This window comes from Apium graveolens, unplaced genomic scaffold (assembly GCF_009905375.1).
Source record: "Apium graveolens cultivar Ventura unplaced genomic scaffold, ASM990537v1 ctg340, whole genome shotgun sequence".
Lineage (NCBI taxonomy): Eukaryota > Viridiplantae > Streptophyta > Magnoliopsida > Apiales > Apiaceae > Apium > Apium graveolens.
The window spans coordinates 2,654-74,742 of record NW_027418088.1 but is presented as its reverse complement, the minus strand read 5'-3'; the positions used below and the strand labels follow the sequence as shown (position 1 = coordinate 74,742).

Genomic DNA, 72,089 nt, shown 5'->3' with positions numbered 1-72,089 from the left:
GAGGCTTCCACATTCCAGTATGTCTCTGTCAATCCATGTGCCTCTGTCAGCTTGTGAATTGTCACTATCAACTGCTAATGAACTAAGCATCCGTTGAAGCTTTCATCCGTTGATGCCTTATCCGTTGAGGCTTTATCCGTTGAAGCTTTATCCGTTGATGCATTATCAGTTGAAGTCTTTATCCGTTGAAGCACTTATCCGTTGATGGATATTATCCGTTGAAGCATTTATCCGTTGATGGATATTATCCGTTGAAGCATTAGTGACATCCGTTGATGCTTTGTTTCTTATCCGTTGAAGGTCTTCAATATCCGTTGACACTTCTTCACTTATACAAAATTACAAGGCATGAAATATTTATAATTATCCCTCCTATTTGTACATCCATTAGTAGTCAACATGACTGATTATTTCCTAACAACATCTAAGAATTACAGCTTGTTACCAGAGAGTGAAATGTGCTACAATACTAAACTTATTGCTAAGTAAAGCTACTCCTTCAACGGATAGCCAAGATGGTCTTATCCGTTGAGGCTACAAATACTAGATTTCTACTTAAGTGTTTTGCTTAACTTATCATCAAACTAATACACATATTCCTAACAAGTCCACCTAAATCTATCATCGCATGGTAAACATAGGCATATATCTCATATATAAAATTAAATAAACAATTAAATGCAAAGTGCAATAAAGTAAATGTGTTTGGTTATGACCCCATCCTATGTGATCTTTATCAAGCTCATGATAAAGATCAAGGTCAATCTAATATGGCGATGGAAATAAATATAACTACTTATTACATAAGTATTCTTCTTTATTTAGACTTCTTGTATGCCTCGTCTTCTTCTTTGTATCACCTCCATTGGATAACCTTCTTGAGTCTTCAATTACATTACATAAATTGAAAGTAAAACTAATCTAATGAACTTACAAGAATAACTCGAGTTACATTCGAGATTTATGATTACAAAGATTGATGACATGCAAGTCATATTTAAAACCAAAACCATTACACTAAGGTCGAAAGGCCATAACCATCCACCATGCTCATACAACACATAAAAGCATGTTAAAATACATAATCTGATCTTAACATATCATATTATCCATGATCTAATCATAAAAAATATATGACAAAAATCAGAAAAATCAGAATCAAATCAGAAAAACAAGAATCACTGTTTACGGGCAGTAAACGATGTCAAACGCCTTACAGACGAGTCGTTGATAGCTTTAGCTATCAGTTTTGTTCAGACGCTCGTTTACCTATGGAATAGGGTATTCGTTTGCATAAATCGGACACCATAGCCAGATTTCAGCAAATCAGTAGCAGCCAATTCAGAATCCGTATCTAATATGATTCTCATAATTAGAACAAACATAAATCATGTATATATCAGTATATATACAGATTACATAATCATCTTATGATTATACAACTCACATGAATATCATATAATCAAAACCATACATAAATAAGCATATTATATCAACATCAAATCATGGCGAATCACGTACATGCTCATATATCGAAAATAGTTAAACACATAAACGAATTAAAAACTTTTCGCAAGTAGCTCTGATGCCATTGAAGAGTTTTAGCACATAAACGCAACGAAAACATATATTTAAATCTTAAAAAAAATGAAACCCTCAGCAGGATCCATGCAAAAAATAATATTTAATTCGTAGTTCAGTATGTTTACCTTAAGAAGCTTTACGTTAATGGAAAGATGGAGGTCTTTAATAGCGATCCAAGAACGATGAACGGAAATCCCTAGCAGCTGCTCCTCAAGTGTGAAGCACTCCACCGGTATCCCCCAAGAGTACAATGTGATGGAGGAGGAAGATGTTGAGAGAATTAGTTGCCTCCCTCTTGTTCTACTTTAAAATTAGGGTTAATTAATTGGGTTGAGGCGAATAGGGTTTATAATAGTATATTTATAGGCAAAATTTTCAGCTGAAAATTTTCCATAAAATATTATTATTATTAACCCTTTAATTGATTATTCTTATTAACCAATTAACTAATAATTAAAACACCTTTAAATCATTAATCCCTTTTCTAAACACTTTAGAAAAATAATTCTCTCACTTGATTTAATTTCCAAAATTAAATTCTTAATTAATAATATTAAGAATTAATTAAATCTCATTTAATCAATTATTAAATCTTCTAATTAATTATTTATTTCACAAATAAATAATTACCAGCCATTATTAATTAATTCCTCCACCATTAAATCATTCTCTTTTATGGTGTGACCCTGTAGGTTCAATATTAAGCCGGTAGTAGAAATAAATAATAATAAAACTATTTTATCATTATTTATATAAATTCTCTTATTCATTAAATATGATTAACTAATAAATTAATCATATTTATTCTACATCATGAGGGATACTTCTCAGCATATCGCGACTATCCGGATAATACGAATTCACTGCTTAGAATACCAAGAACCTATTCAGTGAGTAGTTACCGTACAATCAATTCCTTCTACCCTGCATCCGGATAATACGAATTCACTGCTTAGAATACCAAGAACCTATTCAGTGAGTAGTTATCGTACAATCAATTCCTTCTACCCTGCAATGTCACGATTAAATACAAGGCATGGAACTTGTGTCAAGCCTATCTTATTTAATCATTTGCTTTCCCATTCACTATGCTTAGTTCTATTTAATGTAAATTAGAAACTCCTTTCTAATTTCATTCACTCTGGCCAGAGATTCCTGAACTAGCATAAGTGGATCAGCATTGAACATTCTCTTCCTTCACAGGAAGGGGAAGATCCTTTATTGAACATACACTATTGTTATGGATTAAAACTACTATATATAATTGCTGTATTTAATACCAAGGAACGTGAGCTTCGAGGCTCGATTTGACTGCTCTTGTGTTTCGTGACTCAATCTGCCTTAAAAAGATGCCTACGTACCTTGCTGATTGCCAAGGATCAAGTCAAAAAACGTAGTTCTGATCTGTGGGGTGAGACCCCTTATATAGATGTGGGAGTCCTTGAATTGGACTTGGTATAGGAGACTTGGTGGATAAGCCTCTGAATTAGGATAGACTTAGGAGTCCTAGGAAGTAGGAAGCTGATTCCTTATCCTTTTAGGTCCCCTTGGGGCTAATCTCTAAGGATTTATATCCTTATCGGGACTCTTTTCAACATCTGATTCCTCCCTTGTTAATTAATTACGAAATTAATTAATAATCAGGGCTTTTGGGCCTTTTTTATTCCATCAGGCCTGATCTGGTCCATCAGGCTTAGCCTTTGAGGATCGAGTATCATATATCTATTTATTGGGCCTAGCAGCCCATACTTTGTAGTATTTAATTATACTATCATAATTTATTTATCCCTATCATTTGCCCCCCAACTTTTGGGAAACATTGATTAGGTTTCGCAGAAGTTAAATCTATTCGTTCCCTTACAGGGTTTTGTTTTTGCGTAAAGTGTGGAGCGACCTACACATTTACAATGAATCTTCCTTTTATTCAGGAAATATCTTAATTTCCAGGAATTTTTCCCTAATTTTCTGGGATTTTCCCTTAATTTCTGGATTTTTCTCTTAATTTCTGGGATTTATCCTTAATTTCCGGATTTTTCCCTTAATTTCTGGGATTTATCCTTAATTTTCTGGATTTTTCCCTTAATTTCTGGGATTTACCCTTAATTTTCTGGATTTTTCCCTTAATTTCTGGATTTTTCCCTTAATTTCTGGGATTTATCCTTAATTTTCTGGATTTTTCCCTTAATTTCTGGGATTTATCCTTAATTTTCTGGATTTTTCCCTTAATTTCTGGATTTTTCCCTTAATTTCTGGGATTTATCCTTAATTTCCGGATTTTTCCCTTAATTTCTGGGATTTATCCTTAATTTTCTGAAAATATTACCATTTTTCAGAAATTATTTAAGGAATTTCCTTAATTTTCTGGATTTTTCCCCTAATTTCTGAAAATATTAACATTTTTCAGAAATTATTTAAGGAATTTCCTTAATTTTCTGGATTTTTCCCCTAATTTCTGAAAATATTACCATTTTTCAGAAATTATTTAAGGGATTTCCTTAATTTTCCAGGATTTTTTCTTCCTTCCTTTTTTTTCTCCTTTTTTTTTTTATATAATTTTCTACCAGGAATCCATTCGACCAGGATCCTGGTCGAATTAACCCCTATATTGCCCTGGTCGACTTGATTTCGAGCAGGAATGTTTCGATCAGGAATCCTGGTCGATTTTCGGCCAGGATTTTCACCCCTCCCCCTTTTTTTTTTTTTTTTTTTTTTTTTTTTTCAATGCAGATTTCGACCAGAAAGTTTTCGACCAGAAATTTTGTTCCTTTCGGTCAGGAGTCCTGCTTTTTGACCGAATTAACCTTCATTTGTTGCCCAGGTCGATGCAAATTCGGGCAGGGCTCATTCGACCAGGATTTTATTTGGTTTCCTGGTCGACCGGGTCAAAAAACCTTCTGCCATTCTTGATCGAATAAAACAGCTATTTTCCCTTTTTCGACCAAAAAATTTTTTTTGGTCAGGGTTTGAGGTCAGAATTCTTTGTTTTGACCGAATTACCCGCCTTTCTTGCCTTGGTCGAAGCTATTTCGAGCAGGATTGTTTCGACCAGGGTTTTCAGCTGATTTCTAGTCGAATGAGTTTCAATTCAGGTCGAATTAAGCTTATTCTTCAGCCCTGATCGACAAGATTTCGACCTCAGGAGTTTTGATCAGGATTCCTTTGTGTTTCCTGGTCGAATTGGTCTGTAATCTATTAATTTCTTGCATATTTCTATGATTTGGGCCCTTATCCTGGGCTGTATTCTTTTGAGCTCATTTTAACTGGGCTTATCCTCTTACTGGGCTTCATAGGCCTATTTCTTAAATCTGGGCCTTATTTGTCAACTAATTGGGCCCTCTTTCTGGGCTTTCTTGGACTGGGCCTCTATCATGCTTTAATTCCAAAGCCCGCTCAAACTTGGGTTGGGCTTGAACTCTTAAGCCTGACTTCCAGAATATTCTGGAATCTTCCATATCATTCCAGATTTTTCCATACTTTTCTAAGACTTTTCTAAGACTTTTCTAAAATATTCTGGAACATTCCAGATCCTTCCATTTTTGGGCCCATATGGGCTTTTTTGAGGCCCAAATCCCCTTCTTCTTGGCTATAAAGAGGTGGGATGAGAGTGTGATTCCTCACACCTCTCATTTCATTTCTTCAATCATCCAACAAACTTCTTCTCATCCTTCCCCCAACTTTCTAGCCTTTCCTCTCTCAAATCCCTCCTTTAGTTTTCCAACCTCTCCTTCAGGCTTTTTCTAGCTTTCTAATGGCTGACAAGAATTCCGAGAGGGCGGCAAAGATAGCCTCGGCTTCAAAACGAGGTAAGGATATCGATATTCGTTCTTCGTATATGTCTTTGATCGATATGATTAACACTAGGGGGGATGAATATCCTTCCACTGCACATCTCGACTCCTTTAATCACTGTAATACTTGGCATAACATAGATTTCAATAAACTAAATGCTCGTTATAACGTCCCTCCCCCCTTTAGACTAGTTCCAGTCTCTGGTGGTGACCGTACTTGCCACTGGAGGCCTGATACTCTCTTCATCTACACCGACGCCCTTAATGCTGGGCTTAGGTTCCCTTTCCATCCTTTTATCCCTCATCTTTTGGCTGACTTACAAATCAACCCGTGTCAGCTTCCTCCAAACGCCTGGAGGAATATTCTATGTTTTATGGTTTGTTGTCTTAGGGAGGGCTTTCCTCTTTCTGTAGCCGTTTTTAGGAAAGTCTTTCAATGTTACAATAGTTCTTCCAATATTTGTGGCTGGGTTTATGTCAAACAAAGGCCCAAAAGCAAACATATCTTTAATAGCGCCTCTATTCCTGATAATAATCCAAATTGGAGGAATAGTTTCGTTGGGTTACGTTGGGAGAATGGCGACTGGGGCACGCTCTTTCGATCTTCCTTCGGGAAGGTCAGTGATGGTAGCCTCAAATCCATTCATTTAACTCCTGAAGAAACTATCATTTACAATGGGCTCACTCAGGATGATGGCACCACCACCAGCTGGACTCTTTTAGAAGAGTTTTCCCTGATTCATGTGGGACTATCTTCTGTTTCTCAACAGGGTATTTCTCTTCCCTCCTCAATTTTTCTTTATTTCACGCATTATTAACATCACTTATTTTGTCTTTTGCTTTGTTTCAGCTGCTAAGGAGATTAACGAGGACAATGTCCCCTTGGTCGAGGAAACAGCTAGGATGAAGAAAGCTCGGTTAGCAGGCCTAGACACCCGAGGAAAGGCGACAGAGCCTATCTTCTTGAGAAAGCACAAGGAGCCTATGGGGGAGGCTTCAACTGAAGGAGCCGAGGGCCATAATGCTCCTATCACTGCTGCTGCCCCTGCTGCTGCTGCTACAGGCGCCTTTCAGCCTCTCTGGGGATTCCGCCGAGGGGATACCGTGGTTGGTTCCACGAAGCATGCTTGGGATTGGTCCTACCATAGCGTGACTCCAAAGGACTTTACTGATGTGGTGGCCACCCCTGATCTTGAGAGGATTAAGCTCATGGGAGCCCAATCTCTGGCTTCGGTATGCCTTCTCTTTTTTAAACTTATTTCTTGTTCTTGTAGCACTTTCTTGCCTTATACTTTGTTAATTGTTTTGTTTCAGTCTAACGCCTACTTTCAAGGCGCTGTGAGGCAGGCCGAATCATGGAAGCGGGCTTCTGATAAGGCCGATAATGCCCTCAGGAGGCAGCAGAAGAAGTATGCTACCCTGGAGAAGAAGCTCAAGCGCAAGGAGGAAGAACTCGGAGAGTCTAACGCCGAGCTGGTGGTACTTCGGGCGGATAAGGATAAGGCTATAGACAACTATCTGGACTCGGAGGAGTTTGCCCAATCTATGAGGATTAGGGATGATTCAGTCTTTCCCGAGTTTTTTAGGACTGGTTGGGACACGGCCCTTGGGACCGTGAACGAGGCTTGTCCTGATATTAACCCGACGGACTATATCTGTCCTGATGACGAGGCTTTGCTACAGAGGTTTCGTACCCGAGTAGTTGTCTCAGACCATGTTCCTCAGGATCCACTCCTTCCTCCTCCCGAGTCTTCTTCCAGACCTGCTGAGGACGACAGCTCTTCCTCCTCCTCCGAGACGACAGAGACATCCAGCGAGAGTGGAGAGGACGATGATATGGATGCCGAGGGTACTTCAGCTCCTTAGAGCTTTTTCAGCCCTGCGTGGCTTTTTTATTTTCGAGACTTTATTTATCAAAATTTTGTAACATCTATCAGATCTATCTCATTTATCACCTTTTATGCTTGCATCCATGCATTTGATTTTTATTTGTTAGGCCACAAACATACTTTGAAGAACTTATGAATTTCATAAAATTGTCTGGGATTCATCCCTTACACAAGTCTTAATAAATTTCGTAATAAAACTAAAACATATAAATCCTAAGCAAGCAAAGCTTCAAGGTGCTTTTCAACCTACTCGCCATCCTGACGAGTGAGAATCGTACTTCGACCATCTCACACGTAGTAAACCTTCAGGTTTTGTGCGTGCCAGGTTCTCGGGACTTCAAAACCATCCATAGTCTCCAGCTTGTAGGTTCCTCTACCCTGAACGCTCTTGACTCTATACGGCCCTTCCCAATTTGGGGCAAGCTTTCCTTTCTGTCCGACACCAGAAGCCTCTATTTTTCTCAAGACTAGGTCACCTTGTTTGAAAAACCTCTCTTTAAACCCTTAGGTTGTAGTAGAATGAAGCCTTTTTCTGATATTCTACTATCTTTGCGTGTGCTTTATCTCGCACTTCATCGATTAAATCCAGGGCTAACTTCTGCCCTTCCTCATTTTCTTTTTCATCAAAAGCCTGAATCCTTGGAGAAGAATGTGATATCTCCACGGGAACTACTGCTTCCGCCCCATATGCCAACATGAAAGGAGTTGCATTTGTCGTGACTCTACAGGTAGTCCTATAGGCCCATAATATGGGAAGTATCTCGTCCACCCAATTATTTCTTGACTTCTCGATCCTCTTCTTTAATCCATCCAGGATTATCCGATTTGCTACCTCCGCTTGCCCATTGGCTTGCGGGTGAGCCACAGAGGTGAATCGTAACTCAATTTCATTTTCTTCACAATACTTCTTGAATTCCTCATTGTTGAATTGCGTTCCATTGTCAGTGACGAGGATACGGGGAATTCCATATCGGCACATAATGTTTTCCCACAGGAATTGTGCAACCTGCTTAGTTGTGATTTTGGCCAAAGGTTTGGCTTCGATCCACTTGGTGAAATAATCAATGGCTACAATCAGAAATTTCCTTTGTGCCGTGGCCATAGGAAAAGGCCCTAGAATATCCATCCCCCACATGGCAAAGGGAATAGGTGAGTTGATAGAGGTCAGCATCTCAGGGGGTTGTCTAACAATTGGTGCATGCTTTTGACAGCGGTCACACTTCTTCACATATTCTTTGGCATCAGCCATCATTTTTGGCCAATAAAAGCCTAAACGGGTTAACTTATGAGCCAAGGCCCTGCCCCCCAAGTGCTGCCCGCAAATGCCTTCATGCACTTCCTCAAGAGCCAAGCGTGCCTCATCGGGCCTGAGACACCTCAAGTAAGGAACCACGAAAGATCTTTTATATAGAATCCCATCTATCAAAGAGTACCTTAGTGCTCGAACAGTTAACTTCCGTGCCTCAATTGTATCGCTTGGCAACCAACCGGTCTGAATGTGAGCCTTGATGGGATCAATCCATGACGTCCCCAAGCCTACGGGAGCCACAAGCTTAACATCTATGCTTCGTGTCTTCAAAACACGGAAGTACACACTTCCTGAACTTTCTTCAATCTCAGATGAAGCAAACTTTGATGGCGCATCTGCTTTAGCATTTTCTTCCCTTGGAATGTGTTCAACATGGCATTCATTAAATTGGGTCATCACAGCCCTTACTAGGCGAACATACTTTGCCATCGTATCATCCCTTGTTTCAAATTCTCCCTTTACCTGGGATATGATCAACTTCGAGTCTCCACGGACCTTTAAGTTTTTGACTCTAAGTGTCCCAGCTAGACCAAGGCCAGCAATCAGGGCTTCATACTCTGCCTCATTGTTTGTGGTTGGGAAGTCTAGCTTCATGGCATACTCAATTAAGAATCCATCAGGGCTTTGCAAAACCAACCCTGCTCCACTGGAATTTGTTTTTGATGCTCCATCAAAATAGAGAACCCAATATTCTTTCTCCTTGTCCCCATTGTCGACTTCCTTGTCTTGAGGTGTGGTATCTTCCTGCCCCCCGACTTCTTGGTTGGGTATGGTACATTCCACCACGAAGTCAGCTAGTGCCTGGGCTTTTATGGCCATACGTGGCTTATACTTGAGATCGAACTCTCCCAACTCTATTGCCCACTTAATCAGTCTCCCACTTGCCTTGGGACTGTGAATGATATTTCTCAGTGGCTGATTTGTTAGCACTTCAATTTGGTGAGCTTGAAAATAAGGACGCAGCTTTCTTGAAGCCATTATCAAGGCTAAAGCGAATTTCTCAATGGCTGAATAATTCAACTCAGCACCATGCAAAATTTTGCTGACATAGTATACGGGTTTCTGGACTTTCAGTTCCTCCTTAACCAACACCGCGCTCAAGGCGCTTTCTGAAACAGCCAAGTACAAGAATAAAACTTCACCCAGAACTGGCTTGGCCAACAACGGGGCCTGGCCCATATACTTCTTTAACTCTTCAAATGCCTTCTGATTTTCCTCACTCCATACAAAGTCTTTAATGTTCTTTAATGACTTGAAGAATGACAAGCACTTGTCTCCTGACTTGGAGATGAATCGTCCTAGCGCAGCAACCCTTCCTGTGAGTTTCTGAACATCCTTGACAGTTTTTGGGGGTTCCATGTCCAGGATTGCCTTTATTTTATCGGGGTTAGCCTCAATTCCCCTCTTTGAGACCATCAATCCCAAGAATTTTCCAGATCCTACTCCGAAAGCACACTTCGTGGGATTCAACATCATCTTGTGGTACCTCAGGACCTCAAAAGCTTCCCTCAAATGGGTTATATGATCAGTCTTTACTAGACTCTTGACTAGCATGTCATCAACATAGACTTCCATAGTCTTCCCAATAAGATCCTTAAAGATTTTATTCACCAACCTTTGATAGGTGGCTCCTGCATTCTTGAGACCAAACGCCATAACAAGATAACAATAAACACCAAAGTCAGTGATAAATGATACCTTTGGAATGTCATCCTTATGCATTTTGATCTGGTTGTATCCGCTAAACCCATCCATGAAACTCAGCATCTCATGTCCAGCGGTGGCATCAATCAAAGTATCAATTCTAGGCAGCGGAAAACAGTCTTTGGGGCATGCATCATTCAGATCGGTGAAGTCTATACACATCCTCCACTTTCCATTAGCCTTCTTCACCATTACAGGGTTTGCTAACCACTCCGGAAATTGAATCTCCTCAATGAAACCAGCCTCTAAGAGCTTTTCCACTTCCTGCTTTATAGCCTCTTGTCTTTCCGGGGCAAAATTTCTTTTCTTTTGTTTCACTGTCTTCCCGCTTGGATCCACGTTTAACTTGTGGGTAATTAACCCCGGGTCTATGCCTGGCATATCAGCTGCTGACCATGCAAACACATCACTATTTTCTTGCAAAAATTTCACTAACTTCCCTCTAAGGGGCTCCTCTAATGTAGCTCCAATGAAAGTCATCCTCTCAGGATTCTTGGGATCTAAAGGAACCGAAACCAATTCTTCTGCTGGCCTTCCTCTATTCTCATCATTTTCTCGAACATCCATATCTTCAATAGGAAGAACCTGCCCCCCGACTCCATCTGCCCTCAAGGAGGCCACATAACAGCTTCTAGCCATTTTTTGATCTCCCCTCTCTTCTCCAATCCCGTTTCGGGTGGGAAACTTCATGACTGAATGGTAGGAAGAGGGGACTGCCTTGAAGGCATGTATCCCTGTTCTCCCCATGATAGCATTATAAGTTGAACTAGCCTTTACCACCACAAAATCCAGCATCTGCGTTGCTTGCCTTGGCTCCGTACCTATGGTGATTGGTAATTTAATTATCCCTTCCACAGGACATTCTACTCCAGCAAATCCATATATCGGCATGTCGGTTGGTGTCAACTGGGAGTCGTTATACCCCATCCTTAGAAAGGTGTCGTGGAGCAAGATATCCACAGAAGCACCATTATCCACAAGGACCCTCTTAACCGGGCTATTTCCTATTATCGGCGTTATGACCAGCGGGTCGTCATGGGGAAACTTCACACCCTCTAGGTCGGAATCATCAAAAGCCAATGTTACTTCTGTCCTGGCCCTCTTCGGGGCTTCTCCAACAATATGCATAACCTCTCTAGTATATGCCTTTCTGGAATTTTTGGACAATCCAGCAGCAGTTGGACCTCCAAAGATCGTGTTTATCACAGGCCCTCGAGGTCTCGGCCCTCCATAAATGGTGTTTATAACTGGTCCTCTAGGTTGGGGATTCCGCCCCTGATCATCTTGGTCCCTCCTACGATCTTCAAAGTTCTTCCTTCCATTATTGTTTCTGTCTCCTCCATCTCCAGTATACTTGTTCAGCCTTCCTTTTCGAATCAAAAACTCAATTTCATCTTTCAACTGCCTACACTCATCGGTGTCATGGCCAACATCTTTGTGAAACCTGCAATACTTGCCCTTATCTAGCTTGGCGGGATCAGCCTTCAAGGGCTTAGGCCAGCGAATATCTCTGTCTTTCTCAATCTCCATCAAAATCTGACTTCTGGGAGCATTCAGCTTAGCGTATTCAGTGAACTTTTGCCCAGGTCCTCCCTTTTTGGGGGTTAAATCAGGGTTTTGTTCAGTTCTAGGATATTTATCCTTAGCGATATACTCCAAATCAGTTTTTCGTTTCTTGCCTCCAGTGGGCTCATTACTTACTACGGTCTTCCTCATACTCTCTTCAACCTTGATATACTTCCCTGCCCTCTCTTGGAGCTGCAACATGCTCTCAGGGGGTCGTTTGGCCAAAGACATCTTGAAAAACTCATCCCTAGTTCCTTGTTGCAGTGCTATCATGGCTACCTTATCATCAAGGTCTGGGACTTTTAAAGCCTCCTTTGTAAAACGATTTAGGTAATCTCTTAAGGATTCTTTAGCTCCCTGCACAAGACTCATAAGAGATGCTGAACTTTTCTCATGGACTCTTCCACTGATGAATTGCTTAATAAAAGCCTGACTTAATTCTCTGAATGATCCAATAGAATTTGGGGGTAGGCGACTGTACCATCTTTGAGCCATACCCGACAGGGTTTGAGGGAAGGCCCGACATTTTATAGCATCATTCACGGGTTGCAGCAGCAGTGCATTAGAGAATGTCCTAACATGATTAGCGGGGTCTCCCGTGCCATCATAGGCTTTGATAGTGGGCATCTTAAATTTTCTTGAGATATGGGCATTCATTATCTCTTCTGTGAAGGGTGGAGTTGGATCATCAGGATCTCCAAGGGGGAGGAGATTGCTTGGATCAGTTCTTGGGACAGCAGCCCTTCTTCTTACCGGACCATCCAGGTCTATGATAGGAGGAGGATTTCTCCCCCTAGGAGGTATGTGGGGTCTGGTGGCTTGGTGAGCCTCCAAATCACGCCTCAGCCTTTGGATTTCAGCCTCATGAGCCCTGATCTTTTCCTGCACTTCTTGGGGATTCGCCCCTGGGGTGCTTTGGGGGCGTTGCCTTCCATCGGCCATTGGCTCTTTTCCAGGACGCCTCCTTCTCGGGGCCACTTCATCATCCGAAGATTCGGAGTCTCTCTCAGTGTATGGACCAGAAAATTCCCGATCCTCAGGGATAGGATCCAAACCTCGTATATAGGGGGGCGACCGCCCTCGTGCTTCGCTTCGCCCAGCATATCCACTTCCTCCAACCTCAGGGTGAAGGGGCATCCCATAAGGGGGGTTAGTAGTAACAATAGTTGAATATTCATACCCGACGGGCCGAGAATTCACAGGTATATGTATTTGTTGAACTTGAGGATTCGTACCTTGAATAGTCGGGGGAGTTGTCCCTTGTGGCTGAGGATGAGTTGCCCCTGTCTGGGCTTCCCCCTGAGTAGATGCATAAGTTGAATGGGGAGGAACCTCCACGGTTGATGAAATCACCTGGGTTGTCCCTGATGGTGTTCCCTCCTCCAGAGTGCTGGTTGTTCTCCGTGTTCTCGCCATGGTTGTTGTTGTGCTTCCCACAGACGGCGCCAAATGTTATGGATTAAAACTACTATATATAATTGCTGTATTTAATACCAAGGAACGTGAGCTTCGAGGCTCGATTTGACTGCTCTTGTGTTTCGTGACTCAATCTGCCTTAAAAAGATGCCTACGTACCTTGCTGATTGCCAAGGATCAAGTCAAAAAACGTAGTTCTGATCTGTGGGGTGAGACCCCTTATATAGATGTGGGAGTCCTTGAATTGGACTTGGTATAGGAGACTTGGTGGATAAGCCTCTGAATTAGGATAGACTTAGGAGTCCTAGGAAGTAGGAAGCTGATTCCTTATCCTTTTAGGTCCCCTTGGGGCTAATCTCTAAGGATTTATATCCTTATCGGGACTCTTTTCAACATCTGATTCCTCCCTTGTTAATTAATTACGAAATTAATTAATAATCAGGGCTTTTGGGCCTTTTTTATTCCATCAGGCCTGATCTGGTCCATCAGGCTTAGCCTTTCTGGATCGAGTATCATATATCTATTTATTGGGCCTAGCAGCCCATACTTTGTAGTATTTAATTATACTATCATAATTTATTTATCCCTATCAACTATCTTCATGTACAAATTCCTATACCTAGTAGAGCCCTTATAATTGTCCCCTGGAGACTAAGAACTAAACCAAATCATAGTTCAGTGTATACAAGATGACTATGATGACCTCAAGTCTAAGGATACTTGTACAACTATCACTATGTAAACAACTGCTGACAAGTGAGTGAACTCCATCAGTTGTTCAGTTGTGTGAGTCATGTTCAGTGAACTTATTCTATAATAAGCACCTACATACTAGCTATAGTGTCACCACACAAATGTCTATGAGAACAGACATCCTTCATAATGAAGCAAGCATAGTATGTACCGATCTTTGCGGATTACTAATTACCAGTTAGTAATCCTACGACCAGGAAATATTTAAGTTTAGAGTTATCATCTTTTAGGTCTCATTATTATAATCTCATCATAATCCATAAAAAGCTTTACTCTAAACTATGGTATATCTTATTTAAACACTTAAATAGATAAAGCCCGCAATAAAACCAAAACAAGTCTTTTATTAATATCAATGAAATCAAAACAGATTACATAAAAGTTATTCCTAAATCATCATACATGATTGGACTTATGACACATCTGTAATAACCCCAATTTTTGAGAAATTTTGAACCCCTTATGAATAGTGTTTTTGCTGAACGAGAAAACTTTTCATGCCACGCTATGTAGGGGTTCTGTTATTGATCTTATGGGATATTATTAGTACTCTATGAAGTATATAAGTGTATGTAAAGATCGTCAGAATCCAATTCCGAACACTTTGGTTTTTCCCGGAAATCCACAAGATACGGAGAGAATTGAGAAAAAGGTAACAGGATAAAGAGGATTTAAATTAAAGGATTATAAGAGAGGATCATAGAAGGAATACAATATATTGAGAAAGGTTAAGGGAACCTAAGTAATAAGATCCCGTGTATGATCCCTCAAACGATAAACGAGAACGAAAGTTAAGCGAACCGTATAACAGATCAGCGGTCATTAGGCAAACAATTAAAATCTAATCAAAGGGATTAGTGGGGATGATGTCATCCAACCAATAGAAAGAGGACAAAGGAGGGGTGATGACATCACAAAGTGATGTAGGCATGACATGGGAAGGAAGGAGGTGTGGTTGAATGAGAACCACACAAATTCAAGGGCAACAAGGTAATTGACTAAATCAAACAAAACAAAAACCTAGCAACCAAGCAAAACAAATCACAAAACACCAAATCCTCCATTTCTTCATGAAGCTCTCGGCTTCTTTCTTAAGAAATGGGAAGTCCAAGCTCCTCCACTTACTATTTAGCAAGGTAATTATCTAAGCTTCCCCATGGATAGTTACATACTTCCTATAAGTTTAAGCTTCTAATTCCAAGCCAATATTTTTCTATAAATCATGAAAGAAGATGGTGAATAGTGTTTTCAAGAACTAAAATTTGTGTTCTTGAAGTTTTGTTTAGATTAAGCTTGGATAAGGGCTTTAAAGGTGATTCCAAGCCATTCTCTTGATTCTCCACTCTCCAAGGAAGGTATAAACTACAAACCCTAGCTTTAGTTTTGAGTAATTAGGATTGAATGTGTTTGATATAGCATATGTGAAGCATGATGCTTGATTGGTTGAAGTTTGGTTGAGTTTGTAGAGATTAGTTGGTTTTGTTGCATTGTTGGAGTTGTAAATCTTGGTAATTAGTTAAAGAACCTAAGTAAAGCTTTTAGTTCATGTGAGGAATAAGTATAAATGGTTAATGTGGATTTGTTGGGGCTGTTATGATGTGTTTTGGAGGGATATTGGTTGTATGATTGATTTGGGGTTGATTTGTGGTTGGTATTGAATGGTTTAAAATTTGGGAAATCGCGTAAACATAGCCGTCGTAACGTCCGATTTTCTGTAGACTGTTTTTGTGCATAACATTAGGACCCGAGAACCCCCTGCTAGATTATGACCACTGCCATGTTTAGATAGCTCATGTTACGAGCTTCGTTTTGATATGTAGTTCGTTCGATTCCGATGCACGGTTTAGGAGAAACGACCGTTTCAAGTAACGGCGTTTCGCGCACGAAACTTTTCCCCTCGCCTTACTTTGAAGCATAGGTTAAAGACCAAAAAGGGTTAATTAATGTATGAAACATTTATGGTAAGTGTTTTAGGCAGTTGGTAAGACACTCGCGAAGGAATCGCTTTAAAACTCGTAAAGGTTAAATTATTAAAAATGGTGGAGCCGAGGGTACCCGAGTGACTTAAGCGAATCAGTGAGCGCAAAACAAGCGTTAGAGTCTAAGTTAGTTAAAGTATAGATTTACAAGTGACTTTGGTTTAATTCCAACTTACTTGTTGTTTATAGGTTACCAGACTCGTCCCGAGCCATTCGTAACCCCCAGTCGCTCAGGCAAGTATTCTATCCGTTATATTGTTGTTGTGATGTATACATTTATATATGCATGATCTTGCGATAAATGCATATTGGTTATTTAGCAAATTCTTGCGATATATTGTAGCATGTGATATGGTATATATGCATGCCTGTTTCATATTCTTGAAATATATATCTGTTGGTTCAGTTGATAATACCTATGCTAGAGGATAGCGGTAACTTGCATATACCCTTAGTATAGGGACCCAAAGGTGAAAATATTTTCTAAAACCGGGAGTCGAGGATCCCGAGTAGATTTTGTATATATGGATATGGATATATATATATATATTTATATATATATATATGGTTATAGTTTTCCAAACTATTAATCGAATAAGATTTATTCGATAACTTTAACTTTATTTTATTATTGAATATTATTTTGAATATTCATCCGAGGACTTATGACTCCTTTATTTTATTATTGAATATTATTTCGAATATTCATCCGAGGACTTATGACTCCTTTATTTTATTATTGAATATTATTTCGAATATTCATCCGAGGACTTATGACTCCTTTATTTTATTATTGAATATTATTTCGAATATTCATCTGAGGACTTATGACTCCTTTATTTTATTATTGAATATTATTTTGAATATTCATTTGAGGGCTTATGACTCTTTTACATTATTATTGGATATTACTTGGATATTCATTTGAGGATGTATGACTCCTTTATTTTATGAATATTATTTATAATATTCATTCGAGGTATTATGACTCCGCTTATTACTGAAATATATTCTTTATTTTATTAAAGAATAAGGTGTCAATAATCAAACTTATTTTTGATTATTCAAATAAAGATAATACTTTCATATAAGTATATCTTTGGTTATTTAATACTCGTTTCAAGTATAAGTTTAATACTTCTACTTCAATTATTTTTATAAAGATTATTCTTTATGGGAATATTATTTAAATAATAATATTCAGATATTTTCTAATATTCTGGGGACTGATTTACTTCATTAAATCAGCTTTACTCCAAACACTCTATAAAGTGTTTTCGAGTCTTCAAAATGATTTTTAAAAGTTAGAGCGGATCCCAAAACTCATTTTTATATTTAAGATCTTCCTTTTAAGGGGATTTAAATACTCGCTCAAAACCTGAGGGATCCGGCTCTATGGTGTATTTTATATTCGCAACAAGGTTGCTGTTTTGATAAATGAATTGATTACTTGCCCAATGTTCGGGAAGTAAGCCCATCTAATTGAGTCGGCATAAGCGACAGGCCGGGGTACGGTCTATTATTGTGTAAGTGGCTGGGTGGCAGTCCATCAACGCGTAAGAGGCCGGGTGGCGGTCCAGCACAAGGTCCTTATGAGGCCAGGGTGATGACCGGTGGGGGATTCATCCATCTACTAGTAGAAAAGGTTACTTATTGGTATCTTTGCCTGATCAGCAAGATATCTGGTTTATGCCAAAATTCTTTTCCTTTCCAAATTTATTGGATATTGAAATTATGTTCATACTTTACATGACAGAGGTTTCAGGAAATGTATGGGAGATATATATGAATATATATATATCAGAACTTAATGAAGTATGTCATAACTTCATTTCCTCTAATAATATTTTAAAGATTTAATCTATTCAAATCTTGTCTTGTAGTCTCATCTATGTGATGAACTTTTGAAGCTAATTATAACTTGAACAGTGGTAGTTCAAGTAGTATTTGGGAAAGATATAAGTATATTGGGGTATCTTGTAACTTCATCTTTTAAACTTATATCTAATTAATAATTGTATTATGAATGACAAAGATTTTCAGAAAAACGTTAAGACAAGGTTAGATATATGAGATCACCTTGCAACGATATTTTTTTCTACAGTTATACACTGAGACTTTGTGTATATTATGCATGGAAGAGGACTTCCAATATTTTGAAAAGTATATATGTATATATACTGAATATTTTGCGACTTCATCGCATTAAGATATCAAATTTGGTTCATTTCTTTTGACCAAGACTTTCATGAGTACTATGAGAAGGCTCATATATTGTTAATCATTATACATATTATTTTGGTGGGCTTGCTGCTCACCCTTGCTTTCTTCTTTCATCACACAACATCAGATAGACAAGATGAACCGGACCAAGCTCCCGATTCGCAAGAGGTTAGGAGACGTTCCGCAGTTTTCTAGAAGCACTGATGCCGCCATAGCTGAGGTAGGAACTACCAATAGGCTAGGCTTTCAACTTTTGATGTATCAGATTATGTATATTTATGAATTGTAATAATGGCAAAAAAATGTAAATTTATTCAGAAACCTGTTTAAGGTGTATTGGCATATAATTGTGGAATAAAACGACTTGTGATTTTTTTTGGATATTCATCTCTGAGACTATAACTTGTGGTGTGTGTGTTTATTGTGGGGTCACAGTACAGAGTAGTTGATTGTTTATTAAGATTGGGTGTTGTTAAGGGAAATGGAACTCGTGACAACCCGGATCCCCGACCCCGGATTTGGGGGTGTTACAACATCTCTTTCAATACTTTGTCTCTAATTTCTCTGACTTATTGACACATTTACATACTCATGTGATTTCTTGTTTATGTGAAAATAGGTTAGTCTAATGTTGAAGACTAGTACATTATTTGTGTTGTTTTGAGTATGCTGATAGTGGTTAAATTATTTGACTATATGCTAATGGGAGTAGTTACTTTTATGTAGGGAGTACTTGTTTATTTGCATGGGGAACAGTTATTCTAAATAGTGAACTAATATTCTTGAGTACTTGCATGGGGAATAGTAAATAGTCATTTCAAACTGTCAAATGTGCTTATGTGATTATTACTCTTATTATCCGGGCAACTCAAGAGTCTATTGGTTTCTATTTTTACTCCCTCTATAAATTAAAACGCTTCACTCTTTAGCATTCATCACTCTCCTATTCTTAACAAACATCTGATTTCAAACTCACCTCATGTTCATCTCTCTCTCTCTCTCACTCAAATGGATGCCCCGGTCTTTTACAGACTTATTCATGGAGCTTATCAGCCTGTTCATCATTTAGATGAAGACCAAGTTTACTTTGATCCCTTCGGACTCTGTGTCCATCTCGGGGGGGGGGGGATTGTTTGTAGCCCCTTTACATTCCAAGAGAGATCTTTGATGAACTCTCATGGGATGATCAACTCAACATCCTTTTCTTTGAGATGGAAGTCTCTCTCGAGCAGGAGAGACGTGCAAGAGTAGCTGAGCAGCAACGCCTTGCTGCTTTGGAGTTGCAGGAGAGAATCATTTCTCTTCCACACTCCATGTCCAGAGTTTATCAGCGCAGGGCAAGGAGGTTGGAGGCAGAGAAGAAGAAGCCCACACTAGAGTAGTTAGGATTAAGATTTACTTGTTGAATCTATGTCTTAATGTACTCTATTTCCATTATTAATGAAATTTCAAATTATTCTCTAAGCATTTTCTTGTTTGTGTAATGATTTCTATGTGCTTATATCTTTATTGAATATTTTCTTCTCTGCAATAATGCTTGAAACTAAAATATCTTATAATGTATTTGTCTAACGAAACTCCAAAAAGATACATTTGTTCAATGCATTACAGGTGTAACACAACAGGGAATTCAGATAATCTATCCACAGGTATTAGTGCTAAAACTGCAGCTAAAACATTTCAAAACCAAACTGCAGTTCACCCAAGCACAGCAACACAAACACAAACTCAAACACAATACCACTCAGGTAACTCTCAAAAGGAACCTGTTTTATAAAAGGACAAAATCCCCAGAATGTTCTTCAGTTGTTTTGTTGTTTGAGAAAAAGAAACTGGTATCACAAACATGGAAACTTATCGGTTTTTCATGAATATCACTAATGCACTTTCATGTGCAAAATAGTCTTAACAGACTGATAGGTTTGAGGGTAGTTCTCCTGAGGGGGAGCTATCTAAATCCTCTCCAATTCAATTGGAGGTTCCTCAAGAAGGAACAACTCCCCTTATAACTCTAGCAAAAGCTGCCTTAGCAGTAAGAGCTAGAAGTACAATTGCCTATGACAATATCATGAGAAAGGCAAGCATAACACATTCAAGTGCCAGTATGTTGCAAGACATACAAGGGTTTGAGGCTGGTGCACATGGAAGTAACCCAGTCAAATCCCCTCCAATTCAATTGGAGGTTCCCATTATAAGTGGAGGACAACACACTGTCATAACCATAGAGCAATCTGTGAGTCAAACTATGACCATAGTCATAGATGCTTATGCACTCTCTCTTATGGTGAAATGAGTATAATTGACCTATATGGATTTCCCCTAATCATATGATCACAGATTAACTCTTCTCAGCCACCTCTTATTTCTGTAGGACAAACAACAATTGAGCCTTTCATGTCAGAATGTGAGAAAAGATTGAGAGAATAACAGAAAATAAGAGAGGCAGGATCATTCCTGGCAAAAGGAGAGGTAGATGAGTGTCTGGATTTAGCAATCCTTGTGTGGTTACTCTAACTCTTAAAAGTCATAAGACTAGTACAGTGAGAAGTAGTGAGAGTACTTATTCAAAAGAACAGAGAGCTTAGGAATTTCCTATTCTATTCTACTTGATAAACTCATCACTACAGACTTCACTAAAGCTTGAAGCTGCTGATAATATTATAAATGAACATTGACAAAAGCTTGAACAATGTGCATCTAGCTGGATCTTTCTTCATGAAGATAATGTCAAAAGGGGGGAGAATATATCTAAGTGTCAAAACAGCTAATGGATGTTGCCAGATAATAATATTCATTTCTTGATAGGGGGAGAAGGAAGAGTAAATCTAAATGCAACTCACAAAAGAAGATCAGATGGGAATATTGTTTTTCTGCATTTAGATAAAGTTTTGACATCATCAATCAGAACTTGTGCATAATTTCATAATGAAAAAGTTGGGGGAGATTGTAAAATATAATAGATGATGTCAAAGATTACTAAAGCTAACAATGTCATTAGCATCTATGATCTGAGTAGAAGATTAATGAATAGTTATTTTCAGTAATCAGTTAAGCTTGGGGCCAACACTAAGTTAGTTGTATTATTATCTAAATTTGTATTTTGTACTTGTAACACTTAAAGTCTGTAAAAATGCAAAGGAGCATACTGGAGTCTTTTTCCTAAAACAGTATCAAGCCTAAGGATTCTATCTAGAAGAAGATCATGCCTCAGAAAATTTTTGAAGAAGTTTGGAGTTGAATAAATATGTTTTGGAGAAAAATGTTCTAAGTCAAGATCTCTACAAGTCACAGATTTAATATTATAGATAAGTCATTCGAGAACTCCAGAATGACTTATCGAGAAGTCATTCAAACTTCAGAGAGTACCGACAGATAAGCAATATCTACTCGACGGATGAGCTATATATCTACTCGATGGATGAACAACATCTACTCGACGGATGAACAATATCTACTCGACGGATGAGCAATATCTACTCGACGGATAAGCTATATATCTACTCGATGAATGAGCTATATATCTACTCAACGTATAAGCAATATCCGTCGGGAGTAGAGAAGTCAGGAAAGCTACTCGAGAACTCAAAAAGATATCTACAAGTCATTCTTTCACTAGAGAACTCAGAGTTATCGACAAGTCTATATCCATTCGAGAACTCAGAGATATCTACAAGTCAAGTGAAGTTATGAAGACTAGAGATCTCGATGAGCTAAAGACCTCTACAAGTCAAACTCAATATGGAGTACTAGAGATCTCGATAAGCCTTTGTACTTATCGAGATATCAAGTGTTCTATTAATTCAAACTGGAGATCTCAAGGTACAGTCTCAAAGTACAAAATTGTAGATCAGTTTAATAACCAAGATAAACAATCAACAAATAATCCAACAGCTGGATTGACAAGTCTACAAAAAGCAAATTGAAGTGTGTGCAAGATCAATGGCAAAGAATAACTGACAGAGGAAGATTAAAGTAAACACGGGATGCTAAAGATATGCTAAGCCAAAAATGGAAGATTTGCTTTTCTATAAATAGAAATAACAAGTGACAATTTACAAAAGCTAATAGCATGTTTATTATCCATTGTGTCAACCAGCAGTTAACTGAGCTATAAAGTTAACACTGGTCCCCTAGTTAGAAGTAACCATTTAGATCAAAATTCTTGTAACACTCTCGAGAAGAAGCTGAGCTCTTTAACTTCGAAGAACTTAGAAATTTTGTAGCAAAACATCTTAATTTTTAATACAAAAATTAAGTGAGTTTTGAAGATCTGTGTTCTTTATTTTGTGCAAGTTTAATTTCTGCATGAACACTTTTCTATACAAGATTTAATTTACTTTGATCAACCATTATCTTTCAAGAAAAGCCTAAAATCAGAAAAACACATTCACCCCCCCTCTGCGTGTGATTCATTACCTAACATAAACCAAGAAAGTAAGTTAGTTCTCCCATCATGCTCATTTCATACTTACTTTGCATCAGTTTGGCAAACTTTTTCAACTGTAGAACCAAATATAATATCATCTATATAAATTTGAACAAGTATACTAGAGTCATTAACATTTCTAAAGAATAAAATTTTATCAACAGTACCTCTTGTGAAGTGATTTTCCAAAAGAAACTTTGATAAAGTGTCATACTAGGCTCTAGGTGCTTGCTTCAGTCCATAAAGTGCTTTCAAGAGATAGTAGACATATTCTGGAAAATTTGAATTTTCAAAACCAGGAGGTTGACTGACATAGACTTCCTCCTCCAAATCTCCATTCAGAAAGGCACTTTTGACATCCATTTCATAGACCTTGAAATTGGCATGGGCTGCATAGGCTAAGAAAATTCTGATGGCTTCAAGTCTTGCAACAGGAGCAAAAGTTTCATCAAAATCTATTCCTTCTTGTTGACAGTAGCCCTTAGCAACCAATCTAGCTTTGTTCGTGACCACTATGCCATTTTCATCCATCTTATTTCTGAATACCCACTTGGTGTCAATTGGATTCTTTTCTTTAGGTTTGGGTACCAGCTTCCATACCTTATTCCTTTCAAATTATTTTAGCTCCTCCTGCATAACTAAAATCCAATCAGGATCCAACAAAGCTTCTTCTACCTTCTTTGGTTCTTTCTTAGATAGGAAGCTGCTATATAGACATTCTTCTTTAGTTGCTCTCCTTGTTTGAACTCTAGAAGATGCATCACCAATGATCAGCTCAAAAGGGTGATCTTTAGTCCATTTTCTTTGTTGAGGTAGATTAGCTCTAAATGAAGAGGCCTCATTGTTATCTTGATGTGTGATTGAGTTTTGATTATCAGAAACTCCCGCTGAGTTTGTGAATCTTTGATTTGAGAAAGGGGTTCTGTAGGTGACCTGTTTTGACTCTCAGCTTCTCTCATTGTTCTGACAGATGATGCACTTTGTATCTCGACAGATGAAGCTGATTGTCTCCCGACGGATAAGGCAATTGTCTCCCGACGGATGAAGCATTTTGTAACTCGGCAGATGTTGAATTATGTGCTTCATTAGTTGTAGATTTTTCTGCATTATCCTTAGTCACTGTTTCTTGATCACTTTCATCATCACTGTCATCACTAACCATCTCCACATTATCAAACTTGAGGCTTTCATGGAAATCTCCATCTTGCAGTCCTTCAATATTTTTATCATCAAACACAACATGTACTGATTCTATAACAATATTGGTTCTTAGATTGTAGACTCTATATGCCTTCCCACAACATATCCAACAAAAATTCCTTCATCTGCTTTAGCATCAAACTTTCCATGTTGATCAGTTTGATTCCTTAAGATGTAACATTTGCAGCCAAAGACATGAAGAAAATTTAGAGTTGGCTTCCTATTCTTGAACAATTGGTAGGGTGTCATGCACTTTGCTTGATTTACCAAATACATATTTTGAGTGTAGCAGGCAGTATTCACAACTTCAGCCCAAAAGTATGTTGGTAACTTTGATTCTTCAAGCATTGTCGTTGCAGCTTCAATAAAAGATTTGTTCTTTCTTTCCACTACTCCATTTTGTTATGGAGTTCTTGCTGCAGAAAACTCATGCATAATCCCATTCTCTTCACAAAATGATCTCATCACAGAATTCTTGAACTCGGTTTCATTTTCACTCCTGATTCTTCTTACTTTAAAATCAGGATGATTGTTGACTTGTCTTATGTGATTGATGATGATTTCACTAGCTTCATCTTTGGACTTTAGGAAATATGTCCAAGAGAACTTTGAGAAATCATCCACAATTACTAGGCAAAATCTTTTTCTTGAGATGGACAACACATTGATTGGTCCAAACAAATCCATGTGTAATAATTGCAAAGGTTCTTCAATTGTTGAATCAAGCTTCTTTCTGAATGATCCTTTGATCTGCTTTCCTTTTTGTCAGGTATCACACAGTCCATCCTTAGTAAACTCCACTTGAGGAATACCTCTAACCAATTCTTTCTTGACAAGTTCATTCATGGTCTTGAAGTTTAGATGTGACAGCTTCTTGTGTCAAAGCCAATTTTCATCTTGACTTGCTTTGCTGATAAGACAAATGACTGATTCTGCATTTGATGAGTTGAAGTCAGCTAAGTACACATTTCCTTTTCTCACTCCAGTGAGAACCACTTTGTTACTCTTTTTGTTTGTCACAACATAGGCTTCTGAATTGAAAGTAACTGAGTTGCCCTTATCACAAAGTTGGCTGATACTCAACAAATTATGCTTGAGACCGTCCACTAGGGCAACTTCTTCAATGATGACATTATCTTTTGAAATCAAGCCATATCCCACAGTATAACCTTTGTTGTCATCTCCAAAAGTAATACTTGGGTCAACTCTTTCCTTGAACTCAATGAGCAGGGTAGAATCTCCAGTCATGTGCCTTGAGCAATCACGATCTAGATACCAAAAATTCTTTCTGTTTCCCTGCACACATCAAAATCAAATCAAGTTGATTTTGGTACCCAAGTTTCTGTGGGTCCTGTCTTGTTAGCTTTCTTCTTTGGTTTCTTAGGTTTGATCTCATTTGACTTGGGAATTTCTGATTCATCCTTAGTCATCTGAGTTGGACCTTTGACTTGGGAACCGTTTGAAATACTTATATTTAAAAACTCTCACTTGAAATATCGGAAATTGAAAAAAACTTGCAGAGTGTGTCATTCCCTTTCCCTTTTTAGGGTGTATTGGTCTTTTCGTTGCTAGACCCATCTGACTAGAATGACTTAATCTTTACTACTTTTATTATCGTCCCAAATTTCCAATCAAACAACGCTTTGACCCTGATGGAATCACGCATTTTGCAAGTATTTTTAATTTTCAGTATTTCAAGTGAAATTTTTTGAATGTAAATATCCTAAACGGTCTGATAAAATGCACTTTACTCAAAAATAAATATACAAAAGACATAAAATAAATAACACGTTTATCTACACTATACTAAAACAAAATACAGTTGATGTCATCTTGCTGCTATTATCCTATGATAATGTCATATTTGCTTATTCGTCACTTTCTCTTTTAATCTCATTTTGATATTGTTTTAAAATCTTCTGTTTCACATACTTTATTTCTCTTTCTTCATTTATTCTCATCCTTCATTTCTCGCATAATAATCTCCACTTATTCTCTCTACACCTCATTTTTCATCTTCTCTAATTCTAATTATTCACTCATTTTTTATTCTTTTAACTAATTCACAATATTGGAAAATTTTAAGTAAAGTTTGTAAATTTTTTATATATATCCTTTATTCAACATACACAAAAAATTATTTTATCATATTATAAAAAAATTATTATATAATATTTTCTTTAATAATTTACTTTATTTTTTTCCCACTAAACTAATACATCCATTTCAAATAAATCATATATTAAGCGGAGAGTAATCTAGTAATAATGGAATAAATAGCCAAACTCTCACCGATGTATATTGCCATTTGGGCATACTGGACCTGCCTTTCGTACCGCGTTAAACAGCAGCATCCAGCTAAATCAATGTACACCACAGTACCTTAATAGTGATAGATACACAATTAATTAATTGAGGTCGGAGATCTGTCAATGCCTCCTCCAGCTATATCATCTTCTTCACCTGCTGCCAGGTATGATACATACAATTTTTTATTTACTATTTTTAGTCCTTTTAGGGTTTGTTGTTTTCCTTATTTGTTTTAATTTCCAGCCTTACAGCTGTTTGTGGATCCTATTACTTAACTCTTTGCACAATCTGTTAATTTGATTTTTTTTTGTTGTATCTAATTACTTAATTACATTGTTAGGTTATGCTTGATCCACTTCTTATCATGTGTATTCGGATAACACTTTGTGTTATTTGAGTAAAACACCAAAATTTATGCATTTGGAAAATTAATTACTCAAGTTTCTTAGATAACATACTAAATACTCCCTCCTGTGTTTTTTATGCACACGTCTCAAAGTGATTTGACCGTATAGTTAAAATCATTATTTTTAAAATTTAATTTTCTGATTTAACATAATTTATACTATAATTCGACATTTTTAATACTCCTTTGAAGGTGTTCAAGAATTTACACTAATTTTCAGAATTATAAGTAATTTGTACTTTTGTTTCAAGCGCATGGGGATTTGTCCTGTGCTTTTGTAAAATAATTAAAATTGTTTCTTTTGGTTTTCAGTTCTGCAGGGGCTTCCATTCCTGTGAATGCGGCAAGTACTGACTGGTTAGGCCATGGACAGGGTTCCAAAGCTGATTCAGTATCACACATTGGTTCGGAGCCTGTGCAGGCTTCATTGAGTACTACTGCTGGTGGTTCAGCCATTGGATATTCACAGCCATCGTGCAGACCGTGGGAGAGGAATGACTTGCTAAGACGTCTCTCAACATTTAAACTTTCAACCTGGTCTGCAAAGCCTGAGGTTTGAACCACTCGTATTTCTCATTGGTGCTTACTGTAATCTAGTTTATTATACTCTTTTGAAATTGGGAAGTAATGGGGTGGTCTAATATTTTGTTTTTAATGCGTAAGTAGTAAATAAATTACGGATACTGCCGACTGATTATGCTAAGTATTAAAAGGTCATAGGTGGAACATTTTGGGAAAGTAGTATAGGATACTGATTTTATTTTTAAGTTCTCACATTTTTATACAATTTATAACTAAAATATGCAGCAGCTGAATCTGTGTATCTTCATTTTTGGGATTTAAAAATTTGAAAAATATTCTTGCGCGGATTCCTGGGATTTTAACCGTATAATATTACCTCATGTAGCTTAAGCCATCTTGCAACAATTTGTCAAAGGAAAAAGAGAATTTTTATTTATATATTTTCCTTGTTATACTATTGGGAAAACATTAGTGATACATGATACCACAATAGGAATTGACAAGTTTTAATTTTTTCTGACCAAGAATATACACAACACTAAACCAGAATACCAAGTTATGTTAATGAAGATTCTGACAGACTAGAGCCTCCTATCATTCTGGTGATATGGTTCATTCTGGTGATATGGTTTTGACGTAAAATCTCTGAATCAAAGTTCAATTTAGTTTGATTGCAGTTGCAGACTCAGTCTAATGAAATTCCTAAGACTACTAATTCTAGTCTCTTACCCCCGGCCCTTGAGGATGATTGAAGGAAAAATCAACCTCAACTTAATGTCATATCCTCCAAAATCAAAGTGACCTAATTGAACAGTGTCATACAAAAAATTGCAAACAGATAAAACATTTGCGTAACGCCAGTAAATAAATACCTCAATAAGCAGATGACCCTATTCATTAGTAAATTCAATATATTTTTGTGATTTAAATATCTGTATTCAAGTGGGAATAATTCTTTATAGGCTGCCAGTAATTTGGCATGTGCCAGAAGAGGATGGTTTAATGGGGATGTTGATAAGATTGAGTGCGAGTCTTGCTTTGCAAGCTTGAATTTTTTTCCAGCGGCTTCTGGAAAGTCAATAGAAGGTAAATTCTTCTGTTAAATTATTTGGCTTGGTATCAGCTATATTTTTTTCTTATTTTTTGGAGGGGGGGGGGCGGTATTTCTTTCTGTCTAATTTATGATTTAGATCTGGGATGTATCAAATAAATTGCAACCCCTCATAATTTTAAGTTTTTCTTAGATTTGGATCAAATTTAGTGTCACTTGGTTACCTACCTTCACCTTCTCAAAATGATTTCCGGGCAATAAATGGAAGTTGATGGACATACTTTGTAGTTATTCTTTATTTAACTTTAATTTCATACAAAAGTAGCTCTCTAGTCTAGAACAATTCTTAGGTGCCCGAATTTTTCTCCTGCAGGAGATGCCACACTCTCCGATGGAGGTAGTACTTATAGGCATTTCGTATCACATATACTGATAAACAAGTTGTTAGCCGTGACTATGATTGCATGCATATAACAGGAATGGACTTTGCACGAATACCAGTTTGTTTAACATCTAATTTTCTGTTTTATTGAATCTTTCTAATAGATGAAAGTTCTGGGGAAGAGTTCGCTTTGTTGCTTGACGGAGGACACAAAACCAACTGCCCCTGGAAAGGTAACATTTGTGCTGAGAGCTTGGTGCAGTTCCCTGCTACTTCTCCGTCAGAGCTGATTGGTGGTTATAAGGATCGCTGTGATGGGCTTCTTCAGTTTCCTTCCCTCCCTATCATAGCTACATCTGCGATTGAACAAATGCGAATTTCAGGAGGTCTACAAATTGACCACTTTCTGGTTCATATACAGGCTTTTACAGTGGAGGAATCTGCCTTTAAAGACGAGGTTATGCCACTCAAGGAGAATATGAGAGAAGAGTTTGTCTGTAATTATGCTCGTGTAAGATGATATATGACGGTAAATTAGGAATGCTTTAATTTATTGTTCTTTAGATAACTGTTCTTTAAAATAGTTTTCTTAAAACTTAGGCCCAAAAACTGATTAGCTTATGTGGATGGGAGCCAAGGTGGCTTCCAGATGTTCAAGACTTCGAAGAGCATTCTGCTCAATCTGCTAAGAACGGACACTCGTTAGGTCCTACTAAAGACTGTTTCCATCTTCATGGCCGCAAACCTAACAAGACAGCATTATCTGCTTCAACTAAAATCGGGTCTAGCAAGCTTAAAGTGATGGGTCTCAAGTCAAAATGTGAATCCAGGTCTCCGTTGTTAGATTGTAGCTTATGTGGAGCTACAGTTAGGGTCTTGGATTTTTTAACTGTTGCTCGTCCTGCACCCATTGCTCCCAGTATTGCTGCCATTCCTGAAACAAGTAAGAAAATGGAATTGACACATGGAGTAAGTGCAGCAAGTGGAATTAGTGGATGGGCTGCTACAAATGGTATGGAGAAGGAACAGAATGAAGACCATGGAGATGCTGCGATAACTGATCAGGGTAAGTTATTGTCCAGTGCTGTTGTGGGTCTTAAAATGGGCGATCTGTTATCCTCCGCTGAAGTGAAAACTGAAATATCTGAGCAACATCATAGTGTTACTTTAGGCAGAGATCTGATTATAAGGCAGCCTTCCAACAGTGAGGTTGCTGATCATGCCCAATCATATGAATCACGTGGTCCTACTACTCATAGCTGTCACAAACGAAACTTAGACGAAGGTGGAAGCACGGTTGACAAGCCACATCTAATGATGTGGCAAGCTGACAGTATTGCAGATACTGTAATCAACCATGATAGTGATAAGGTAAAGGTTGATGATCAGTTCTCTGGGGGCCCCTCAAAACGTGCTCGAGATTCGTATGCTTTTGAAACCCCTCGTCCATTATATAAGCGAGATTCACCCGGCGATGGTCCTATCCAGTTAGTGGCTTTTGAGACTAGTAGAGATTGTAGCAGAGAAGATCCATCCTTCTCGAGGAATGATCAATGTGTTGGCCTGCCATCCACTACACGTGCTTCCTCTGTTATTGCAATGGACACACACTATCATACCGCAGATAATGACTCTATGGAAAGTGTTGACAATCATCCTGGAGATATGGATGATGTCCACTTCCCCTCAACACCTTTGTTTAGGAATCCAGAAGTAACTGAGACATTAGAACTGAACTACAGTAATCAACAACAGCAGTGTGTTTCTCCACCTCTAGTGAGGTATGATGGTGAAATAGGCATTAGCAGCATCAATGAAGGGGCGGAGGTACTGAACACGGATACCATAAATGCTGGTGCAAGAGATGGGCCTAGCTTAGTTAGTAGTGGAAGTCTTGGTATAAGGGCTAGTGTTGATGGAGATATGAAACCTGTTGCTGTAGTAACTGAGGATCAGGGTCGAACTGGTGAATGTACCACGGATCCTGGTTTGATGGGTGATTTTGTCCCTCAAGAAATGGTTCTAGAATATCCTCAAGGTGGTACCCAAGATCTAGTGTCACATTCTGTAGAAAGGACTGATAGTGGCGTGAATATTATTGGTTCCGCCAAAGCAGAATCTGTTGAGAGTGGTGAAAAGACCAATGACATGTATATTTTGCCCAATGAGAACAGTAATCATCCTTCTTTCTCTTGCAATGCAAATATATATTCTGCATGTGAAGCCTCGAAAGAAGAAGTAACTCAGATTGTCAAGCCATCACCCACTGACGAATGTGGATACCCTAGGCCAGAATACATTGCTGCAAATGCCACAGGTATATTAATTGAATTTCCTTTTCAACTTCAAAGCTCTAATAGTAGATTCTCCTGCTGTTAAAGGGAGCACAATGTCAGTTGTCCGGTTTTAATTTTGGACAGAAATTTAGTAATATACTAGCTTCATTAATTGTTTTGGAGTTTCTTTCTGAATCATGATAATTTCATTGTGCTCTAACTATACCTTATGATAATATCTGGATTCTGGCTAAGGGAAATCTATCTTAATTTATGTTAAGTAAAGGCCAGAGGGACAAGTTTTTCTGGGTTTTACATGAATGGCCAAGTCTCTATTTTATTGAGGCCTGACAACAGTGTACTTGTATTCCCTAGAGCCTCCTAAGTAAAGCTGTAATTTTCCGTCTCTCATTTCCCATCATTTTGTATTCGTTACCTATTTTTTTTTAGAAGTAGGCTTGTTTATTTTACTTGTTTTAGTATCATAGATTATAAATTATGTTTCTGTATATAAATTCCCATAAAATGTTGTTAGGGCCTCCGAACTGTGAAAGCAATTATGAAGAAGCCGTGGAATTTGATCCAATCAAGCACCACAGTTATTTCTGTCCTTGGGTGAATGGAAATGTAGCTGGAGCAGGTTTTGACAGGAGCAGTGGCTCCAGTGGTGTGAGTGCTATGGTTTTATGCGGTTGGAAGCTAACATTAGATGCCCTAGAGGAATTTCAGTCCCTGGGTCATGTTCCGAATCAAATCCGGGAGTCTGAATCTGCTGCATCTCTATATAAGGTTGGTCAGTTTGTCCTGGGGTTATTTTTTAAGTTGGTTAGTGTTACCTTTTTTTTTTTTAATTTATAAGTATTATTATATTTGATAAGCACTCGTGTTATTCTGATAGATATTTCCTGCATATGTTTCCCGTTTAAAGGTCATTTTTTATTTATCTTTACCATCTCTGCATATAGTTTGTTTTTAAAATTAAATGTTCTGAACTTATGCCATTTCTATCTGTAAGATAACTTGTTTGACTTGGTGGCCGAATGGTTTTTTATACTTCCTACTAAGATACAATGTCAAATAAGATTTGACCTAATTATGTTTTAATTGTTTCAGGATGATCATTTGACTAATGGTCCTAAACTTGTGGCACACAACTCCTTTGGTAGAAGCAATGAAAGAAACTGACTTACATATTGATCTGCGATTGTACAACTGGTATATTTTTCTCATTAAGAAATTACTTGTGGATAATAACAATTAATTATACTTTTAACATGTGGCTGGTTATGTGATATATTCATGTGCCGAAGTCCTATGCATTGCATTTCTGAGCAACACATCAGAAAATATGTGGATCTGCATAGTATACAATCTGGCTGTTGGTGGAGCAGCCACTCCCCCTTCTTATTTATATTTTTTGGTAGATTATGGATGGAGCAAATTGTTTCAAAAGTAAGATGCAGATTGTGTGTGGATTATGTAACTTGTAAAGATACCCTAAAGGATAGACTAGTCCAAACTTCCAGCAGTGCAATGCGCATGAACATTTTGCTGTGCATGTTGTGTGGAAAATGATGTGCTCGCTCTTATATTTTTGTTCCATTTTTTCTTGCAGAAATGGTTAGACCATGTTTGCCTTCATTCACAGTTTCAAGCAGTGCTATAAACTTGATATGTGCGAGTTGCCATTAGAAGTGTTGCTATGAAGACAAAACCCAGATTCTGCTGGATTGTGGTATTGAGACTTGAAGAAATGATAGATATCCTATATCTTGAGGGGCCTGTATAGTCATTGATCAACACTTGTTTCTTCTTGTGGTTAACAATATTTGGAATTTGGATATGTTTATTTGTGTTGAGCAATTTTTTTATAATTGTTGTTTATAGTATGTTGTGTCAAGAGTGAACTGATTCGATATTTCACCTTATGCCATTGTTGCTGGGGGATTGTTTGGGTCAACTTTTGTATTTTTTATAAATGAAAACGAAAGAAATAAGAATCTTTGACAGTCATCATGTGTGTATTTGTGATATGGCCATTGGGCTATTGAAAATGACTGGAAACTGAAAAACAAACTATCAGAGTATCCTGCCAAAGAGTGGAAAAAGTTGGTTAAGTTTGAAGATTATCAGGATTCTACTTGACAGGGCTATTAGAGTTATAACTAAACAGTCTGCTTTGTGTGGATGCTTCAGTATAGAAAATCAATTATTGTTACTTTGCATCCACTTATGATAAATACATTGCACATCTATTACATTACTTTTTGTAGAAGTGTAGCAAGTTGATCAAAGCAGAAGACACATCTCTAGACTTATATTATGAGATCAGGCACGGAATGCAGGTGTGATATCGATTCCTTTGTTAGAGTAACCAACTGGTGCATCATACTTGCTGAAGAGCCTGTAGGAAGAAATGAGAGAGAGCAGGGTGTAGCAAATAACGACTCCAAAAGTGAGAACTAGTGCTGCGGTGGCTTTGTGACAGAAAATCCTAAAGGATACGCATGCTGAACTCCATGTAGTTGCTGCATTTCCCTTGTATGCAAGGTATATCACCTCTGTTGACACTGCCCCAGCTCCCAGTATTATGTATGTAAAGACCTGCGGGTGAGATAGTGTAGTCAGTTGAAATCACTTGTAGTTTGTTAAAGTAAAATTTACATACGAAGATTATATGTTTATGCAGGATTTTGTGGCAAAGATTCGATTTAAGATGCGACTATGGAAGGAAACCTGGTCGAGGAGGAAAAAGGCCCAGGCTCTTGGCATGGTAGCTGGACGAGGAACAGCTGATGCAATTGCTGAGAGAAGGGAGTAAGCTGCACAGATGCCATTCGCGTGTACCAAGTACCTGTACGTATGTTCAGTCATGGTATCATACATGAGCAGACCAATATAAGTAACTATATAATTGTTATATGAAACTCGCAAGTCTATCTTTACAAGTACTAATTAGTAATTGAAGATTTCAGGCTGGGGGCAGACTAATAATTATTTGTAGAATCTCCTTCTCCTAGGTAAAAAGAGGTAGAGAGACTACTAGGGATTTTAATGAGTGAGCCAATAAATTTCTTGTAATCGACCCTACCAAAAAACAAATAGTTTACGATAATTGAAACGAATTATAAGAGGAGTTTGAGAGGAACCTGAAAGCGGGAAGATCGGAATAAGAGAGGGAAGCGAAGTCATTAGATTGGGAGTTTTTGAGCATGAGAAGAAGTGCAGAGAGGCAAAGAGCCATAGGCAGCAACCGCAGCAAAGTCTCCACAATGTTTTTGTTTCCTTTTTCTCCTTGGCTTGATGCTTCCATCTCCATCCCACCTGGTGAGTTTTCAACAAAGCTGTTTCTTTTCACTTCTGCCATATATGTTCAGGTACAGGTGAATGACTAAAGATTGATGATGATGATAGTATAGGGGGGGAGTTGGTTGATGGCTAATAAGCTTGCTTGAAATAAATGAAAGGGGGGTGAGGAAGAGTTTAGGTAGTAGAGACTAGACAGTAGAGGTGGTGGTTGGTTGGAGAGAAATGAATGCTTCCATCATTCTCTCTCAAATCTTATTAAATGCCCCCTGCCTTGCCTTTGTGAACTTCACACTATTCCTCCATGCCCATGCATTTTCCCTGCCCTCTTCCAGGAAACCAAGGGCAAATGGGTAATTTACATGTTTGTTTTGCATTTTTTCTTTCCTTGCTTATTTTTTTTTATATTTTAAATTTAAACATGACGACTGTATTTTGTTTTGATTTTTAATAACTAAAATAGATGATAAAAAAATTTTAAGTTAAAAAAATTGTAATTGACTTGGCTTTCCATTTTTTTTTTTTTTTTTTGAAATTTATCGTGCCTTTTTAGGTTCTACTTCTACACAGGTAGATGTTGAACGGTAAATCTACATCCCTCTGAAAAACTTCCTCATAAAAATAAGAATGCTCTAAAATAACTCAAGTCATTAAAAGTTTATTTCTTATTGTCCCAAATTTTGGTTTGAGCTCAATCCGAGATTGTTAAAATATATACTCATTTCTAAGATATATAAGTTTAATTAGTCTAAAAATTATAAAAATAAAAAATATACTATTATTTGAATATTAAAGACCCCAAAATTGTATTTTTCCCTAGGCCTCACAACTCACAAGGGTCTCGCACCGGCCTTGATACAAGTTATTTCAGTTTGTCATTGGAATGGCGTACAATTGTAAAAAACACCATGCACATTGATTTCCGGTTCATTTATTTGACGATAGAGTTATTGATTAGTGGTGGGAGTTTTGAGTGAATGGAGGCTTGTCTCACGGTACTTCTTCCTCCTCCTCCGTGTCTGATTCATTAAATTTAGACAATCCTATTAATTTGAAGCCCTAGAAGCGAACAGAGCCATTCACAAATAATTTCGAGCTCGGCTCATTCATATACTCGGGCTCAAGAACATAAATATATTTGTTAAGAAAAACGAGTTTAAGCCGAGTTTAGGTATGTTCCGCCGAACTCGACTCATTAAAACTCCAAAATTATACTATTTCCATCCAGAGCCGTGTATGGGGGTGTTCGAGTGATATCATTGTCCAGAGCCCTCAATATTAAGGGGCACATTTTTTTTTATATAATATGTGTGTATATATATATACTAAAGTAGGAAAAAAATGTTTAGTAAAAAATATAAATTTTTAATGTTGAAAATTTGTAAATAAAAAAATAATTGAAAAATATTATACATTTAAATAATTTTAAATTGTTATCTTGAATAAGTCACATTAATTCTAAAAATAATAATATAAAAATCATTTAAAACAAATACTGCATTGTAAATCATCGTCAATACTCTGGTTTGACGAGATAAACTACTAGTTTTAACAAAAAATTTATAGTTAACTAACATAATTATATACACTTATTTTTTATTGGTGACAATATATACATAATTTTATCATTCAAATAATAATTTAAATTTCAGGTATATTATTTATCTTAATATATTCATTTTTAATGTATATATTATATGAAACAAGTCAATTTAATATAAAATAGATTAAATAATAGGTTTTTTACTATTTCATATATATTTTTTAAAGAATTTAGTAGGGCATTTTTTTGGATTTTGAACATGCACTTTAAATTTGAAGCTTCCCCCCTTAGTTTATATAGATATACAAGAGAGATGAGAACAAGAACACAAAATGCCCAAATCAAACAAAAATCTTGAGTGCACAATCACACCCGTATTAGCTCAAAAAACTAGTTGTAAAAATATATAAGAACAACAATGTAACGCAAAAACAAGGAAAGTGAAAGAAAGTAGAATCTTTGTCCATGCCGAATCAAACAACTATTCAAGAAATAGTCTAGTTACAAGAATATCTTAGCCCAACAAGTGGTATATTTGTATATTTGTGTTAATTGTGTGCGTATTGCGGTGAATTATAACAAAATAGAGATAATCAGGATTGAGATATAGGAACTGGGATTTATAATTAGGGATATAGGTTTAGTCGCAAGTCCAACGATTTCTTCGTCCGCTCCATAGATAAATTAACTCTTTAGTTGTTTAAGTAAGAGTTTGATAGCTAGTTTTGTCTCTAACAATACTCCTTATACACATTCGTTATTCAATAATTAGTTTGATAAATAGTTGTGTTGGGCCAAGGAAGTTGAGTGTTTAATTTGTTAAAATTTAAGCTGTTAATGAGCTGTTTGGCTACGGCTCAAACTTGGCGACTTGGCTCGTATTTGTTTGTGAACAAACTCGTATTCGACTTGTTAGTTAGCGAACCCGAACATTTTTTTTCGATAAGGAAACTCGGCTCGATTCGTAAGAGAAAAAATTAAAGTTCGGCTCGTATATGTCAAAAAATGACTCGGTTTGATTCTTGAATAGCCCTATTGAATCTTATATAAAGAGGAGCTAAGTTGAGAGCAAAACATGCATTATGATGGTAACTGAGATCCGTATATGGGAGAGACTGATTTCATATTATTCTGATCCACTGCAATAGTATCACAACTATCGAAAAGGTTTAGAACCGTAATTATGACGATAAGAGATGACATATAAGTCGTAAGCACAACACCAGGGGGTATTATCTAAAGGTGTTGTTAGAATGAATGATGTTCGATCCGATAATAATTTGGTAGATCCTTTGATGAAAGGATTAGCTAGAGAGGAAGTCCATAAAACTTTTGTTTACATGGGATTATTGCTCTAAGAGAGTACTCACTCATGACAGTAACCCAACCAAACTGACTGTAGATCCCAAGAAGTAGGTTTAATGTGTTAATAACTGTTAAGTAACCGGTTGCACTAAAACATTAAATTATTAGATGAAGACCTCAACATGATCTTATACTCTTTTAACACTCCCCCTCAAATTAAATAAATGGGGGTAGGATGACTCGAACCCGAGTCCCTCACTAAACCGGGCTCTGATACCATGTTAAGTAACCGGCCGCACTAAAATCTTAAGGTATTAGAGAAAGACCCCAACATGATCTTATACTCTTTTAACAATAACAAGTCAGAAAGTGATACTGTGAAGAACATGTACTTTGTAATAAGGAGAGCATATTTCTTGAAATGAATTAAGGTTAAGTTTTTTTAAACTCTTAACGAGATCTATACTCCATTTGGAGGGAGTAGTTTACTTCATGAGTACTTTTAATAGACTCAACGATGTGAATGTTGGAGTAGATGCCGCTTCCTATGAAATTTCGGGCATAAATTTTTAGAGTATTCACATATTGGGATACAAGTGCATGACCTTTAATACACGAGCTACTTGACTATGACCTAAAAGATTGTGCGTAGTTTGATACTTGAGATAGAGTTGAAGACTTCAGTTCACTCTTGTTAAATCGTGGATCTGACATAATACACAAAGGTTGAAGTCATTAGCCAACTTTGTTTATATGCAACCTTATTTAGTAGAGATTGCTCAAATATTTTTTTTCTTTATTTAAGGACTATTTTTTCGAATATTCAAGTGGATGATTGTTGAGATATTATTTTTTTTAAATAAATTTGGATTATTGTAATTATTTTGCAAGATAAAAAAAATATTTCATTAGGAAGTATATTTTGACTTCAAATTCTTGTCCAAGTTCATTGTATAACGATAATGTTATGTAATATATAATAGATGATGTCAAAGATTACTGGAGCTATCAATGTCATTAACATGATGATGCCAAAGATTACTGATGCTGACAATGTCTGGAGCTATCAATGTCATTAGCAATCAGTTATATAATAGATGATGTCAAAGATTACTGATGTTGACAATGTCATTAGCAATCAGTTAAGTTTGGGGCCAACCCTAAGTAAGTTGTATTGTAACCTTAATCTGTAATCTATACTTGTAACACTTATTGTCTGTAAAATGAAAATGGAGCAGACTGGAGCAGTTTTTCCTAAACAGTGTCAAGCCTAAGAATTCTATCTGGAAGAAGATTAAGAAGGTTATGCCTCAGAAGAATTATGAAGAAGTTTGGAGTTGAATAATTCTGTTTGGTGAAAAATATTCCAAGTCAAGATCTCTACAAGTCACAGAATTAGTGTTATAGAGAAGTCATTCGAGAACTCAGAAAAACCTATCGAGAACTCAGAAAGACCTATCGAGAACTCAGGAATTGTCTATCGAGAACTCATGAAATGCTATTGGAGATATCGATAAGTCAGATACCCATTCGAGAACTCAGAGATATCGACAAGTATACATTCATTAGAGAACTCTGAGTTATCGATAAGCCAAAGTCCATTAAAGAACTCTGAGTTATCGATAAACCAAAATTCACTAGAGAACTCAGAGTTGTCGATAAGTCAAGTCAACAATGAAGTTTCAGAGATATCGACAAGCCAACATGCCTATCGAGATGTCGAGTTCTCTACAGCTTAATTGGAGATCTCGAAGTAAAGAAATTTCTCTAAGTACAGAATTGCAGAACAGTTCAATATCCAAGGTTGCAAATCAACAAACAATTCACACAGCTGGATTGACAAGTCTACAAAAAGCAGCTTGAGAGATGTGCAAGATCAATGGCTTTAAATATTTAGATATCAAGTTTATTTTAAAACTAAAACCGACTAGACCATTTAATTCGAACCTAGTTCGATTTTCTTGTAATCTTCGAATGATATGGTGTTTGGTATTTAATAAAATAGCCATATATAATTTAGTAATGATTTTTTATTTTTTGATGATTAACTCACCCACACGCCAGAAGTCGAACCCTTAACATCTCTTAAAAAAATCGAGAACTCAACCACTGTATCAACCATTTGATATAATTTGATAGGTAAAACCTGATCAACAATATCCTTGCTCAACCCTATCTCCATCTATTAACTATTCGAGTTTGAACTCGGCTGAACTATTATTGACCTAAATATTAATGATTGTGAATTGAGCTCGAGCGACATCTACAATTTAACTTCTAACTTGTTTATGATCGTAGTAACATATTCTTTACACGATTGCATCATAACAATATCTTTGATCCATTTTTGCTTTTTTAAACAAATCACTTCTAATTTGTTAGTACATATACTCATTTGTAAGACATTTACGCCTAATTGCTAAAAAAAACACCTCTCTCCCAATATGGAAAAGAATTTTAATTTTATTCATAACTATGTGCGTAAAGTATTAAATCCAGCAATTAAGAAGTAGTCGGGTCTAATTAATCTTAAACAATATAAAAAACCTCCAAAATAGTGTTGTTGAACATGTGAAATAACCAACCGATAAGTCAAGTCTGATCGTATGAGTATTACAGTTGTGTAAATAAGTAATATACAATAAATATAATAAAATAATAACACGCAAACAATAATAGAAACAATAAAGGAATTAAATTCAAGTATAGTACGTAACTGTTTCCTTTAAATTTATTGACCCTCACCGTATACGTAAGCGAGCTAAAGCTATTCTAGAGTGAACAACAGAAAGAGACATTAAAGTGACCGAGAGAATAGGGTTTGTGCGACTGCATTTTTTGCGATAGCCCTAATCTATATAAAAATAGATAATATATAGACTCTCAAGATATGAAAAGATATAAAAGAATAGGGTTTGTGCAGCTATATTTTATGCGATAACCCTAATCTATATAAAAAGTTAATATATATGAACTCTCAATAAAACTTACGCTACACATTTGATTGATTAACTCTGAAGGTGAAAGAAAAACACTTCACTAAATAGATAAATACATATCCAACTCACAAGTGAATGCTATACAAGTGTTTTACTCCATAAAATGATAGAAATCTCTTTTCCACGGGATTTAAGATCCCCTTCCAAAAATTTCACACCTCGAGATTATCTTTGAACAACCATATCTTATTCAGATATTACTATTTTGAGTAACTAGTTATTAATCGGAAAACTCTCTCCGAAGTGGAACATATTCCAAGGATCAGATGTTGCATGCACTCAACGATCGCCTTACTTAAAATGATTTGACAACATAAGACTTTTAAAACCCACATTTTTTCCAACAAAAAGTTCATATTAGTTAAAATGATAAATCATAATATGTTAAAAACCAATTCATCAGGAATAAATTTAATAAATTCATAATTTGTACTCAATCATTAGGATCAAAAGATAACTTTTCACGGCACAACTACTTAAATATAGAGCTGACAATTTCGTACACGATACTGAAATTATGGTTTGGGGTGACTTTTGCCGTACATAACAAGAAATTATACGAATATGAAATTACAAAGATGAATTTAGTTTCAGTTTTGTGTTTAATTACCCTTGTATACACGAAACGAAACGAAACGAAAGTAGACAACATAAATAAATATATAAATAAATTTATTAAAATTATATTAATATATATTTTAAAATAATACACACATATACATAAGATAAATACAAAATAGATTTCAAATTTAAGTTTCACAATACTTGATCACACTTGATTAATTATGACATATTGACTTAAGACTTGACTCGTAAACAATTAATATTTAAATATTTTATTTATTTCTATTTTTATTCAAAAATTGCACGAAACACGACATTCAACGTACACGAAATGAAGATATACGAATACGAAACGAAACCTTAACATGTCGGGTTTGTGTTTGATATTAAGTAAATGAAACGCAAGAGTATACGACACGCCTATTCCTAATTCTAAATGTAATGTATACGAAACGAGCGAATTTGGGGATCTACTTAAAAATAGTGTCACAATATCCCATTCCCGCTAGAGACTACAAAATCTTTTTTCTCCACAGCAAGATGGCAAAATCAATGGAGAAATGAAATCTGGTAACCCCGGATAAGTTATATGGCTGTTTAGCCTGTTTAGGGGGGAATATCAGAACTTTTTTTTTTCTTTTGCAAGATAAAAAACTCAAGTGTTGGCAAGTTGTGCGGTATGTTGATCCAAGAAGTACTTTTCTTGGCTAGCTAGTTCAAATATAGAAGTCTCAAGTCCCTTACAAAGTCAATACCATGGACTCTTATGCTTTTAGATTATAATGTCAGGAATAATAATCATGTAAGTTCACTTGAATTCCATTGTTTTTAGTATTTATACTGAGCTCATATGGTATTCTGTATCCTATGTTGATCCACAGCTTTTTAGGTAATACTAGACAGTCGACACTCCAAGTAGTTTGAATGAGATGATAAAGGGTAAACCTGAAATCCTCAAGTTCAACAGAAATTCAGTTCCTTTATCTAAGCTTGGGATTTAGAATCATAACATGCAAAAATGCAGACCATAATTATAGATTTAAATAGTTCTATGTTTAGCCAAAGGGTAAATGTTGGTTGTTACGTACGTTGAGTTCATACGATAAGAGTATTACATAGCTTTAGATTTTTAGTAGTGTGGTATCCTGGTCTGTAGAGTTGGTGTTATAGTTTCAGTTAAAACGACGCCCCTCGTATACATGCAGTTTTGGATAATTTGAAGAACTGAATCCTAGGAATAGCAGATTTAGCTAGATTGGATGGACCATCCATAGATTAGATTGAGAGGTCGTGTTTGATATGAATGTTCTTTAAATTTAGCTAGACTCAGTTAAATATCTCAAGAAGAGGATTCCAGTAAGTAATTCAGCTTCTGAAGCTCTCAACCAGTATGGTCAGTACTCCATACTGTTAGCTGCAAGAATTACACTTATTCCCTAATCATGAGGGTTTAGTACCATGACCTCTTTCCTCCTCCCTCTAGATCTTTGCTAGTTGAACCTTGGCTTCTTGATTCCCTGCAGTCTATGATCCCCTACGTCAGCTCTACCATACGTCGATACCTAGACAAACTTCTAGATGCTGGTTACTGTACTGGACATCAGTATCTGATGAATCCTTAGATCATTAATTTCTTCTTCCTGATAATATCTAACTTCTGTTCATACACAAACACATAATACTCATATTGATCTCTGAAAGAGAGACATGACCGGAAGCACTCTTGATACGAGGATTAATGAAGTATCTTGCAGAATCAAGTAATTCATTAATTGCTTCAAAGTACAACATAAATTTCTACTACTAAGGTATATCATCTTACAGAAGATCCATCACAAATAATATAATTCTGAAAACATTTATCATCAATCTATTAAAACAACCAACAGTTCTCAAGTTCCAATGCAACTTACATCAACACTTTTAAATAGAAAGATTACAAAAGTTCACTTACTACTAATTTACTTCTGAAAACATATTTCATCAATCTACTAAGAGATGATCATCTTATAAAAGATCCATTGCCACTAATTCACTTCTAAAAACAGATTTCATCAATCTATTCAAACAACTAGTTCTCAAGTTCCAACCCAACAACTCTCTTCCCTGCAAAGTCTAATCAATATTGCTTTTATCCAACCCTTGATATCATGATCTTGGCCCTAATGGTGACTTAGGTATCTGCTTCTTTTCCATTTTTTCCAATTTCCTTTTCGGTTTCACACTAAACAGTCGAGCTACATGAGGATTCTTTTCTTTCACGATAACATCTCGGAAATGTTGCATACTACCTGCATTTTTCTTCCGAAAACCATGCCTCTTGAGCTGCTTCGCAGATGCTCTCTTATCCAAATCAGCATCCAGACAAGCCGCCACGAAATTACCAAAACAGACACTCAATCTTTTCTCCATCTCAGTAGACAAAGCATTATTGCTAGCCTGGCTTGTACTTGCAAATTTTCTCTTCTTTGGAGGCATAGCCCTATCTGCAATAAGCTCAGCAGTTTTTTGCCTAAGTGCCTGCCATGAATTAGGCAAAATCTTCACCTCACTTACATACCTGGCAATTTCAAGTAGTTCCTTGCGACTCTCCACTGGAATTTTTCCGTAAGCTAATTCCAAGGCCGCAATTCCAAGAAGCCAAATGTCAGATTTATTTGTATTGTAAAAATAAACAAACTCCATCGCCTCTTCATCTATAACTTCGGGCGCTAAAGCCCACGACAACATCTTGTTTACCGAGAACAGGTTACCATCATTTGAAGTTGGATAACGCTCATATACAGAAGCTGCATAAGCAAGTTGGATGGTATCGGTTTGAGCATTATAGAAGATATTACCTGCAGTGATTTGCATGTGATGGTTATAATTCTTGTGGATTTTTCTGAGGGCCTTGAGCACTCTCACAAGAACTATTCTTAAAAACTTATCATGAAGTCCATCAGTGATATCTGGGTTGGTAGAAAGAAGAGATCTGAGTGAAACGACATGAGAATCATAATACAACACAATGCAGAGTGTAATATCATCACGGATTTGGGAATAAAAAGCACTAATGATTGGTAAAATGTAGCGACAACCACGATCAGAACCTAATCGAAGACTTCTGTTGACATCATCAACAACCATTTCATGAAGATCATCAGTTTCTTTGATCATCTTGAAGGCGGCACGAGAGGCTTTGTTTTCAGAATCAATAACAAGGACTTCATAAACAATGAGACTGAAATCAGGACCCCATGTTCCAATAGGTCTAAGAATTCTGTACCTATTTTCACTGTCGCTGATAACAAGATTAATGACATCCATTGAAACTTAAGCTCAAATAAAAATCAAGAATTGTATGTGTAGGACTAGTAAAGACTGGACTCCATTGAAATATAAGCTCACAAGTACATCAACAACTGTAAGCATAGAGAGACTTATAAAGGCTTACTGATAGAATGGAGTGACAAAATATTAAGGTGGTGGAATGAACAGTGGGAGTTGAGTTGAAACAAACGGTTGGGTGTTAGAATACATACAAGCTTCGAAATAAATATTTTTGTTAGTTTTACCTTTTTTTTCAAACAAGAACCAACTAAAACCAATATCTACAAAATCTACAGCTTGACATTTAAGTACTACTACTATCCCATAATAAATTTCGTTTAACCACCTTACGTATACGAGTATAAAGTATTGTTTTAAATGCCCCATTCAATGTACAATTTTTTTTTACAATATTACTGCTGTAATAGTGGAAATTGAAAATGAGAAATGACATGAAAATTCAGGAAAAAAATTAGGGGTGAGTAGAAAACCGTACAAACCGTAAAAACGGCCCGCACCGCACCAAACCACACCGCAAAAAGCGGTTTTTAATTTTTGTGGTGCGGTTGCGGTTTGAATTTTTAATAAACCGCGCGGTGCGGTGCAGTTGTGATTTTAAATTTCTGAAACGCGGTTTAAACCGTAACACACCGCAATATTTAATATATTATATATATATATATATATACACCTATATTCCTATCAAGTAATATAAAAAACCATATTATGTTCTTAGTTAAACTAAATTTCATCATATGGCCATAACATCCTTATTGAGTTAGAATTATATGTTAAATTCATTAATAAATTCAAATGGATCACACGATGTTCTGACAAATAAAAAAGAGACTACACAATCTCTTGTTTGTATTTTTTCACTAGAAAAATCAAAATCCAAGTATTTATACAAGTGAACTAAGATGTTGCATTCTGATTGACTAAAACTATTTTCGAAAATTTGATTAAATTTAAGTTTTGTATTTATTTATTTTTTTTGAACTTGTAAAGTATAAACCACAGTGAACCGCATCACACCGCACCACATTTTCGTGGTGTGGTTTATGCGGTTTTCGAGGGTACGCGGTGCGGTTGCGGTTTGGAAATTTGAGTAAACCGCATGTGCGGTTTTGTTTGCGGTTTGAGTAAAAAACCGCACCGCCCGCACCGCGCTCACCCTAAAAAAATCATGTTTTTATTTAATTGACAATTAAAGGAAAAACAAATTGGTGGACACGTGTCATCTAATCACCGTCCAATCATCACAGATAACGGTTTGGATTTCAGATTCCCCCTGCAAAATTTGTATGTCTGCACTTCCCGCCAATTATCTGTTGCATATATACCATAACAGAAATACCTTTTCTTGCTTCATCCATCACATTCTTCCCCTCCTTCAATCTCTACACAACAATCTCTCTCCTCTCTCTCTCTCTGATCAGTCTCTCCCTCTCTCTCTGATCATTCTCTCCCTCAATCTATCTCTCTCTCTGATCAGTCTCTCCCTCTCTCTCTCTGATCATTCTCTCCCTCTCTCCCAATCTCTCTCTGATCATTCTCTCCCTCTCTTTTGCATCTCTCTCTCTCTCTCTCTGCATCTCTCTCTCAAGACTCAAACACATAAACAGAAAAATTCAAGAAAATGGCTGACCGGCAGGGTGCATCATCAGAACCGCAGCGATCAGCCCCAAGATGGCCATCTCCCACGCCAAGATCACCACATCCACCATCACCATCTCCCTCACTAGACTCAACAACATCACAAGACTCCCAAAAATCTCTTAACTCAACAATGCAAGACCTCTTAAAGAAAGCAAAAGACTACGCTGCAAACAAACCTAAACAGCCACCACCGCCAACCACCTTCATAGATCTCATTACTCAAGAAGATCCAGACACCCAATTTAAAGATAAGCTCATCACAAACCCCAGCAATGGCCACCACTTCAAGACATTCTACAACATTGGCTCTTCTGGCACTGCTACAAGAGTTTTTAATGGAATATATTGGGTAAATGATGCTAATGAGTTGGAAACAATGGCGCATTATGATATTTATGTATCGGTGAAAGTAACTAATACAGAGGATCAAGAAGCGTTTACAAAGTTGGCTGATCAAATTGTCAACACTCGTGCACTTAATCATCCTAATTTGTTGAAAGTCAAAGAAGAGATGGTAGTTGAAGATAAGTTTTGGGTTGTGTTTCCTTTAATGGATGGATCTTTACGGTGTTTGTTGAAATCGATTTTTAGTAATGGCATTTCTGAAGATCTTATTGCAATTGTTCTTAAAGAAATCTTGGAAGCTTTGGCTTATCTTCATCAACGAGGGCATTTGCATCAAGAACTTAATGCTAGTCACATTTACTATAATTGTCATATGCCCGCAATCAAGATTGGTTATCTGGCTACCATTTATGAGCACAATTCAGATGGTAGTACACCGGTTTTTTTTAGGGGTCCTCCTCCACCTCTAGACAATATATGTCAATGGGCTGCTGCGCCAGAAATTTACTATTCGACTGAAGAATACTCAGAAAAATCTGATGTGTGGCTTGTTGGGATCATTGCATTGGAATTGGCATTTGGGGGAATTCAAGAGAAAGATCGCAGAGCTTTGGAACTTTGGATTGCTGACGTGACACGTAAAGAGAAGGGTTACATTGGAAAAGGGAAAGCAAAGGTGAAAGCAATGGGGAAATCTATCAAAAAATTGATGAGCAAAATGAAGATTGGTAAAGCTGGATCCAGTTCTAGTTCAATGTCGCGAGCTTTTAAAAACCTGTTGGCATTATGTTTGACTGTGGATCCTGAAGAAAGGCCAACTGCTGCTGCTCTGCTGCAACATGATTTCTTTAAAATCTGTGATGGCACTTTCGACGTCTACGAATTCAGGAATGCTGTGGAGTCGGCAAAAAAAGAGATAGAAATGTTAGTTGGCACATCAGAAACCAATGCAGCTGGTACATCATCAGGAACCAATGCAGCTGGTACATCGTCAGGAGCCAATGCGGCTGGTACATCGTCAGGAGCCAATGCGCCTGCTACATCATCAGGAACCAATGCCGCTGGTACAACAGCAGGAGGCAGTGTAGCCGGTACATCAGCAGGAGGCACTGTAGCATCAGCAGGAGGCACTGTAGCTGGTACATCAGCAGGAGGCAGTGTAGCCGATACATCAGCAGGAGGCAATGTAGCTGGTCCATCAGCAGGAGGCAATGCAGCTGAGGGAGCAAAGCCATGAAGTCGAGGATGAGAAGCTATGAAGTTCTGCAATCTTTAGGATTTTTGTTCAGAAAGTTGAGATCTATTATGTTTTTTTAGCAGGAACATTTTTAGTTAGTGACATTCAGTTGATAAATTTCTAGCTTGAGGCTCTTTAGTAAAGGATTGCAGGTCATCGCATATTCTCAAACAATCATGGTGTATACCTGATAACATTTGTTCTTTTATCAAGAAATGTATATGTCATGTTGGTTCTTTAAGAAACCAAGTTTTAATCTAGAGATGAATATTGTTTCTGTACTTGAATCTCCATTTATTTTGTTTGTTACATTTAATATTCTAAAATTAAGGTTGAAAATGAACCATTAACATACCCTAGATTCTGATTGTCACTATATCGACAAGGAGATAAATGGAACTCAAATGACAGGTCTGGCCAGTATTTTCCCAGATGGCGCAATTCTGATATAAACCATATGACATACACCACTATATGTGCTAGCTAGTGGTTTTAATCAGATGAGTAACAAACTCTGTGCGGTATTGTAGGGTTCTGTCATGAATAGCTGCGCGGACTTGTCAAGGACTTGTTACATTACTGATTCTGAGCTGAATAAAGTGTGTTTCCCAGAAGGAGTAAATTACTAAATTGTAATGCATGTTGATTAGTAGTATTTCTTTTAATGAGTATCCTATCTCCCTCCTCGGGTCACTTACAGAAATAAATTTAATTTGCATCCTTTGCTATTGTTTTTTTGAGGTTATATATATATATACATCAATTATGCTGGCAGAATTGTTGTATGCCAACGGGAAAAACAGCAGACCTAAGAACATACGCAGAATGTTCTTGTGGTTAAAAAATTAAAACGACGAATGTGTGTCCTTCTCTAGTGGTTTAGTTTAGTTTGTTTTGGTTCCTTGATGGAGCAATGATCATTTCATTCAAAAGAATCTCAGAGTCCAGTAAGTGGCAAATCCAAGTCAGCAAATAGGATATAAGATATGAAGGTTATATATTTTTCATAGAAATGCCAGTTGTGCAAATACTATTGGAATATAACCTGATCCAAAATATACCTGTCTCGTTTCCTCCACAACTGAAATACTCTCCACCAGGCCCACACTCAAATCTGTGGCTTAACATCCCCCTTATTTGCAGCACATTCATTTCATTTATTTTCCAAACATCACTAGCTTGCTTCTCTATTCCTCCTTTCATTTCATTTCTGAGCACCCAAACTGCTGAGTCTGATACGGTACAAGTTAGATGGCTACACAAGCCTTGCTGTCATCTTCATCTATTACCTCTTCTGTAGAGGCTGCAAGGCAGATTTTTGCTGGAAGACCAGCACAATCTTCGTCCCGAAAGGTTTCCTTTGTTGTCAAGGCTGCCTCCACTCCACCTGTTAAGGTAACTTCTAACACACATCATATAACCTTATTACTATACCCTCTTCTTAACTTTGGAAATTTTACGATCTAAATTTTAAAAAATCCAACTAAGTTTAGTTTCATGAATTATTGAATTGTTATACTGTAAGTGCTTTTATAAACAACAAATTGTTGTATGCTTTTCAGCAAGGAGACAGACAGTTGTGGTTTGCTTCAACACAGAGCCTTTCTTACTTGGATGGCAGGTAAATAAGTACTACTATTCATGCACATTGCAGAAGTGTACCTATTTATATCTCTGATTAATACTGATCATGGCAATGCTTGTAAAACAGTCTTCCAGGTGACTTCGGATTCGATCCTTTAGGCCTTTCAGACCCCGAAGGAACAGGAGGCTTCATCGAGCCCAAATGGCTAGCCTATGGAGAAATAATCAACGGTCGTTTTGCCATGTTAGGTGCAGCAGGAGCAATAGCCCCTGAGATATTCGGAAAACTCGGGCTCATTCCCGCAGAAACAGCCCTGCCATGGTTCCAAACAGGTGTGATTCCACCAGCAGGAACTTACAACTATTGGGCTGATGGTTACACTCTATTTGTACTAGAAATGGCACTCATGGGATTTGCAGAACACAGAAGATTGCAAGACTGGTACAATCCAGGATCAATGGGCAAACAATACTTCTTGGGCTTAGAAAAAGGCTTAGCTGGATCAGGAGACCCTGCATACCCTGGAGGCCCATTTTTTAACCCTCTTGGATTTGGGAAAGACGAGAAATCCATGAAAGAGTTGAAGTTAAAGGAGGTTAAGAATGGAAGACTTGCCATGTTGGCAATATTGGGTTACTTCATCCAAGCTTTGGTCACAGGAGTTGGACCCCTTCAGAACCTACTGGACCATTTGGCTGATCCAGTTAACAACAATGTCTTGACTAGCCTCAAGTTCCATTAAAATTTAAACCTGCATTGTGAATTTGCCCCATTTCCTGTTTAATCTCGTATTTGTAACTTGTGCAGAGCTTATCATTTTTTATGAATTGACATTTATTCTCTGTTGTCACTTTGTGAGGATTTATAGTAGTTTATCATTATGAATATTGAGGTTTTGCATTTTCTAGCTGAACTTTGAATGATTTTACATTCTCGAACTTTGTATTATGTCCTGCCATGCAATTATATTATACACAATGTTAACAAAAAAAAAAACAACTCAAAACAAATACAAAACATCAACGTTTTGTATTTTTCTGTTAAAATTTGCATTCCAAATTTTGTTGGATTACATCAGAACTTTGTGTCTGCATGTTATTTAAAAATATTTTAACCGAGGAAACACAAGAACGAAATTTTTTGCCTAAAAACTATGTACTAGAACATCACATTTTACGTTTTTTTTCAAGCAACATTATGTTTTACAGTAAAATTGTATAATTTCGTATGCACTGCATTCCTATCGTTCATATTTAAACAATTAATAGTTAGAATCAATCCCAAAAAAATCGTTTGTAACAATCATATATAGATTAAAACTAATTTGAAGGCTAAAAGTCGTGCTTCATTATGTAACAGACCGCAATTCCGGACTATTAAATATAAATCGAAACTAAAATAAAACAAATATACTAATACAAAATTTTATGACCATTACGAAAACGAGGCTAACAATGGAAGTTCAAAACTCAATCTACTCCAAAATTTAGGTTCTCGAACTCTAACGCTATCCAAGTCAAATCTTACAAGAAACCTTAAAATTAAAAGAATGAGTCGTAAAACTAATCCAATTGCTCAGAATAATATATTTAAATATTTTTCAAAACTCAGCTTAGACATGCGACACATAACATAGATCACATTGAATTACAAATATTCGAATAGGGATCACACAATATATTTTCTATGACAATAATCAAAACATATTACGCTACATATTCTATAATCCACGTCATTACAATTCTTAATCAATCAATAAATTTTAATAAAAAATTCTTATCTTTCTTTTTTCGGAGAGATATGCAATCTCGGACAAAGAATGTACCGAGATACAAAATAAGGAAAAGAAGTTTTCTTCGTACAATAAAGTTTATCATATAACTGAAGGTCATGCATGATGACCCCGAAAACTTAGATAATAATGCTTTAAGGTCCGAAGAGATAATACCCCAAATAAATAACATAAAGCAAAACTTATCTAAAGTATATGTTCCAGTAGATTATTTGTTGAACGATTCAATTCTTTGATTTTTGTAACCACACCGTCCATCTTATTCAAATACCTCACCTGAATAAGATAACAAGGATTCAGTCATTTAAGAGGTTATCAGTAAGAAAGTAAAATCAACTAATAAAAGTTTCAAATTAATAACATAACTATAAGATAGATAGTAAGATTAATATTATGTAAAATCTAACCAAAGGAAATTCCCTTGGTTAGATATATGAACTTTTGAATTATTTAAAGTGAGCGAAAAATTATACGCAGAGGTTTTAATTGCAATTTAAGATTGAATATTTATTAATACATAGCCATTATTATCATCGAGTAGATCATAAAAATGAAATATTTTTGAAAATTTAGACACTCCTAGTTTATACTATTGTATATCTGTAATTCTAATAGTTCTGGATACATTTTTCTTCCTATAATCTTATTTAAGTTAGCACTCACCCGTTCATAAATGGTTGGTATTAATTATCTAAAGAAATCTATATTGTGATATGTAGTAAGACATATCCTATGTTGAGAACGGAGTAAATTATGGATCTTACTCCAATTATTTATTTATTTCCAATTTTTCAATAATTCTTGTTTAATTATGTTAGATATATTTGTGAAGTCATGTCTAATATGATTTGTGTTTAGTTTTCAGATCTTACTTAACAGGACAAATCAGTACTTAACTGGAAATCAGTACTTATACTGAAGTCAGGACTTAAGATATCAGAACTTAAGTTATCAGAAGATAATATCAGGACTTAAGGAGACTTTCAGATAAGGAAGACGGCTGATTGAAAGGAAAGAAGATCAAGACAAATACAAGAAGAGATATGCATGAAGAAGGAATTCTATGAAGAATAGAATACTTGGAAGAAAAGATAACTGATTGATATATTTTAGGAAGCAGAATTATATTCAATATCAATTAGAAGATTATCTTGTAACTGTGTAGTATATAAACACAGGCATAGGGTTTACACTATATGTGTTATCATTATCGAAAATATTATTCATTGTAACCCTAGCAGCTCTCGTGATAATTTGTTCATCACTGAGAGAGGACAGTTCCATATTGTAACAGAGTTTATTGTGTTGAATAAAATCTGTGTTCTGTTATTTATGTTCTTTAATTCGATTTGATTGTAGTAAACACTGTATTCAACCTCCTTCTACAGTGTGTGTGACCTAACAAGTGGTATCAGAGCAATCTGTTAACATATATACAGTTTAAGATCCAAAATCAATCATGTCTGAAGAAACACAAACTCCAACCAAGCCCACCAAAACTGAAGAACCTCCAAAGACTCAAATCCATAATCGATATGAGACAATTAGGGTTCCCATACTGAAACCATCTGAATATCCCATATCGAAGGTGAGGATGTCTATGTTTCTGGAAGCTACGGATTCAGAATACCTTGACAGAATCAATGAAAGACCACATAAGCCAACCAATCTCTCTGTTATAGTTGCAGATCAGCCAGCACAGACAGTACCAAAGGAGAAAAGTGAATATACAGCTGAAGATATCTCATCTATTGCTAAGGATGCAAAGGTACGACATTTGCTGCATATTGCCATTGATAATGTCATGTCAAACAGGGAGTGAGTATAGTCCTCCTTTTGTTCTTAATTGAATCAGTTCCCTGACATCTTGTTTCCAAGGCATCCCATATCTCCTTTGCAGTCAAGAACAAAACCTGATGAGTCATTAACTGGATTATATGACAGATTTGTCAAACTCTTGAATGATCTGTCACTGGTGGACAAGGAATATGAACTTGAAGATTCAAATCTTAAATTCCTGTTAGCTCTTCCTGAAAGTTGGGATTTGAAGGCCACCACTATAAGAGACAACTATGTTCTTGATAAAACAACTCTTGATGAAATTTATGGGATGCTCAAGACTCATGAGCTTGAGATGGAACAAAGAAGCAAGAGGAATGGAAGAAAGTTAAGGACAGTTGCTCTTAAGGCTGAGGAGGATGTCCCCAAAGTAGCTGCCTCAAGAAAAGGCAAGGGAAAAGCTCTCATCACAAAGTCTGATACTGAGTCATCAAGCTCTGATAGTGATGATGACTCATAAACTGAAAGCTTACCTGAGATGGATCCTGATGAAGAGATGATGAAGCTGTGTGCTCTTATGGTGAAAGGATTCACAAGGATTGCATACAGGAAATTCAGAAAGGGAAAGAAATTTTCCAAGAAAGGTGCAAGTTCTGATAAGAAGGGTTTCAGAAAATCTGAAGACAAAGGAGAAAAGTCTGACAGAGGAGATTACTCAAATGTCAAATGCTACAACTGTGGTGAGAAAGGTCATATATCTCCTGATTGCAAGAAAGTGAAGAGTGACAAAGGCAAGGCACTAGTCATAAAGAAGAAAAGTTGGACAAACACTTTAGATTCTGAAAGTGAGGTAAACTATGCCTTAATGGCAAATGCTGATGGCAGTTCTGATACCGCTGAGTTAAAGGTACCTCAAACTACTTATGTCTTTCATACTGATGATATTACTGAGTTGAGAAGATATCTTAAAACCATGTTCATTAGTTATAGAGATCAAACTTTAACATGTGAAAGATTAACTTCTGAAAATCTTGCTTATAAAAAAAGCAATGATTATAAGCTTGTTCCTAATGCTCCTAGAAAGAAATGTTATAACTGTGGAAATTCTAACCATCTAGCTTCTTTTTGCAGGAAGAATAAGAACATAAACTCTTTATCTTCAAAGTTAGGAGTTAAGAGTCAGTCTGTTAGATATAGGCCACAAAATCCTTATTTTCATCGTGGTAGTTTATGGCATTCCATTTATACTTGTAAGGAATATCATAGTTTATACTATGATTATTATCAAATAAAACTTTCTTTAAAGAAAGTTAGCATTATTCCTTCTAGTGTAAGTTCTGATACAAAGTCTAAATTATGATAAGAAAACTGTTAACATAAACTCTGATGTTAAATCCGCTGTAAATGTTAACAAACTTAATAAGGCCAAAGGATCCAAGCAAGTCTGGGTCCTTAAAACTAATCATTAGTGGTCTTTGTGATTGCAGGGCAACATGAAAAATATTCTAGTTCTGGACAGTGGATGTTCAGGACATATGACTGGAAATAAAGCACAAATGGAATTGGGAAAGCCAACAGAAAGATTCGATTCTGACCTGCTATCAGACTTCGTGGAGAAAGCTGACCCAGGTGTTTCTTATGGAGATGGCAACATTGGAAAAACTCTGAGATATGGCAATATCAATATTGGGAATGTCATCATTGAAAAAGTAGCTCTTGTCTCAGGACTTAAACACAATTTGCTGAGTGTTAGTCAAATCTGTGACAGAGGTTATCATGTGGATTTCTTTGAAAAACACTGTGAAGTTGTAAGAAAATCTACAGGCAAAGTTGTTCTGAAAGGATACAGGCATGGTAACATTTATGAAGCCAAGCTTTCAACAAGTTCTGATGGTTCTGCAATATATCTGTTAAGTAGAGCATCAATTGAAGAAAGCTGGAATTGACACAAGAAAATCTCTCATTTAAATTTCAATAATATAAATGAACTAGTCAAGAAAGATCTTGTGAGAGGACTGCCAAAATCAGTATTTGCTCCTGATGGCCTTTGTGATTCATGTCAGAAGGCAAAACAAAGAAAATCTTCATTCAAGAGCAAGACTGAATCATCAATTCTTGAGCCTTATCACCTACTACATATTGATCTATTTGGTCCAGTAAATGTCATGTATATTGTAAAGAAGAAATATGTTATGGTCATAGTGGATGAGTTCACCAGATACACATGGGTGTATTTCTTGCACACAAAAAGTGAAACTGCATCTATCTTGATTGATCATGTCAAACAACTGGATAAATTGGTCAAAGACTCTGTGAAAATCATAAGAAGTGATAATGGTACTGAGTTCAAGAATTTGATTATGGAAGAGTTCTGCAAAGACCGTGGAATAAAGCAGGAATTCTCTGCTCCTGGAACTCCACAGCAAAATGGAGTTGTTGAAAGAAAAAATAAAACTCTTATTGAAACTGCACAAACTATGCTTGATGAAGCAAAGTTACCAACCTATTTTTGGGCTGAACTTGTGTAGACTGCTTGTTTTACTCATAATACAACACTTATCAACAAGCATGGAAAGACACCATATGAGATGGTGAAGAAAAAGAAGCCAAATCTGAAGTATTTTCATGTATTTGGATGCAAGTGTTTTGTTCTTAAGACTCATCCTGAACAGCTATCCAGATTTGATCTAAAAGCTGATGAAGGAATTTTTGTTGGATATCCACTTTCCACAAAAGCCTTCAAAGTCTACAATTTAAGAACAAGGGTTGTCATGGAATCTATTAATGTCTCTTTTGATGATAAGAAGATTACTGGACTTGAAGATTTCAATGATCATGATCAGCTGAGATTTGAAAATGATGTTTTAAATTATGATTTCGTAAATCCTGACAGTTTAAATCCTGATACTGCAAACTCTGATGAATTAAACTATGATGTTATTAAAACTGTGGTGACTACGCCAAAAGAAAATATACATGTGCAGGGGGAGCATACTGAAGATACAACCACATCTCAAGAAGCATCAGAATCTACAACAGGCTCTTCAAGTTCTGATTCATCAAGTTCTGATGGGCCAAGTTATGATAATTCTGGAAACTCATGTTCAGATATTTCTGGGAACTCAAATTCTGAAGGATCCAACTCAAAGAGCATAATTTCAGGGGGAGCATCAGAAAATGTTGTTGGGGACAGCAAGGATCATGGAGGAGCATCCAGTTCTAGAGATAACCTTCCATCTGCAAGGAAGTGGACTAAAGCACATACACCTGACTTAATTATTGGAAATCCTGATGCAGGTGTCAGAACTAGAACAACTACATTAAAATGAATGTCTCTATCATTCTTTTCTTTCTCAGACTGAACCACAGAAAGTGGAAGAAGCTCTTCAAGATGCTGATTGGGTGCAAGCAATGCAGGAAGAGTTAAATGAATTTGAAAAAAAATAGAGTCTAGACCCTAGTGCCAAGACCAAAGAACATATCTGTTGTTGGTACAAAGTGGGTGTTCAGAAACAAAACTGATAGTGATGGCATAATTACAAGGAATAAAGCAAGGCTGGTTGTAAAAGGATACTCTCAACAGGAGGGAATTGATTATGATGAAACATTTGAACCAGTTGCTAGATTGGAAGCCATAAGGATATTTTTGGCTTATGCTGCTCACAAGAAGTTTAAAGTCTTTCAAATGGATGTGAAAAGTGCTTTTCTTAATGTAGAATTGGAAGAATAAGTATATGTTGAACAACCTCCAGGTTTTGTAGATTCAAAATTACCTCATCATGTCTACAGACTTGATACAGCACTTTATGGACTTAAGCAAGCTTCAAGAGCATGGTATGAGACATTAGCTCAGTTTCTTCTGGAAAGTGGATTTAACAGAGGGACAATTGACAAAATCTTATTCTATCTCAACCATGGAAAGGACTTACTTTTGGTGCATATATATGTTGATAATATCATTTTTGGTTCTACAAATGACAGAATTTGCAAAAGGTTTGCCAAACTGATGCAGTCAAGATATCAAATGAGTATGATGGGAGAACTTAGCTATTTTCTGGGCCTTTAAGTCAAGCAGAATGAAGAAGGAACTTTTATTTGTCAATCTAAGTACACCAGAAATTTGTTGAAGAAGTTTGGAATGCAAGATTGTTCAAGTGCATCCACTCATATGGCCACTGCAACAAAATTGGATAAGGATACTGGTATATCAGTAGATATCACTGATTATAGAGGTATGATTGGCTCATTACTCTATCTGACTGCAAGTAGACCTGATATCATGTATGCTACCTGTCTTTGTGCAAGATTTCAAGCAGATCCAAGAGAACCTCACTTAACAGCTGTGAAAAGAATTTTCAAGTACCTTAAGGGTACAACTGAACTGGGATTGTGGTATCCTAGAGAATCAGACTTTAAGCTAATAGGTTACTCAGATGCAGATTTTGCAGGATGCAAAATTGACAAGAAAAGCACAAGTGGAAGCTGCCAATTTCTTGGAGGCAGATTGGTGTCTTGGTTTAGCAAGAAACAGAAGTCAATTTCCATATCAACTGCAGAAGCAAAATACATTGCTGCAGGAAGCTGTTGTGCACAGTTTCTTTGGATGAAGAATCAATTACTGGATTATGGGTTAACATATTCTAAAATCCCTATTTACTGTGATAATCAAAGTGCTATTGCTATGACAGATAATCCAGTTCAACACTCAATGACAAAGCACATCAGCATTAGGTACCACTTCATAAGAGAGCATGTGATGGAAGGTACAGTGGAATTGCATTTTGTTCCAACAGATCAACAACTAGCAAATATCTTCACAAAACCACTGTGTGAAGCTACTTTTACAAGATTGGTAAATGAACTTGAAATGGTTTCAGGTTCTTTCTCTAAATCTGCTTAGTTTATGTTCTGATACATCAGAATTTATGATCAGTATTTACAGATATTACTATCTTTGTGTATTCTGTACTTAAATTGAAATTTGCTTAAGTGTTGATTGTTGTCTGATGTGAATTTCTAAACTCTGATACTGATATGAATGTTTCTGTGACTATTCAATCCAATGAGGATAACTGTGCTAGATGCTGACCTAGTAGTCTTTAACATACTAAAGATCCCATATTTGAAGTAATTATTTATGTGGAAATCTTTTGACACAAGCAAATTCTGATATTGAGCTTAGTTAAAGTTTACTTTGTGTATCTTATTACTAAGTCAAAAACTAGAATAGTGCTTCTTATCTGTTAAGTTTTGATGTTAGTAAATCTGATGGATGTATTAAGTGCTGATAAGCCTCACTTATCAAAAGAAAAAAAAGAAAAAAAATAAATATCAGGTACTCCTTTGAGATCTTGAGTAAAAATATGGAAGGGAAGATCCAAGTGCATTGTTGGTATTAAGTAATATGCATTAGAAAAGCAACATAAAATTTTCTTGGTGACTTTTCACATTCTCTGATTACTGGAGAAATACTCTGATAACAACATAAATTCTGATAAGCAGTCGTGACTCACTTACACTGAGAAGCCACTGTAAAAAGGAATTTCAAAAGATGCATAAAATGAGCACAAAACAGTTGAGGTGGACTCATGCATGAACTCATTCTATAGTAGACTTCAGAATAATGACAGATTTTGAGCAAAGTTCTTAGTTATGCCTTATTTCTAAGATGTACTGAAGTGAATTAGACTTTACCTCTTTGTCTGATATTTAGCTTATTGCAAACACATACACTCCATATGAATGATGAAAATTACTGTGGTGATAAATATTGTTTTAGATGAACAGTTTAAGTGTCAGTTGCATAAATTCTGAGGACAAGTTCTGATGGAAGTTCTGATGATTAAGTTCTGTTAAACCCGTATCAGTATTTGTGTGAAGAATTACAGGAATAAACATTCACTTTTGAGTAAATGAGCCATATTCTGATGACTTTTAATTCTGTTAATAATCAAGTTCTGATGCTGACGTGACATTATTTATTACTTGGTTTATTTTTGGTCATTACTTGAACGGTCATATTTTTACAGAATATTGGTTTATGTGAGATAAATCAGTCATAATCATTATGGGTTAGTGGTTAACGTGTATGTCCTGAAAAACTGTATGTGCACAGTAATTATTGCTTATTTTACGTGCCCATTAACTCCTGCTCTAACCGTTTATTGACTGTTCACATGGTGCCAGGTGTAAAGTGTATCCCATGGCTTCAAAAATACAACTGTTGAGTGGAGAGAGTATATATATGAGAGATAAAGATTTTCTCATCTTTTACTTACTTTTCTATTCTAAATCTCTTTTACTTTCTCTCTCTCTCTCTCTCTCTCTTATTTTCTGAAGTTGTTTTTCTCTCAGGACTTTTCACAAACACTTTGCAAACATTCTCTTACTCACTTAATTTCTTACAGAGATGGCACCAAAAGACGTAATTTTGATGGGGCTAAGTTTGTTCCTAATAACTTCTCCGCTATTCTTAGCAAGGTGAAGCCCCATCAGAACTTCACTTCATTCAGGACTTTCTTACTAGTTCTGATATTGGGTACGCTTTGACCCAACCTGATGCGTCTCTGGTACTCAAGTGCTGGAGTTCTGGAGAAGCGGAGTATATGATGGTGGTGCTCAAGGGTCCCCAAGTATTATTTTTTCATCAGGGGAGGATGAGCATGTCGTGACATTGGCCACGGTTCGACAAGCACTGCAGCTGCCTGAGAACTGTGTTTATTCTACTGTTGAGGAGCCAGTTCTTCAAAACATGATGGCCAGTCTGGGGTATGAGAGGACATTGGCAAAGCTGGGTCAGTTGAAGAGATCTTACATAAGGAGGGAATGGAGTTTCTTCTTTGACTGCATAACCAAGGCTTTTGCAAACAAATGTTCTAATTTCGATGCAATCCCCATATTCAGCCAACAAATCGGGTATGCTCTCATTAACCAAACTGATTTTGATTATGCAAGTGCTGTCTTAGGTTTCATTGGGGATAGAATGACAAAGACAGAAATACTGTTTACTTTGCTAGATTCTGTCAGCTTATTTATAGTTTTTGTTGTGATGATAAGCCCCAATCAGCTAGTGAATTAATTCCATCATTCAGACTAGCTAAAAGAGCTTTTAATGACTTATTATCTACTGATAATAAGAAGGCTGTGTTAAGACCCCTCCAAGTTCCTTTATCTGTCAAACAAGCCTTAATAACCTATGATCCAGTTAAATACACTGAACTATATCCTGATGTCCAACCATCAGAACCTCAACCATACACCTACCACCCACACAACCACCTCAAACTTCAGAACCACAACCATCAGCACATCCAGTGAAGCCTTCATCTTCAAGACCAAAGAGGACAAAGAATGTACCTCAGTCTCAGCAGAAGAGAGGAGAATTATTCTGAGAGATGAGTCAGACTGAGGAACAGGTTCCATATCAGAACCTGTTGTTGTAGAAGCTGAGAAGGTCTCTCTCAGAAAGATACTGTAACTGGGAGTTCTAGGCCTCTCAAAAGGCTTAGAAAGCTAAATCCTGATGATAAAGCTCCTACAGTGTCTCCACCCTTGAAGAAAATGAAAAAGCAAAGAGCTCACAGGGACATAGTTGAGTCAGATTCAGAGATGTAGAGGAAGCAGCTAAGGAAGGGGGTCAGGAATCTCTGATCCCAACAGAACCAATTGTTATTGAATCACTTCCTTCTAACAACCAGAAGAAACTGATCTACACTACTCAAGACAGAATACCTACACCTCTATGTCACCAATAATTGCAGTACATACTGAAGACCAGGTACAAGTGCTGAAATTGATATTCATAACTTGATTGTGCCTGAGGTTCTGTACTTGGAAGCTCCAGCAACTCAACTCACTCCACCAACAACACCAATTCAAGATGCTGCTTTCAATAAAGATGTTCCAACTACACCAATTAAGAATCTGGATGATGAAAATCAGACTTTAGGTGGGCATCAAGATTTGGCTATTGATCAGAACTTAGCTGCAGATCAGAATTTAGAGGATGATGTTGAAACCTCGATTGCCTCACATACTGCTATTCTATCAGAGGATGCTGATGCTGATACTACTGATAATGCTGAAACTACTGATGAAGCTGCTACTAATCTAGATGCTGATGCAGCTGGTCCATCAGGACATGCACCTCAACAAACAGTTAATAAAGCTGATTTAGTCAAGAAGTTTGTTAGAGGGGAAGCACCAATACCTTGGAGTGAAACTCCTAGAGGAAAGGAGTGGACTAAGGAATGGAACACGATTAGTTTTGTTCCTTCTGAAAAGATTCTTGCTGACATCTGGCAAAAGCTGATGAAATGCTGATAAATAATGATTTTAAGGCACAACTGAGAGTTACTGCATTGAGTACTAGACACCTTCAAGGTCAACACTCAACAACTCATGCCAAGGTGAATAAAATTCAAGAAACCTTGATCCAGCAAGATATGAATGTGAAACTTGAAAAGAACAGATTTTTCAAGCTAGCCTTTGACAGAATTGCCTACATTGAGAAAACTCAGGAGAAGCAACAAATTCAGATTGATGAAATTCTAAAGAATCAAGCTTCTCATCAAACTCAACTCAATGAGATCCAATCCTCAGTGGAATTGCTTGTCTCTCTTTTACCTGCTGATGCCAAAAAGGGGGAGAAAGTGATTAAGTCCAAATGCAAATCTATTCAGACACTGAAGGGAAAGGATGATGGAAATGATGACCAGGGAAACTCTGATAAGGGTAGAGGTCAAGGTCAAGGCAAAGGATTTTCATCAAGTCAAGCTAGAATTACAAGTCAAGGAACAAGTTCTGATACTGGGAGAAGAATAAGTTCTGATACTGGTAAAAGGATAAGTTCTGGTGAACATCTGGAACTTGATGAAGAAATTTCAAAGAAATTATTTCTTAAAGAAAATCCAGGAATGAACTTTGAGAGTCTAAAGGAAGAAGAAGCTAGACTCAAAGCAGAAAGTGTCAAGACAAAATCTAAAGCTTCTGTTGTTGAAAAGAAACTTCCAAAGCTTAAGGCATTGTGATAAAGGAAAGAACAATTTGAGGTATCTAAGGCCAAAGCTAAATCAAAGTGGAAGTAGATCCAAGGTCCAAGGGCAAAGAAAAAGTTGATGAACCTGTAAAGGTTTATATGCCAGTCATGGATGAAGAAATAATTGATGAAGAAGATGTTAGTCTTACTCTGATGACAAAGAAGATTTCTCAAACAACCTCTGACATGGCTCATGTTGTTCAGTCAAGATGTAGTAAGTTCTGATATGATAGTGAAGCAAGCAACCTCTGATATAGCTCAAGTTGATTGATATCAGAAGTTAAGGAAAAGGAAACCTCTGACATTGCTCATGTTAAACCTTCAAAGATACTCCTACCAGGATTACCAAAGCTAAATAGACTCAACCTTTGAAGACTGCAATAAGTGGTTTTGAAGCAAGAGTTGTTACAGGAAAGGAAGCAAGAGATAAATCTGGATTGGGTAGTTCTGATGAAAGATACACAACACTACCAATGATCCAATTCCTTAAGTGAACCAGGAGTAGGAGCAACTCCTGAAAGATTGAATCAACTTGAATCTGTACAAATGGTTTACCATTCTGTTCTGAAAGAACACATCATGTTATATTTTATGACAGATGGTAGGGTATTCCAGATCAGGAAGAATGTTATTCCACTGAAGTATTTTGAAGAACTGGAACATGTTCTATTTTTACTTCAAGTGAAAAATAGATTAACAGATGGTGCTGCAGGTTATTTAAAGTCACAAATTCAAAGATAGAAGAAGCTTTACTCTGTAAGTCTGACAGCCCATACTGTCCCAAGTACAGAGATCACAAAGGTGATATTGTTGAAATGAAGTTTAACACTGTTAAGATCATAACTACTTTTCTGGGTATAAGGCAGTGGAATTCAATCTTGAGTCTGACAAAGCATATATGATTAGACTTGATCAGGATATAAGAAAGCTAAGATAAATGATCTCAGAGCAGCTATTTTTCAAACTGGTGAATATACAGCTGAATTGAAAAATGCTAAAAGGAGGATGTTCAATGAACTTGAATATGCTGAGAGATGTCTTTTGAAGAACTATCTCAGAACCACTCCTGACATCAAAAGATCAGAAATTAAAGCCAAGTCGAAGATCTATAACTGCTTAAATCTGAAGTGTATACAGACTGAAACTGATATTAGATCTTAAGGATGGTAAAGCTGAAAGGACTGTAAGTTGTAGTTATCTAGTCAAATTCCCATGCATTTGTACTTAATTTTTGACATCATCAAATATCTATTGAACTTGTATATTATGCTAATTTACAAGTTGGGGGAGATTGTTAGATATATTTGTGATGTCATGTCTAATATGATTGTGTTTATTTTTCAGATCTTACTTAACAGGACAAATCAGTACTTAACTGGAAATCAGTACTTATACTGAATTCAGGACTTAAGATATCAGAACTTAAGTTATCAGAACTTAAGTTATCAGGAGATATTTATCGGGAGATAATATCAGGACTTAAGGAGACTTTCAGATAAGGAAGGCGGCTGATTGAAAGGAAAGAAGATCAAGACAAACATAAGAAGAGATATGCATGGAGAAGGAATTCTATGAAGAATAGAATACTTGGAAGAAAAGATAACTGATTGATATATTTTAGGAAGCAGAATTATATTCGATATCAATTAGGAGTTTATCTTGTAACTGTGTAGTATATAAACACAGACATAGGGTTTACACTATATGTGTTATCATTATCGAAAATATTGTTCATTGTAACCCTAGCAGTTCTCGTGATAATTTATTCATCACTGAGAGAGGACAGTTTCATATTGTAATAGAGTTTATTGTGTTGAATAAAATCTGTTTTCTGTTACTTGAGTTCTTATATTCGATTTGATTGTAGTAAACACTGTATTGAACCCCCTTCTACAGTGTGTGTGACCTAACAAGTAGGGTTTAGTACATCTTATTGCATACCGTGTAAACCTGTATTTACTGATCTATAAAGTTAACACTGGTCCTTTGCTTTTAAAATTGTATCAAACAGATCTAGTTTTTCTTGTACTGTCTCAAGGAAGAAGCTGAGTTCTTTACTTATAAAGAACCTAGGATTTGTAGCAAGACACTAGCTTGATTTTAATATAAAATTAAGTGAGTTTTGAAATATTATGTGCACTATTTTATTTCAGCTAACATTATATTACTGTATTTCTAATCTGCTTTGTTAACCAAGTAACAAACATTCAAAAAGCCTTAAAAATATCTAAAACACATTCACCCACCTAACAAGTGGTATCAGAGCAAAATCTGAAAGCAAACAGATTAAAGATCTTGGTAGAATGAATACACAGAAGCTAAGCAGTATCAAGATACCAGCCTTTGACAAATTCAACTATACATTATGGAAAAAGAAGATGTTGCTATTTATAAAGATGGCCAACTCATTATATGTTCAGATTCTCAAGAATGGCCCTTTCACTCCCATGGAAAGAGTGAGAAATCTACAGATGGAGACATGGTCCATCCAGCTCATTATGCGTCCTAAGGATCCCTCAAAGTACTCTGAGATTGAAAAGGAGAAAGTCTCTCTAGATAGTGGCTTGCAACTAATTCTGATAGAGTCACTTGACAATGTAATGTACAATAACATTATCAACTGTGACACATCCAAACAGATTTGGGAGAAAATAGAAATTCTGTATGAGGGAACAGAGGAAGTTAGGTCAAATCAAAGGAGGATCTTGGTATCTCAGTATGAGGGTTTTATGGCTAAACCAAAGGAGAGTATAACTGATTTTTTTTGAAAGATTCAATAAGCTGATTAATGACTTGCAGATTTATGACAAATACTATGAATCTGAGGAGGTTAACTTGAAGTTTTTGCTCACCCTTCCTGACCATCTAGAACAGAAGATTTCGGCTATAAGAGAAGGGAGAGACTTGAACAGAATGACACCGGAGGTTTTGTATGGTATTCTAAAAACCTATGAACTGGAAATGATCCAAAGAAAATCTTTTAGAGATGGTCAAGGGCACCTTGTTGATGGATCAAGTGCACTAGTTGTTAATGACCGCCAGTCATCTGATGATGAACTAGAAATCCAGTTGCTTCAATTAATGAGCAAAAGAACAAGGAACCACATAAGCAAGTTATTCTTGAACTTGAAGAGGATGAATTATATACCTTGGATGAACTGGATGAGTTAGATCATTCCATGGCTTACTTAGCAAGGAAATTCTCTAACATTAGAGTAAAGAAGCCAAAGTTCTTCAAAATAAAGGACATACATTCAACAAGGACAACATCTGGAAAGGAAAAACTCAGTACAACTCTTGTGGCAAAAGTGGCTAAAGAATGGATCTGTTGACATATCAAAAATTAGATGTTTCAATTATGATAAATTGGGCCACTTTGCCACAGAATGTAGAAAGCCAAATAAGGTGAAAAAGGACAAGGCCTATCTTGAATTGGAGGAAAAGTATGAGGCTCTTCTAAGAAAGCAACAAGGTAAAGCTTATATTACAGAAGGAAGGAGTTGGGATGATTCAGATAATGATGATGATGAGGAAGTAAGAAACTATGCACTCATGGCCTTGGAGCAAGGAGAGTCATCCTCATCAAAAACACAAGTACCAACTCTTACCACTATTGATTTAAATGAAAGTCAATATAAAGAGACTATTGAAAAGATGATCATAGAAATGTTTCACATCCATTTGAGGAGGTCAGTAGGTTATCAAAAGATAATGAGGAGCTTGAGAGTGAGAAAAAAAAGTTTAAGCTACTGCTTGTGGAGCTTGAGATAGTCAGGCAAGAGAATGAATATCTAATGAACAAGCTGAAGTGTGCTAGTGAAATAGAAGTTGTGTTAAGAGAAAAGATAGAGAAGAATGAGGTGAAATTGAAGTCATTCAGGAATGCATCTTAGCTAGTTGGTCAGTATCATGAGAAGAACAAGCCATGTGCAAACATAGTTATTGGCTTGGATTATGATGCATTGAACAGCAACAAAAAGGTTGAAGGTGATAGAGGAGAAACAATTATAGATGAAGATGCCCCGGTTATGCTGAGGAAAGTGGATGCACCTCTGTTCAAGGAATGTGAAGCAAATTTTAGTGAAGTTGAGTTGGTGATAAAGCAAGAGCTTGCTGATGAGGATAATGAGATTAAATGCACATAAACAACTTCAACTCCTAAAGCTGAGAAGAAGCCCATGGTGAATCAAACTCCCAAGAAACCAATCAAGGAAGTTAAGGCTGAGAATGCAGGAACGAAGAAGAAAAACAGAAATGGAAAGGTTGGAATAACAAAAGCAATAACTTTGCATTTGTTGCAGATGCTCCCAGAAAATAGTGTAAAAAATGTGGCTCTGTTAATCATCTAAATCACCTTTACAAAAAGGTTGTTAGCAAGCCAGGAATGGTAGCATGCAAGTATAATGAAACAAAGGCTGATGATCCCTACTCAATCTGTGACATGTTTGATTGCATACCTTGCAACATAAAAGTGATGACAAGTTGCCACAAGCTGAGAACAGATCTTAATGAAGTCAATATTAAGTCCTCAGCTAAAAAGGAAAATGCACATCAATTAATGAATTTTATTCTTTCTGAATCATCAAATTCTACTTCTACCAAATCTGTTAGTAAGAAGAAAGTACCCAACACTGCTTGGATTGCTAAACACACTTAATCCTCATTGTGTGCAGGGTAAAATGAAGAATGTCATATGGATCATAGACAGTGGATGCTTAAAATATATGATAGGTAATATGGCCTTGCTATCACAATTTGAGGAGATGGCTGGCCCATTAGTGACTTTTGAAGACAACATCAATGGTTTCACAATGGGATATGGGAAGATAATTTATGGAAATATTGTCATTGAAGATGTAGTACTAGTAGCTGGTCTTGAGATGAATATCCTGAGTGTCAGCCAATTTATAGATAGAGGATTCAATGTTGTATTTGATAAAGGAGAATGCTTAATTATCAACAAATGAGGATGAAATTTGTTGCTTCTACACCAAGGCATCTGAAGAACAAAGCAAGCCGTGGCATATAAAGCTCTCTCACCTGAATTACAAGGCAATCAATACCCTAGTTAAAAAGGAGTTAGTGAGAGATATGCCAAATCTGAAGTTTGCTCAAAATGAGGTCTTTGAGGCTTGTCAAAAAGGAAAAATGAAGAAATCTAGTCACAAGAGTAAACTTTGAATTCCATAACTGCACCTTTACAACTTATTCATTTGGACTTATTTGGACCAGTTAATGTCCTGTCAATTTCAAGGAAGAAATTTGCACTTGTGATGGTGGATGACTACTCAAGGTACACATGGGTAAAATTTATGCATTCTAAGGATGAGACTTCACACATCATAATTGAACACATCAAGAAGATTGAGAAGCAGGCTGAAGGTCAGGAATGTGTGAAAAGATTGAGAAGTGACAATGGCACAGAATTCAGAAATGCAACCTTAACTGATTTTTGCAAAGACAAAGGCATTGTTCAAGAATTCTCAGCTGCTAGAAAACCTCAGCAAAATGGGGTAGTTGAGAGAAATAATAGAACACAATTAGAGGCTGCTAGAACAATGCTACATGATGCCAAATGGCCAACAAGTTTTTGAGAAGAAGTTGTCAACACTGCATGCTACACTCAAAATAGATACCTCATTAACAAGAATCTTGGCAAATCACCCTACTCAATCTTATCAAAAAGAAAGCCTACTGTGAAGCATCTTCATGTGTTGGAAGTAAGTGTTATGTTCTAAAGGACAACTCTGAATATGTGGGAAAATTTGACTTTAAGGTCTTTGAAGCAATTTTCCTGGGATATTTATTGGAGAGAACTGCATACAAAGTCTATGTAATTGAACAGAAGAAAATTATGGAAAGTACAGATGTAACTTTGATGATGACAAATATCCATGCTTGGAATGGCCTTGATGACAATGAAGCTGAAACCCTGAATTTGAAAATCTCACACATGATAGTGATTCTGAGGAAGAAGCTGAAGTCAGTACAAATCACTGAATGGATAAAGAGTCAACTGAACAAGGTCACCATGAAAATGGAACTCATTTCAAACACCTGAATTTGATAGCACAAACTCAGGGGGAGAAGAGGGGAAAGTTCTGCAAGGTCATGCCAATGGTGAAGGAAAAATACAGAAAACTCAAGTCAACAAACTCACACCAGGAAATGGGATAGGAGTCACACAAGAGAAGCAATTATTGGTGATCCAACTGCTGGAGTGAGAACTAGAAGTGCAACTGCTAATGAATGTTTACATGCATGCTTTCTTTCACAAATTGATGCCTATGAAAACTGAAGAAGCCCTACTTGATCCTGATTGGATATCTTCTATTCAAGAGGAGCTAAACTGGTTTGAAGAAATAAAGTTTGGGATGGTGGTTCCTGCATCAAGAACAAGAGTGTAATTGGAACAAAGTGGGTGTTCAGGAATAAAATGGATGAAATGGAATTGTCACTAGAAAACAAAGCAAGGTTGGTTGCAAAAAAGATACTCAAGAGGAGGAAGAAATTGATTATGATGAAACTTTTGCTCCAGTTACAAGACTTGAAACAATAAGGATTCTTTCTTGTATTTGCTGCACACTCAAACTTTAAGGTGTATCAAAGGATGTGAAGAGTGCATTCCTTAATGGTGAGTTGGTAGAAGAAGTTTATGTGCAACAACCACCTGACTTTGAAGATCCAGAATTTCCAACATTGTGTATAAACTACTCAAGGCTCTATATGGATTAAAGCAAGCACCTAGAGCATGGATCACTAGGGGAACAATAGACAAAACTCTCTTCTACAAGCAATATGGTGGTGATATGATCTTAGTTCATATCTTATGGATGATATCATTTTTGGCTCTACTAATGAAAATTTATGACAAAGATTCTCAAAACTTATGTAGAGTGAACATGAAATGAGTGTGATGGGAGAATTGATTACTTTCTTGGACTTCAAGTCAGTCAAAGAAGCGATGGAATCTTCATCATCCAAACAGAGTATGTAATAGATCTTTTAAGAAGTTGGTATGGTTGATTGTTCACCTGCATCTACACCCGTGGTCTACAGCCAATAAGTTGGATGAAGATAAGAAAGGAAAAAGTGTAGACGTTTCAGGGTACATATGAATGATTGGATCTTTGTTATATTTGACTGATAGTAGACGAGACATATGTTTGCAACATGTCTGTATGCAAGATTTCAAGACAATCCAAAAGAATCACATTTGATGGCTGTGAAAAGGATTTTCAGATACCTAAAGGGGACTCTAAATTGGGATTATGATACCCTAAGGGAACAAGATTTGAAGCTGTTGGATACATATATGCAGATTTTGCTGGATGCAGGGTTGACAGAAAAAAGCAACTAGTGGAAGCTGTCAGTTTTTGGACAAAGACCTTGTGTCCTGGTATAGCAAAAAACAACAATCTGTGTCAACTTCCCCAACTGAGGCTGAATACATAGCTTCTGGAATTTATTGTTCCCAAGTGCTTTGGATTATAAATCAACTAATGGATATCGTCTAGTGTTATACAAAATTCAATTATGTGTGACAATACTAGTGCTATATCTATTGATGGCTAATCCAGTTAATCATTCTAGAACAAAGCACATTGATGTAGAGGTACCATTTATTATAGAACATGCTGCAAATGGGAGCTTATTTTTGTTCCAACAGAAAAATAGTTAGCTGACATTTTCACTAAACATTTGGAATGAAGCAACTTTCATTAGACTTGTAGGTGAAAATGGTATGCTAAATTCTTCATCCTAAAGGCAAAAACTCAGCTTATGTTTTCCAGCTGATTATTTCTAATAAATCAAAATTAATTTGATTTAATCATAAATTAATTGGAATATGAGTTATAAATATTTCAGAAATCTCTGTATTTTATTTTTTCAAAATTCAAACTTAGCATGGAATTTTTTAATTATGAGAAAACTGTGTAATGTTGATTTACATTTTTAATATGTAAAATTAGCACAAGGCAAAATCAAAATGATAAGTATATAGAGAACTGAGTTCTCGATAAATCTAACTGACTTCTCGACAAGTCATTTTGAGACTTCTCGATGTGAGTTCTCGATAAGTCATTTTTCTAACTTCTCGAAGGACTTATCCACAAGTTTTATTATGACTTCTCGATAAGTCATTGTAGAGATATCGATAAGTGATAATTCACAGAGTTCTCTACAAGTATAAACTTTAGACTTATCAATAACTCAGAACTGAGATAATTTAACTTAATAAATTATTTTGGTAAAATACTTTTGATAAAATTCTTTTGATTTTATTTTTATTTATTCAAATAAAAATTGGAAATAATTCAATCCATTCAGGACAAAACTGGGTATTTATTTGACATCTCGACAAGCCATTTTCTAGTTCTCGATAAGACTGAGGAAATGACGTATCGATATGTATCTATTCTCAATATGACTTCTCGATAAGCAAATCCCAAACGGCTATTTTAAGTTCTCGATAAATCATTTACTTTTACTATAATACCCAGACAATCTCGACATACCACCTATTTACGCTTTCGAGATTTGTAAGTGACCTATTTTTTTTCCAAATCCAAACTGTTTTCTCTCATTTCAAGTTCCTTCTCTCTAATTTTTTCCTACCCACTAAAAATTCAAAACACTTACAATGACATCAAACACAGTGATACCCTTTATCCCAAAGAAAGGAACCAATTATCTTTGCATTTACAGATGCAAATCAGGTTCTTGATACATTTAAGAGTTTGTGAAGTTTCTTCTGAAACATACGTTGCAGGTGCTCTAACTGCAAATCCAGTGATGTACATGGATGTTCTCAAGGGATTTTGGAACATAGCTATAACGACTCGTATATTTTGTATTTTTAAAAGTGTAACTGTTGAATAATTAATTAAATAAATATGTGTATGGTTTTGACAACTGTGTGTTGTTTATTTTTATTTATGTGTGAATTTATGGTGTACAGGGTTTATTTGCGTATGTTAAATATTGAGCTGTATTGATTTGTTTTCACTTTTAAAAGTGATTTTATTACAGATTTATTTTCCTAAATTTTTTGAATTGTCCTCTAAAATTATTTTTATGGTTTTATAATTTTAATAGTTATTTTTAGGATTTTATAAAATTTAGAAATCAATATTTCATTAATTATTTATCTTAAATGATTTTCCAGATTGCATTTATTTGTAAATTCAGTATTTAATTCCCTGTTTTTCCGGTTGTGTTGATGACCCTGTTCCTCCTTTTTCCGTTTTAACGCGTGGTAGCGCGTGGCTGTTGGTTTATTTTTAATATTATTTTGTTAATTTTTTCTGCAGGAAAAAATATTGAATCGAGTAATATTCGTGAAATAAATGTATTTTCGTGCGAGAAATAGATATATTAAATCGGTGGAATTTTTGCGTTGGAAAACCGGAATTTGATCAGATACCCGCAAAATTTTACCGCCGTTGACAACGAGTCTCGGCGAGTCGATGGTGATGAATTAATTCTGAGTCCTAAATTTATAAAACCAAAAAAATTAGTTTCGAAATGTAAATAATTATTTAGTGTAAAAGTCGTATCGAGATTTAATATTGAAATTGTGATTTGTTGGGATTGACGTCGATTGTGTTTCGACGGGTAGGCTTATAAATATGAGAGTCGCTTTCAAAATTTTTCTAAAAATAATTTTTAAAATACGAAATGAGTACAATGCGGTATTAAATGTTTTACCCTGATTGTGAATATCGATTACGTGATTATGTGTATATTTATACATTATACGAGTCGGGTTATCAGATTAGATTATTTAGGTTCGAGGATATCAAGCATGTCGGTATAACTAATTAGGGTTACCATAGGTTCCGGTCAAGTCTCGCAAGAACCAAAGTCAGCGTAAAAGCTACCTAAGTTTCTATAAAGCGTTGCAAGGCAAGTACCCCTGACCATTCTTTTATGGTCAGTACATATGGATAAACTGTTATTTTATTCTCGTACAGGAACATAAACATTTTAAGTTATATATCCCCTGTAGTTATAATTAATTGTTTAAAATCAGTTTTGGGGAAAAATAACTTCGAAAGGTACTTATCTCGAATGAAAAGGATTTGTGAACCACTTTTTACGTGTGCTGTTAAATGAACGGTTTTAAAATGAGATAGGCACAAGTGTTTGAACAAACTGGATAAAACGATCAGATATTGGATAACATAGGGCCAGAGTGGCCTATTGAGGTTGCGTAAGAGGCTAACTCGGTTACGCGCAATTACATAACCGATTAGTCCAGCAGGTCAGAGACCTAGCTAGTCTCTGAGTTCCGGAACAGGTGTATGGATAACAGTTGGAGCCGTCTGGTGTTGATAGCCTGATCAGCTGTCTTCACATATCCATTACGTATCTGATTTGGCTTTGTGATTCTCGTAAGGGAATAAGTGATTTATACAGTTGAATAACAAATGTGAATAGCATGCTAAAATTGGACTCTGGTATTTACACAGCACACAACTACATTTGTTTTATAAAGAGCATGCTAGTCAGTGATATCCAGTTTCTTTTATCAATTATTATTATTATTGCTTGAAATGATTTACATGTTACTGATTTCATGTTGATTATAGTTTTGTTCCTATAACTGTTTACTTTACTGTTTTTATCTTGATATTCATATTGGTACTGCTGAGCGATTATATGCCACCCTTGCAACCTATTAACCATATGCGGTCTGATGAGTTGCTGAATAAGTTTAGTGTGTCTGACTTTTTAAAATGATTTGTAATAGTGAGTAGCTTAAATCATACTTGTACCTGGATCGGATCTTGGTTTTGGGTCGTTATAATAATAATAATAATCTTGTAGTTCATGTTT

General features: G+C 36.3%; 4 protein-coding genes across 4 annotated transcripts; 2 read left to right on the top strand and 2 right to left on the bottom strand.

Moving 5' to 3' along the window:
* The first annotated feature begins 26,128 nt into the window (after positions 1 to 26,128).
* On the top strand, positions 26,129 to 32,797 carry LOC141701147 (uncharacterized). The gene is made up of 8 exons (XM_074504806.1): positions 26,129 to 26,310; positions 26,866 to 27,106; positions 28,038 to 28,161; positions 28,673 to 29,019; positions 29,109 to 30,825; positions 31,320 to 31,573; positions 31,898 to 31,999; positions 32,400 to 32,797. Exons 1-7 carry the CDS (start codon positions 26,270 to 26,272, stop codon positions 31,967 to 31,969), a joined length of 2,796 nt encoding a protein of 931 aa, XP_074360907.1. The 5' UTR covers positions 26,129 to 26,269; the 3' UTR covers positions 31,970 to 31,999; positions 32,400 to 32,797.
* A 185-nt stretch (positions 32,798 to 32,982) lies between these two features.
* On the bottom strand, positions 32,983 to 34,345 carry LOC141701148 (CASP-like protein 2A1). The gene is made up of 3 exons (XM_074504807.1): positions 33,934 to 34,345; positions 33,521 to 33,638; positions 32,983 to 33,388 (listed from the first exon to the last, which is right to left on the bottom strand). The coding sequence occupies exons 1-3, from the start codon at positions 34,149 to 34,151 to the stop codon at positions 33,113 to 33,115; spliced, it is 612 nt and encodes a 203-aa protein (XP_074360908.1). The 5' UTR covers positions 34,152 to 34,345; the 3' UTR covers positions 32,983 to 33,112.
* Positions 34,346 to 42,649: 8,304 nt separating this feature from the next.
* Positions 42,650 to 43,810, bottom strand: LOC141701145 (serine/threonine-protein kinase BLUS1-like). Its single transcript, XM_074504804.1, has one exon. It carries the CDS (start codon positions 43,808 to 43,810, stop codon positions 42,650 to 42,652), a length of 1,161 nt encoding a protein of 386 aa, XP_074360905.1.
* A 4,397-nt stretch (positions 43,811 to 48,207) lies between these two features.
* On the top strand, positions 48,208 to 49,489 carry LOC141701146 (chlorophyll a-b binding protein 8, chloroplastic-like). Its single transcript, XM_074504805.1, has 3 exons — positions 48,208 to 48,449; positions 48,617 to 48,675; positions 48,766 to 49,489. Exons 1-3 carry the CDS (start codon positions 48,306 to 48,308, stop codon positions 49,379 to 49,381), a joined length of 819 nt encoding a protein of 272 aa, XP_074360906.1. The 5' UTR covers positions 48,208 to 48,305; the 3' UTR covers positions 49,382 to 49,489.
* The last annotated feature ends 22,600 nt before the right edge of the window (positions 49,490 to 72,089 follow it).

Coding starts and splice junctions, on each gene's coding strand:
- LOC141701145 (XM_074504804.1), bottom strand. CDS start 43,810: ATGGATGTCATTAATCTTGTTATCAGCGACAGTGAAAATAGGTACAGA.
- LOC141701148 (XM_074504807.1), bottom strand. CDS start 34,151: ATGGCAGAAGTGAAAAGAAACAGCTTTGTTGAAAACTCACCAGGTGGG. Junction 33,639..33,933: donor TCCGATCTTCCCGCTTTCAG/GTTCCTCTCAAA, acceptor ACATACGTACAG/GTACTTGGTACACGCGAATG. Junction 33,389..33,520: donor CCTTTTTCCTCCTCGACCAG/GTTTCCTTCCAT, acceptor TCTCACCCGCAG/GTCTTTACATACATAATACT.
- LOC141701146 (XM_074504805.1), top strand. CDS start 48,306: ATGGCTACACAAGCCTTGCTGTCATCTTCATCTATTACCTCTTCTGTA. Junction 48,450..48,616: donor CCTCCACTCCACCTGTTAAG/GTAACTTCTAAC, acceptor TATGCTTTTCAG/CAAGGAGACAGACAGTTGTG. Junction 48,676..48,765: donor CTTTCTTACTTGGATGGCAG/GTAAATAAGTAC, acceptor CTTGTAAAACAG/TCTTCCAGGTGACTTCGGAT.
- LOC141701147 (XM_074504806.1), top strand. CDS start 26,270: ATGCCTCCTCCAGCTATATCATCTTCTTCACCTGCTGCCAG. Junction 27,107..28,037: donor CCTGGTCTGCAAAGCCTGAG/GTTTGAACCACT, acceptor AATTCTTTATAG/GCTGCCAGTAATTTGGCATG. Junction 30,826..31,319: donor CATTGCTGCAAATGCCACAG/GTATATTAATTG, acceptor AAATGTTGTTAG/GGCCTCCGAACTGTGAAAGC.